At 36.0% G+C, this 72,089-nt stretch overlaps 1 protein-coding gene and 3 long non-coding RNA genes across 4 annotated transcripts; 3 read left to right on the top strand and 1 right to left on the bottom strand.

The window, feature by feature from the left end:
• Positions 1-16,723: 16,723 nt before the first annotated feature.
• On the top strand, positions 16,724-26,620 carry LOC105440992. Its single transcript, XR_971878.2, has 3 exons — positions 16,724-16,904; positions 24,583-24,695; positions 26,582-26,620. It is a non-coding gene; the product is annotated as an uncharacterized LOC105440992 (long non-coding RNA).
• A 709-nt stretch (positions 26,621-27,329) lies between these two features.
• Positions 27,330-29,444, top strand: LOC754817. The gene is made up of 3 exons (XR_004064727.1): positions 27,330-27,413; positions 28,442-28,501; positions 29,400-29,444. It is a non-coding gene; the product is annotated as an uncharacterized LOC754817 (long non-coding RNA).
• A 699-nt stretch (positions 29,445-30,143) lies between these two features.
• LOC115925450 lies at positions 30,144-33,936 on the top strand. Its single transcript, XR_004064728.1, has 2 exons — positions 30,144-30,253; positions 32,810-33,936. It is a non-coding gene; the product is annotated as an uncharacterized LOC115925450 (long non-coding RNA).
• A 3,242-nt stretch (positions 33,937-37,178) lies between these two features.
• On the bottom strand, positions 37,179-41,420 carry LOC100893683. Its single transcript, XM_030989276.1, has 2 exons — positions 41,309-41,420; positions 37,179-38,082 (listed from the first exon to the last, which is right to left on the bottom strand). The coding sequence occupies exons 1-2, from the start codon at positions 41,409-41,411 to the stop codon at positions 37,592-37,594; spliced, it is 594 nt and encodes a 197-aa protein (XP_030845136.1). The 5' UTR covers positions 41,412-41,420; the 3' UTR covers positions 37,179-37,591.
• Between the last annotated feature and the right edge of the window lie 30,669 nt (positions 41,421-72,089).

Raw genomic sequence — 72,089 nt, forward strand, 5'->3', positions numbered from 1 at the left:
TAGGAAGTCGTATTTCCGTTAAGTGGGTCAGATATAATATGAATATGCTGATCCTTTTTGATGGGATGTCTATGGTACATGTATACTGTCATAAAATCTCCTTGATTTATTCATAAAACCTCAAGGGATTAAACCGGTGTCATCTTGCGTCTTGAACTTCAGGATTAATCCGTTTTTCTCTGAAAGATTCTGCATTAAAATCCATAAGTGTACAACTGAATCTCTCTGAATGGGATGATTTTATATTAAAAGCGTGAATCTAAATACCGAATTTTCTTTCTAAAAGAACGGGTAGAATAGTTTATAGTATTTTAGTGACAGAAAATAAAGGTGACGAAAATATATACACAGTTAAGTAACCAGAACGTCCGTAACAAGTATGATTATAAGATTTAACATAATCTAATAGTATGTAATAATAATATAATGGTATGATTATATATAATATAAAATAGTATACTACAATATAAAATAATATAATACAATATAATATAATACTCGATATCATAATATAATATTATACAATATAATATTATACCATACAATGTAATATAATACCAAACAATACAATATAATATAATATAACTTAATAATATACAAATAAAGAATGTTTTCACTCTTTCAATAGAACGTTAATCTCTCAACGAATGAAAATATTCGCACTATTGAAAGAATGAAGGAAAACAAAAATCATGATTTGTTTTATACAACATTTGTTCCACTAGTTCATCGTCATATAACAGCACAAGTCGGTGCATATACCTGCCGCCATGATGACCCAGGTCGTTTGACTGTGAATGTACGTGTCAAAGGTCGTGCTGCAGTGCAATGTCACAACTACGGCAAACAATACGGGTAGCATATAACAAAAAATGCACGCTTTATATAACAAAAATGCACGGCGAATATAACAAAAAAATGCATGTTCATGCACTGACGTAGTCGTTCAATAGATTATTTATTGACTATCATGTGACAAACAATCCTCTAATCAAATTACAAGGAACTACTTAGATGTTATATACACACTGATAATATTAATATGATATAAATGAGCCCAATATGTCAACCTTAGGAGTAATACTAAATATGTTTTTTGATTTGCTAATAGAATAAGGACGACTGCAGCTAACTTGCGACATCAACGCCAAGTTTAAAATGTTTTGACCCGATTTCCATGATTCGACTGTAATAACTTACTTAAATAACCCACTTCATGTTCTTGGATCCGCATTTGAGGTTGTCTGGGGAAAAGGGGGAATTGAGAATTATGATGGATCGATGAAGTTTCTAGGCAATCGGCGTATGGAAGTACATCAGCAACATGAAGGATTCATCCCTAATAACAAATGGCAGGTCATTGAATAATATGGACTACATGTATTCTGAAAAAGATGAATTATTCTGGACAGGATTTTCTACATTGGATTGAGTCAGTTGTTACTGTATCATTGTGTACAGTAAAATCGTATTAAAGTTTATACATATAGAGTAATATTGAGAAGTCATGCATGGTGTGAGCAACAAGGGCTGTTTCATACACATTTCATACGAGATAATCCGATCTCATTAAGGTAATAGTTATCACAATGTAAATGATGATATATAATGTTGGTGAAAATGATAATATTAAGGTTGATAATGATTACATAGTTACAATTACTTTGATAATTATGACTTAAGCTACTAAAACTACTAATGCAACTATTACTACTACTACTACTACTACAAATACTGGAACTTTTTTGAATTCTTCGTGATATTTTTCTTCGTTTTCATGAGCATTGTATTGACAATTTCGATTAAATTATTAATCAAAACAATAACTAAAAGTAATGTTGATGGATAAATATTTTAAACCTAATGAAGACTCATTTATTATATACATCTAAATCAGACTGGGTTAAGTACTTGAACTTTTGTAACAATCTTCTACACGTTTAATGCAAATTGACACCTAAGGACAATTAAATCTGCTCTTTCATTACTAAACGACTGCAAAATGCAAATTAAATAAAAGGAAATAAGAACAGAAGGGCAAAACAAAACAAAAAAACAAAAACATTAAATAACAATATTGTTTAAATGCGAAGCACATTGAACGGATATAACTACATTTGTATTTTAAAGTACGTGGCAAAATGAATTAAACTATGAAGGTATATCAAAATATAAAATGGTACAATAGGATCGTTGAGAGTTAAAAAGAGTGAGTGCGATTTAGTGCGTATGCGGATGTGCGTTTGTAGGGGTAAGTGTGTGCTTGTAATAGAAAGGTGGAGAGAGACAGAGAGGTCGGAAAACAAAGAGAGAGATAGGGGTAGATAGCGTAGAGAAAGACAGAATATATAGATAAATACACGTTAAAGTTATAAATTAGGCATATCTGATTGTTATGTTTTCAAGAAAGAATAGTTTTTGTTTAATGAACACCGAAGGACGTAACTTTGGTTTGTAACAGGGCCTATTTTTAGTGCGACATAAGATCTATCCACTACACCTTGTAGACCAATTATCTCCCCGGAAATCAATCCAATAGGTAGATAATATTAAAGAGCAATAAAATATGACTATTTATGTCTTTGTTATTTTTAAATCTATCCATAATCCGCTCTCGATATCCCTCTTATACCTCTGCATGACACTGAATAGCGGAGTATGGTCACGTGCAGTCTCCTATCCTATTTTTACCTTTCGAAGATTACAGGGCATCTAGATTTTCCCGGACTCCAAGCAGAGGGGCTCGCGTCATGGTGATTTCTGATGCTAATTCGGACCGATCAAGTGTATTATTCGATAACAGGGAGCGCGAAATTTTACAGGTTTTCGCTTGGCTGCTCCGCTACAGCCCCTGTAAAGGGACGTGCCGATGACAGCTCCAAGCCAGTGACTGCAGCGAGTTGGATGGAGGGAGGGAGGAAGGGCATGCGAGGCGCCGAGGAAAGGAAAACTTCAATGTTTGTTGAAGGGGAGGAGATGTGGGAGGTGGTGCACATAAAGGCGGGTAGTGTTGAAAGGGAGAAAGAGTGTGAGAGAGGTAGAGGTGGGGGTGGGGGGGAGGGAGGGGCAGAGGAAAATATAAAACTGAAGAAAAAAAGAAAGTTGATAAATAGGAATAGAGAAAGTAGAAGGGAAAGCTGAGAGAAAGAGAGAGCGAGAGAGAGAGAGGGGAGGGGGAGAACGGTGACAGAGACAGAAATAAAGAAAGAGGAAGAAAGTGAGCAATGGGAGAGAATGATAACAAAATAGAGGGATAATATACAAAGAGAGAGAGAGAGAGAGAGAGAGAAAGAGAGGATAAATATGAAGAGGCAAAATAAATGATAACGAAGAAATAATAAATGGTGGATGATTGGAGAGGTGTTTTACACGAACCAAGTAATAAATGTTAAAAGATGAAACAGGGGAGAAGGCAACGAGAAAACAGAAAGTCAGAGTGAGAGAGAGAGAAAAATAGACAATTGAAAAGAGAGATAGAAACAACAAGAGAGAGAGAGAGAGAGCGAGAGAGCGAAGAGAGAAAGCGAGAGAGCGAAGAGAGAGAGAGAGAGAGAGAAAAAAAGGGAGATAGAGAGAGAAAAAAGAGAGAGAGAGGGAGAGAGAAAGAAAGAGAAACTATTCATTGGGATATCAAATAGATCGGGCAGGGGAATACTTTTTTCAAGAACGCTGTTTTATTTAACAACTCTACAAGGTCTACTTTGATAGTATATTTAATTCAGTTCTGAGGATCCTATCTGAATTGAAGGAAAACAAACAGCGCTATTTATAGCAGACATCTTATCTACTCGAAATGAGTTTTAGAAATAAAAACGGATGTGACTATACTACAAGAGGCAGGTAACTTTAGTCTAGGAAATTACATTGAACATTATACGGGGCGATGTTCCAACTCAGTGCATAATACAAATTGAATAACGCAAACATATTTTTAAAAATGGCCCACAGAATGATAAAGTATCTATTTTATATTCTGATTAATTTATACTCGCCCCTTACATGCCTAATCACCATCGGGTGATCAGTATAAAAGCGAAAACGGTTGAAAAAACGATTAGCAATTGTTTGAAAGCCGAAGTGCCGAACTTGAGAAGATAAATAAATTACCAAGGAACTGAGTAATTATAAGAAATGTCCTCAAGTTGAAGTTCTTTGTCTCAGCTTTCCGATTTGTTTGGTTAATGACACACGAACTTTGAATTTATAGGGTAATAACACGTTATTTGTACGGAAGCACTTCCCATTACTGGACAATGGGGCATTTAATCCAAAATCCATTATTTTCGCCTGTCTTGTATGATTATAAGAGGGGGGTTGAGTATATGGGTATAGGGGAACAACATCCTTGCAATAATTAAATAGCTATACATCTATCAATGTAACGTTCTGTTCTTTTTGATTATCCACAATTAATTACTTAAAGAGGAAGTCCACTCGTATATTAAGTTGGTTTTAATAAAAGCTGAAACGATGACAGGAATAGGTCAGTGGAAATTTGAACGAAATCCGTTTTGAAATAAGAAAGTCAAGAATTTTTAAAATTGCGATCAATCAATTAAAAATTTTGTAAACTTCCCTCCCATTTGCTCTGTACTATAATCAGAAATTAATTCTTTCCATAAAGGAATATGTTCAATCAGACATGCATCCTAATAATAAATAATGCAAATATGTTTATATACAACCCCTGTATACAAACGGACTTTTAATCGGCTATTGCTCAAACGTTCACCTAATTGTTTCTCTTTTTTCTCTGGTTGTATGAATACCAGTTAATTATTAGTGTACACTTCCCATTTATACAAAGGAGAACAAAACAAATAATTATAAAGAAAGAAACAACAAAATGACAACAAACCGAATTTAAAAAATGGCCGTTTAGTTCAAATCTGAGGAAAGAGAAGAGAGCTAGAGAGTTAAAAAATATTTATATTGAGAATCATTTTGTTTAAGGGGTGAAAAGAAAGAGGGTGGACAGGAGAGAGGGGAAACGAGAGAGGGGGATGGTGCGTCAGCTTACAATATTTGACTTTGTAATGACGGCAATGTCCTATCTCAAACATACTTTGATTAACACTTCAAAATGGCCATCTGAACCCCTTGATTGCTTGCAAATATTATGATATCAAAACAGTGTGAGGAACAAACGAATGTTCTCTCTCAGTTACCCGTGATTATTTTTTTAAAGTCTTATCGCAAACTTTACCCGACCGAGCTAAAAGAAATTGTTAAACCCTCGAGTTGAGCTTCTCACTGACCCGTTTCAGTTCATTTTTATCAATATTTCAGCGTGTTGCCATAGAAACTTGTATACTTTACAAATTACGTTGCAAAATATCGTGTAACCCAAGCGGAAAAGGGGATAGAAGTGATGAACAAAAGAAAATAATGTTGTTGATATATCATGACGGAGAATATCCTTCAAATATGCACTGAGCATGTTGACGTATACAATATTGGCCATGGATTAAGTCAGAGTTCATTTTTTGGGCGTCATATATAACCCTATATGATGTATTATTAAACAGGACATCTATACATGTATATAACCCAACATGGTCCATTAGCAAGACATCATGAAAACTGGTATATTACCCTAACACTAACCTTAACTCTTACCCTAACCCTAACTCTATCCTAAATTCAAAACTATATAGCTAATTAAACTAATGACTCATGATTAATGTTTTAATGTTTCTTGGGAGGCCTTTAAGTTTCCTCTGGCTGCAAACGTGCGTAGAGGGCAGTAGTTATTTTGTTCAATCGTCATCGGGACACGAAAATGTCCTGCTAATGACCATGTTTACTTGATGACTCATTTGCTCGCTCCATAATTTATCAGATGATGACGTGAATCTTAATCAAATGATTGGTTTAAAACGTACACGTGACCAGGTATTTATTTTGCCTAACGCAAAATTTGGATAATGACCGGTCATTAGAATTTGATAAAATCATGTTATGAAACATCATTTTATAAAAAAAAGAATAAAACATAATCTTATAAAAGCAAATAACACACATCATTTTGTTCGGGCATTAGTAAAATTACCCACACTCGGTACCTTCAAAACATTCAATCAATCCGGCTGTCATCTCGAGTTACGAAACACACACACAAAACTTCAAACTTACAAGGGGTTTGAATAATTCACTGTTTAACTGTATATATAAGTTAACTCTTCCTTCTTCAATATAAGTGTTACCATAGTAACTCAAACGAAGAACCGTCTGCGTTTCAAAATGGATGCAAGTGTTCCGTCCATACATACATCAATGATGAGACGGCGGATATTTCAGGTGTTTCTCATACACGAATCTCGTCAGGAAAATGTAATGAAGAAGGCGTCAAAACGTAGTAAGGTCTTGAAGAAACCAGATATTACCCAATCTTCTTCGGGTGGCAAAACACCAATCGTGATCAGAATGCCGCTTACGAGTGAAAAAAGATTCTTACTTGCCTAGCGGACATCAGAAATACACTCAGAAATACATTTATTTGCAAGTTATGTTATGTGATGGTAACGTATACCTTTTGGAGAGAAAAAGAATCAACGTTATTGGGAAGAACAAAGGAAATCTCCAGCAAAGAAGGAAATAAATAAGAAATTAATCTCTCCAATGATATAATGACTATGATGATGATGACGATAAGAGTAATAATAACGATAATAATAGTAATATTGATTATAATACATAGGAACGTTTACTGCGGCTTATTATAATATGGCTGTGAATTTAGAGGAACGCCGACTCCTCATAGAATGAGTATGATATACCGATGACATTTTAAAAATGTGATAGCAAATGAGAAGAAAAAACATCAAAGGAAACGAGATATAGATAGAGTGAGGAAAACAGAACAGATGGGAGGAAAGAAAGAAAAGAGAAGAGAGAGGAGCGAGCAAGCAAGAGAAAGAGACAGACATACAGAGAAAGATAGAGACTGAGAAACAGGGAGAAGAGGAGGCAGTATAAAGATTTTGTTCACCTTTCATTTGGGCAATTCATACTATCAATACCATTTTTTTTTATAAGCACAGAGTTTATTGTTATTTATTTATTAGTATTTATCTTCTTTGACACAAACAAAATATTGGCACGACAAATGAATATACAACCCCTAACCATATACTTACATTTTACGATAGAGAGAATGCATGGCCAAATGTTTGTAATATTTATTCCAAAATCATTATGCCAGTAACATATCTTTTTTTAGTTTGACCGTTTCAAGATCTTTCATTTTTAACCTAAAATAAATGCATACATACGTACATTGTTTAATCATTAACGACATGATATTGTATTCTCCAATGCTAGTAGCACAGCCTAATGCGGGTTTATTTGGTATAACTATATGTCATTACTTATTTCAAGAACGTGTATATCCCAAGGAGAATTTAGAGGATACAAATTCCATTAATAAGAAATCAATATCTCCTATGGCCATGCGCTATTGATGATAACACCATTCTCAATATTCCATTTCCTACATGTCTTTAGAAAGCCTTGAATGGAATGAAGAAAAGTACCGAGGGCGCTACAAGGTAACGATAACTGGAATATCTAAAAGGTAACAATGACGAAGCTGCATTGAGACGTTGAAAGCTGAGGAAAGTGACCATGTTGTATTGATGAATCATAAGAAAGCAGAGGTTTTAATGGAGTATGGGGTTGCAGGGGGTGGGGGGGGGGGGTGACAATCACCATCGCAATGAGATGGGCCATGAACATTCACGTAGTTTTCACCACGTAAACTCCATCAAGATAACCCCCGGGATGGAGAGTGTAAACGGTCATTAAATGCGTTACCTCGCCGAGGGCTCGAACCCAGGTCCTCATTGACATCCCCGGCCAAGAGCCTTAACCACTCAACTACGACACATTTACTAACAAAAGTCACTTAATGGTTGCTTTTTCTAATTGGAAACAAGAATCCCACTAAACATATTCACTGAAAATCGCTTCCTGTACTTTTGTGTACGGTGGTACTGAAATTCATGAATTGAAATATATTAATGAATCTTGGGACAGGCCACTACTAGTTAATGTTTCATGTATAACTCTCTAGTGCAGCGGGTGACCAGTGTATCAAGACAAGGCAAGATGGTAAGAGTATACCCTTAATCACGAATTCGTTTCTTGGATTGCTTTCTAAATAATATATTTGTTTCGACCTCTGGTTCCAAAGCTTGAGGCTGCGGCTATGTACCGTTGTCGCATAAAAGTACAACGTAGCAGGGTTTCTTTATTTTAACAGTGATTTAAAAAAGCTGAAGAAGTCTCGTTTATAGTAAGAATTCAATGTTAGAAGTGTATACCCATGAACCCAGTGTCCAACACTACATGTATTTTGAAAATTGTAAGTGGATTATCTAATTTGTATTACTTTTTCCTGTAGTTCTTTCGTTTCTTTTTACAGTTATTATTATTTCCACATCTGCCTTATTTGTGATACAGGGTGGACAAAAATAGAAGTAGCAAAATGTTAATAATGTGAGACGAATTTCAATGGAATGGAAATAGTTTCGTATGAAAAATGATACCACGATTGACAAATTTGGTCTAAGGTTTTTTTAGGGATAATTTTGTGACGATAGATATATTTTCGATGCGTATGATTTCATATCTATAAAGTAACTTAAAACATAGTCTGAAAAACGTACGTGGAATGTCATGTTTATGTTTAAAGTGACATTCGTTATAGCTTTAATTATAATAGCTTTAACAATAAATCTAGATTTTAACAAATGTATTAAAATTAAAATAAGTCCCCTCTCCCTTAAAATATTTCTATCAAATGCTCATCGTGGCGGCATATATCACTGATTATATATCTCACTTAAGAAATCCAGCCATCTGATTGGTCGAAATTGCATTCATAAACTTTAATTATTTCTGTAAAATTCCCAGTAACCATGGTTAAAACAGTTCTAAAATCCCAGTAACCATGGTTACCGGGAAAATAGTTCAGTTTCCATGGTTACCCCATAGGTTTACATGTTAAAAAATGGTTTGGGCGATCGAGGATACCATACGTGTGCGAAGAATTGGTCGGTATTTTCATACAAGACAAGACAATTCCAAACAAGACAAAAATGGCTCAAGAAACTCTCCAAAGATTTCAACTTATCAAATGCAAGACTCGCTGACAGCAAGAACAACAAAAAGGGTACGTGAAATTATCCATAAACATGTTCGTTTAGTTGCTGAAAAAGCATAGACGTAGTATGTTGTGTTTTAAAATTCTTCTCATAGAGTTTGCACGCAATGCAGTCGCTTTGCAGTCTACGTGCATTGCGCGACCATGCAAAACAAGTCTATTTGTTTTCAATTCGAGATTCAAACCTTTATCTGTTGTGATCCTGAAGGTGATACTCAATAAGTGAGGTGTCATATGAAAGCTCAGGTGCTTCTCCATATGGCCCACCCCCAAAATTGTAAAAATATCTTGCTTAGACTAGAATCTAGATCTAGTCTACTCTCAAAGATACACTCGGAAAAAACAATTGTGCAGATAGAGACAGGCCAAGGTGGTGTCATTAGTTGACTCTTTTGTTTTCGGCATATAAAAGTATTAGTGACTGCTTTAATATTCGAAAAATAGTTGTTTTTATACGCTCTCGGGAAGGTTACAATTGGGCTATTGCCCTCGGCACGCCTCGGGCAATAGCACAATTCTAACCTTCCCTTGAGCGTATAAAAACAACTATTTCTCTCAAAGCAGTCATTAATACTATACTATCACACAAGGTTTTTTTCATCGATCTCTCCAGGTATGTAATAGCAAATGTAGATTTACTCTTCCTCAAAGGTTATTTAATTTAGTGGCATGTCGGGGATCGAACCGAAACTTGTGCATTTCTAGTCAAGTCCTTAAACGCCTCGACTACAACACCTTTTCCTATTTGCTCGGGTATATTAACCCTTTTCTTACGGGAAACTAGTGGTCCCTGTGTTAATCCTATGGGATCTTTACATTTCAGTAGTCAACGGATTAACATTTTTAAAATAGCTCTCTGCATCGAGCTCTGCCGATGGATGTCTTTGTAAAAAACAGTTCTACCAAATCTGCGTCTAGAACAATAAACATAACAAATATTAATAGCAAACAACACTTGGAGAAAGATTCCTCTTCTCTTGATAACAATGAAATGTGCCCGCCTTAGAGGAAGTATGCTATTCCCCCCTTTTGTTTAGGGGGGATGTATAAAACACTGTAAAACTGGCTAACTCAATAAACCAATATTAAGGACGTTTGTTATGATTTATTGTCTACCTTAATTACATTCATTTTGAGTTATTGGGTTGGTAGAGAGAGAGAGAGAGAGAGAGCTAGAGAGAGAGAGGGAGGGAGGGGGAGAGAGACCATGGACACAGGCAGACATAAGGGGGATATCGATAATAAAGACAAAATGAATCAATGCTACAAAGCTAGGCGTGCACAAAGACAAGAGGGAGCTAGTGGGGGGGGGGGGGAGCCATCAGTTAACAAAACAATGTAAGGCAGAGAGAGAGAGACGGAGAGGGGGGTGGGAGGGGTGGGAGCTAGTGGACTGACTAGAGAATCACACCTTAAAGTCAAACAGTTATAGTGCAGAAATATAACGATGTAGATGAAGGAAAATATGATAAAAATAGGAGGAGGAACAAGCCGATGAAGGTAATGAATTAGAATAATAAATTGCGATGATGGCGGTTATAACATAAAGAGGATTCGGCCAGCAGCAGCATAAAAAGGAAGGAGAACAAAAAAAGAAGAAGAAGAAGAAGAAGAAGAAAGATAGTAAGATGCTGATGAAGAAAAAGAAGCAGATGAAAAAGAAGAAAAGGATGAAGTAGATGAAGAAAAAAGAAGAAGAAGAAGAAGAAGAAGAAGAAGAAGAAGAAGAAAAAGAAGAAGAAGAAGAAGAAAAAGAAGAAGAAGAAGAAGAAGAAGAAAAGAAGAAGATTGAAATGGGAAAAAAGAGGAACAAGACAAAATAAAATGAATAAGAAGTTAAAGAATAAGGAGATGGCGAACACCCTTTCTCCATGATCATCTATCATTCCAGTCACGCTGCGATCTCTGATGGGTAATGCTTGGGGTGTTTGTGACCTTCTCCTGGGAACCCCAACGTCAGGTCTTGTAACCAGACCGAGCCTGAAATCTCCTCGGAATCGCCAATGAAAGCTTGTTCCCTTCAACTCTGTTTTTCTATCCTCTTCTCCGAATGCGGTAATTACCGAATTGTTCATCTACAACAGGCCGAAAAAATATCAATTTTGACAATGCCTTTCCCACAAGGGCCCAATGAATCAGATCATTTATCATCGCCGTACTGATTGACTCTATTAGATATTTGATGACGGTAGAAATAATCATACCGATGCTCTCATAATAGTTTAGTCTACTGTTACATTGCTTTGGGAGGATGCTGGCTTTGAACGCTTCCTCTATGCTTGTGTGATGGAATTAAACTTGTCCACAAAACTACCAACAAAATCAAAATAATAATAAGTAAAACAAGAAAAGAAAATCCCATCCCAACGCCTAAAAATCATGCATCAGAAAATTTGTCATAATGATATTCATTATATACCTCACTTAAGAAATCCAGCCATCTGATTGGTCGAATTGCATTCATAAACTTCAACTGTTCCTGTAAAATTCCCGGTAACCATGTATAAAACATTTCAATATTTTTAATAACCATGGTTATTAAAAAAATAGGTCAGTCTCCATGGTTACCCCATAGGTTTACATGTTAAAAAATGGTTTGAGCGATGGAGGATACCATACGTGTGCGAAAAATTGGTCGGCAATTTCAATACAATTGAATCTCGATCGATCTTACCGACAATTTTATCTTGCATTGTTGACATGAAGACGAAAATTAACTCTCAAAAACAAAAAAACAACATCTGCCGATAGATCTTGATCTAAGTTCGTGCCAATATGCATTGCAAAAGTAAAAGAAGGGTCCGTTTCATGGAGCTTTTGCGAAGCATCCCTCACGCGGAGCCGTTTTCAATCCATTTTAATGTATATATTGGAGAAAACTGCCAAGCATGTTAACGGCGCGCGATAGCCGAGTGGTCTAAGCGTTGGTTTTCGATACACCTCTTGTTGTACGCAAGAGTTCGAATCCCGTCATCGACAAAAAAGTAAATTATTTTTTATTTTTTATTTTTTAGTCTATTTTTTTTCGGCATATAAAAGTATTAATGACTGCTTTAATATTCGAGAAATAGTTGTTTTCATACGCTCTCGGGAAGGTTACAATTGGGCTATTCCCCTCGGCAAGCCTCGGGGAATAGCACAATTCTAACCTTCCCTTGAGCGTAATAAAACAACTATTTCTCTCAAAGCAGTCATTAATACTATACTATTTTATCGTCCAATTATTTTTTTTTATTTTCTTGTATCATTCGTTTATTAATTTAATTGACTTTATTTTATGTTACATTATCTTATTTTATACTTTTCTTTTTCATTATTTATTCTACTTTATTTAACTTCATCCGGTTTTTGTTGATTTGAATAATTTCATTAATTTCATTCCCTTTCATGTACTTTATTAGGATTTATATTTGCTGTTACTCAATTTGTTATCTTTTTCTGAATCTCATGCTATTTTATTTCAATTCATTTTTATACTTTAATATTTGTAACAAGTCGAGCACACACTGCAGCGACTAGTCTTGCTTCCAACATTGCAACATCAAAGCTATTTCTATGTGATGTAGATTAACATGTGCCGATGGACAGGCCAAACAAAATGGTCTTTAGCTAAACAGGGGTGAGCTCTTCCATAATTCTCAATTCCCTAACTGTAGGCGGTTTACTACGAACACTACTAACTAATTTGTATTCGCCTATCATCTTCTCGTTGTAATAGCAAGCCAAACCAAAAAAACTCCCCCTGTTTATGCTAAATGTTGTGATTAGCTTTTGAATCCATCGAGAGTTTCATTTCTGAAAACAGTTTGCCCACGTCCATATAACTATCATACATGAAAACCGCCGCTGAAATATTAAGATAATAACAACAACAACACATAGTTAAATACAAGCAAACAAACAAACAAACAAACAGAAAAAAAACACTTTAAACATTTGTCTTAAAGAAATGTCAAGCGTATTAAAATTTCCCTCTTAAAAAGAAAAAAAAACACGCAGTTTTGCAACGAGGTATCTAAACAAGGATTTATCTTTTAATCCATAGAAAACCAAGGATGGTCAGGGGGTGTTTCATAAAGCTGTGCGTATTAAAATGATTTTACGAATGACTTGAATATGAAGATCTAACTAGAATTCTCAAATTCTTTTAATTGCATATTAAGCTAAAGTTGAAAATTGCAGATGAAGATTAATCTAATCATTGTTAACAAAACATTTTAGTGCAAAGTGTATGTTTGGCTACAATGTAGTTCAGATTATGAGAAATACAGTCACATTTTGTTAAAATGTCAGGACAAATTGTGGGCTCCCAATTTGACCATTCATATTCAAATGATGTATAAAGTCATTCGTAACTATACGCACAGCTTTACGAAACGCCCCCTGGGGATGTTTCACTAAGACTAAGATCGACTTTAAGTTGGACTTAACTATGGCAGGCCATTCATGCCACTGGTTACTCTCACCAATATGATTTTTAGGTAATATCTTTTCCTTTAATAATGAATCGTCAACAAATGTAAATTATGTAGATTTGCGACTATGATGTGTACGTCCATTGAAAGACCAATGCTAGTAAACGGTGAGAGCAAAGAGTGGCATGAACAGCCTGTTATAGTTAAGTCCAACTTAAAGTCGATCTCAGTCTTTGTGAATCACCTCCCAGGTATGATAAACCCTTTCTGATAAATATAAATTATTGATATTTAGATGAGATATTGCCTGGAAGTTGAACTTAACACATAGACTAACGCCCACCAAAAGAAAAAAAACTGACGTGCTTTTCCTTATAACATTACATCTTAAAACCGTCTTCAACTCTTCACTATGACACACAAATAACCTCCCGGTGCCACCTTGTATATATCAAGGGTTATACCAAAATCTTGATCAATATGAACATTTTTAAGCACGTTCAAGGTACAAAGAAATTCAATAATGACATGAAACTATGCAGTTATATTTATCATAACATAAAAAAGGAATATAATGAAGAAATGACAATGATAACGGGAGATCGTTGACCAAAATGTATATAATGACACGGAGATGCATACTAAAGAAGTAATGTTTGTATAGCACAGGCCCCCTAAAACCTAGGAATAATGTATACTGCCGTTAAAGCAGCCAGAGTGTTAATCGCACTACCGCCTTAATACATATCACTTTGCGCTGATACGTGGGAAAAAAAGAAAGAACATATATGTATACAAAGACACGAACACTAAATGTATAACTCACACTTGGGCGTATCCGGCCATTCGCGGAAACACGTTACATCTTTCTTTCTCTCTCTTATACTATTATTGTTATTTTCGTAAACTAAGATAGTTCCTCACCTGGTGTAATCACAAAGCATAAAGCTGTGACACCCATGTTTAAACTTTACAAATGTAAATGTATAGATATATATATATCTTCATTTGTTTATTTCAGAACACTGGTGCGAAGTAATAAAGTTAATGATTCTGACCATGAACGTAAAATGGACAGTTTGACAATCAAGCTGAAAACAACGATTATACAAAGCCAAAGAAATATAATTGAAGATTAAAAATATTCTAAGCATGCTCCATCGACAGCTTCCTACTGATTAAGAAAACGCCCGTTATACCATAAATGGCACGAAGCAAAAGAAATGTATGTGACTCGCATTGCAGCAGAGAAATGGATATGCAGTGTCATCCCAAAAGGGACTAAATCCACCTTTAGCGTTTGTGAACAAAAATCGAATGCATTTTATTTACTATTTTCCCTTGTTGGTAATCAGTTGTTTGCGATAATTATGTTTTGTTATAAAGAAATATAGTATTGATTTTTTCCCCCATTTTGTTTAAAAACTTCTGTGGATTTGACGCCTTTTGAATAAATATTCGGTCTAGCGTCATCCATACCATGGTTACATGTTTAAAACGCCTTCATGATTCAAATTCAATGCTAAACCAATTCTTATTGCTAGAAGAGCATGTGTTATCATTAATTCTTATGTCTAGAACTGTCTATTTCCACAGCATCGTTACGAATATATTTTTTGGCTGATCATCTAGAGTGGTAAATCCACCAAATTATAAAAATCAAATATCGTTCAAATTAACAAATTCGCAATCGCCCTTGCCAAAATAGTGAATATAGTGTCTTTTGAAATCAAACTTAAATGTGCAGTATAAGTCTTCTACATTACGAGAAGAAGAAATGAAATAATCTAATGAATGTTATCTCCATGAGTAAGTGTGCACGTTTCAATAAAGAAAGCAGTTTTGGTCAAAAATGGACTTAGCGCCTTTTGAAGTTGAGCTCTTCGTAATAATTATTACGACAAAGAAGTGACTACCGAAACGCCTGATGCGTGTAGACAGTGAACTAGTGTGAGCTTTGAATAATCAAACCTAATTTTGTACTGCCATTTTATCTGTTGTCATCTGCAGGAAAAAGATTGGATTGCCAATCCTTGAAACTAACTCCAGTGTTTTTTTATATCTGCATGGATTTTCTGGTGATGACCGCGGAATAAATGTCCTGGTAAAAGGCCCAATTTAACTTACGATAAATATTATGATAACTTGTTTGTATTTATTATTTACGTGGTCATAAAATTATTTAAAAGTGTTACTTTCATGATAATTAGTGTTCCAAATTGTTTGTATGCAGGATGTGTTTGTGTATGTGGAGGGAGGAGGGAAGTCACCAATCAAATATATTTGTGGCAATGCTCCTTGCCCATTTCCCCTCCCCTTTAAAGAATAGTGTTTAAAGGAGTGACTAGCCCCCCCCCCCTCATTTAACTTAAAATATACTCCCATCGTGAATAGGAACTGATTACCACTCGCTCAAAGAAAATATTTTTTTCTTTCAATGTATAAGTTGATATAACATCAATCTTATTTTCTTTTTTCCTATCATAACAATTTGTTTTCTTCAGTATTGGCCGTTGCGATATTGCCATATCACAATTATCTTTTACACACCACGCACTCTCTTCCTCCCCAATGTTTTTATTGTTTCCTCCGCATCATACTTCTTAATTATAACTAGGCGGAAACAAAAGATGGAGGAGAAAGAGAGAGAGAGAGAGAGATAGAGAGAGAGAGAACGAGAACGACAAGAGAGAAAAAGATCGTTGTAGAAAGAGAGAGAGAAGACACACTCACTCACACACCCACAAACGCAAACACGCATAACAGAGAAAGAGAGAGAGAGAGAGAGAGAGAGGGGGAAGAACAGACGGAGCCAGGCAGACAGCGAGATACAGATAGAAACAAAGAGGGACATACAGAGAGAGAGAGAGAGAGAGAGAGAGACAGAGAGACAGAGAGACAGACATAAACATAGAGGGTAGGGAGGGCGGGAGAGATAGAGAGAGCATATCTTGGAAGAAGCTTTATAGTAGCCTTTGCCGCCCTCAGCGCGACATTCAGAGCCACTTCCGAACCAAACGCCGATCGCGCCGCCATCAAACAACTTGCACACCCCTCTACCCCCGTGTCCTGCGCAAGCAGGGTCCACCTTGTGATTGGTCCGTTTTGACATGACGTCACAAGAACAAACCAAGGAAAAGATTATAAACTAAGCGTAATCTTTAATTGGGCATTCGACGATCGAGGTGAGAGGGTATCAGTGGATACGGTTTTAAGGAAAGGAGCTTGTTAATTAGAAGAATAGTTTTGTTTCGGCGAATTAAACCCTCTCCAACTCAACGATATCGCACACAACAGCCAATCAGCAGTACTACGCGAAAGAGGTAAGTTTAACAGCACTCGTTACTACTCATTGAATTCAACTTTCCTACATTCTTTGTTGGGCATTTTTATGCAATTTTTACAAACGTATTAGTTTGATTAATATTGTTCCGATCTAGGTTTGTTTTATTTGATATAGCCGTTTCCAACACAAGCCTTGCCTTCCCGAATTTTCCGGCTACTTCCAACACTATCTACTCTACTGATCTATGTGTTTACCGTATTGTACATAATTATAATGAAGGAAATTATAGATTAATCCCGTATCTTGCATAAAATATTATGCATTCACATTATTCTCATTTTAACTATCTTTTGGCTATCTTACAGTAATTTATTCAGACATAAAGCGTAATAATGATTGTTCGTTCATACTATGAGAGGAAAATTGATAAAGGGCTTTTCCAGATTGGTTTCAAATATTGCCTGATGCCTACGGGAACCAGAGATTCTTGCATTAAGTCAATGGGAATTAAATAAGTGAGGAGTCAACAGGTTAGTATTCCATTGAACTGATAAATGTTTAGATTAAGTAATAACCATTCGATATTTCGGTCATGTTTTCAACGGACTTGAAAACGTTATTTTTGAAAAATCCTTTTCTTCCGATTAAAAGAAAACATTACCAGGTTCTCACTTATTTTTTATTTATTACTATGTATTATCATCATTTATATCAAAGTCTAGCTATTCAGTTTAAAGAAAAAAGTAAAATAATTTACTGTTTGTATAATAAACGATTCTAGAGATTGCCTTTATATATATATATATGTTCGCTTCTCCGTTAAGGAAGCCCACATTCTACCTGACATGTGATTTCAGCTGAAATCGAGGTAGCTTAAATGAACCTCTTTCGTGGTGTTTATAATGAATATATGTATTCATACTTTGATGATTCAAGGCAAATATTTGATCTTATTAGATTAAGTAAACATCGATTTTTGTACCACACTTCAAGGCTCCTATAAGTAGAGGGTCGTAGTAAAAAAAAAATACATTCTTTTCGTGGAGCATATCATGAAAATCATGAATTATAATATCTCATTCTGTTATTCTCACGATTAAACAAATACATAACAAAAAGATGAGACACACACAAACATATACAATTTTTTCGTCATATTCAAACATTAAAAAAAAAAAGGTTTGCCAACAATATTTTGATTTGATTTGATTTGATTTGATTTATTGCTTGATTTGATTGATTGATTTTATATAAAATGTAATTGCTCGAATGCAAAACCCGTTTCGAATTCGTTCTTGTTTAGATTTGTAAGATGAAATCATTATAAGAACTGATACAAAAAAGGCCTCCAAATTATCCAAATTTAATCTGAAGATACGAAGTTCATCTTGCTCACGGAATATACAAGCATAAAATATTTCATTCCTTATTTTGTTATTGATGAAAAGTTATCTTTAAATTATTTTCGGATGTTTTGATCAGCCTAATCGTGATTCATTGTTTTACTTGAGTCGGTAAACATAATCTGTCCTTTTTTTTCTCGCATATGTCTGTCATCAATATTGTTAGCATTCAATGAATAATGAACAGGAAATTCGATAGAACTAAGAATAGACATTGATGAGGCACAACGGCTTAAAGGCAGGCTTTACTCCTTCAACCAGAAGGGATTAGACCACCCAGCGAGCCAGCGAGGTCACTGTGACAGGTGGCTATCTCATTAACTCAGCTCTCATTTAACATAAGAAAAAAGAGGATCATGGGGGACCAACCGGCACCGATTGGGGAAGTTTTCTATATAGAGGGAGCAATTAGCTACAAGTAAGACAGTGTGCCTTTAAGAAATATATGTATTTTAGGCGTAATTTTACATGTTGGGCATTAATTTATTACCAGATTAAGTAATGATATTTCACAGCTCCTTTATTGCTTTATCCATATTTACCACTGTTTGTCTGATAGAGATCATGTTTAAATTACGTAATTTATTTTATATAACATTATAACATTTCAATAGGTGACGAACAAGGCTATTAAAATTGCCTTTAGTTGATTTGTTTTCTTCTTCAAAGCAGTGGCGATCGTGTTATTACTGGTACAATATTTTTGAAGCTTTAATCGTGATTTGAATGTGTCTCCGTAAAGAGGAATTTTGTGTCTAAATGATTCAAAAAGAGAACCCAGAGATGATTGGCACAGAGTTTACATTACTACAGGTCTCTTTTATTTAATATCAAGACAGTGCGTGAAGCTTTACAAAGCAGAGCAATAATCTCAAATTTAGATAACTATTTGATACATATTTATTCATATTAGGCAGGTCTGACAGATACACATTTCTCATTGGTCAAAAGCTCGTCACGTGATATCGATTGGGAGGATTGCAATTAGCATATTTTACTCCGGGTCATGTTGTTCATTGTTATTTTCTCCACCCGACACATAGATATGTTCTTTTCGTCATACACTGTCCAATCAATCATGCGCGCATTTGCGCTTCCCCCACTATTTGCATTGTCTTAGCCACGCGCATTTGACGCGGAAGGCTGGACGGCTCGAGACACAAACAAGGCATAAGATCGCAATTATCTTTCATTTTATATAACAATGTTTAATCATGGTAATAAAGGGTATTTACGATGTCAGATTATTACCGCTAGGATGTGTAGTATAACAATTTTTGGTGAACCATAAACATCATTATATTACACACTCTACCAGTTAATATCTGCATAATAATTATCTACCTCGTTTTAATTTTATTAAAATATTTTCTTATGCTTGATTGAGTTATGCCTTTCTTTTTGTTGATTGAATTGAAGTGAAAGTAATGAAATAATAGAGACAAGGGGATAGTGATGGATGGATTAGTGATATGTAAGAATAACATTATCATATACCATGGTTTACATAGCAAAAATGGACGTAAAACCAACGCTTATGATTGTTTTTATAAACATTTTGTTTCAAGTCACGTGTGTTTGAAACATAATCCAAACACGTGTATGATTGAGCGGGGAGTAAGGTACCTTGCCTTCGATACATAGAACAGTAGCTATTCCAGAATGACACGGCGTTACTAGTTTTGTTGTAAATAGTTTATGAAGGCATTCTCAATTATTCGATTACTCTCGCAAAAGAGCTTCTGGCCCCTACCAAAGGTCAAATCTTTACAACACAGGTGTGAAAGAGATTCCATTATACATTTGCTAGTACTTCAGGTTTCATTTAATGACATGTTTAGTAGAGCAATGGCTTCAGTAAGACAGCTCTTAGCGGTGAATGACCTTTGGCACGCCATTACGAAGAACCTTGGTAGAAAGTAACCTTTTAATAACTAACAAGTCATCCCCTCGATGGTGAATCAAATGGGTATTGGAATATTAATGAATATAGGAAACTAAATCTATGCGAAGGGCATATTAAATGTGTTATGACCTCGCAAACAGCGATAAATGTATGTTTAAATCTTGATGTGGCCTAACATCCCTCACGATATTTGTCCCCGGCAAAATGGTTATACGAAAAATATGATGATGAATTATTTTTGTATTTCAAGAAAAGATACTATACGTAAATGTGTTCGTAGTTTATATAAACAGACATAAACAAATTTTTAATTTCATTTTCTGATACATTATGATTTTCGAGCATTATTATTATGCCTCGTAACCCCCCCCCCCCCCCCCCCCCCCCCCCCCTCATCCGTCCTCCCCCGAAAAAGCAATAGATGATAACTGTCTCCCCGTGAAAAAAAATCGCTGAACCCCATTTACAATGATTAGTCATATTGCTTAGTGTGTTCTTTGTGTGGCATTTGATCTTTATTTCAATTGCAATTTCATCAGACTAAGGATTATCACAGAGTTCTCATTCCTAATCCGGTGGCTTTAGTCAGCCATCTTAACTTTACTTGCGGTGAAATTACCTCTCCGATTCCCTCGTCCATTCGCTTCAGAGAAACCAATACTTATTTCTGTTCATAGGTACCATTAAATAAAACAAATTCTACTCTTTAATCTAAAGGCATTGATAACCTTTCACTCAGTATTTTAAGTATATCCTTTGATAAACAAGCAGAAATGTAAGATCATTTTGTGGAAATCGACAATCTCATTATTCGAACAAACGCAAGTGGCATGTTTTGTAGTCATTGCCATGTTTGTCGTGTGTTTAGGCGGGTAATAATCGGGTAATGTTATTCTAAAGGCTTAAGCTTCGTGCATGTATTCATGAAGTATGAACGAATAAATGTTTTAAAAATTACAAATCGAATGCAGTTGATATATGGTAAAATATTACTTGCAGTCAAATTCATTTCCAACTATTGTCAATTACTTATTTCCATGCCAAAGTCTCATGAAAAGCGCCCTTATGTCATGCATATCGCCAGCCATTTGTCACTTTCTCCTGAGAAGGAAATCCATTGACAAAATCAAAGATTACGTTTTTGGGCCTGAAAATGGAAATTGTTAGTAAAGATAAGCTTATTCATTAGAGTTGAGTGCATTACATATTTACAAAAACTAAACCTGAAGTCGCTAAATCAGGATAAGCGGCTTTGAATAAATGAGTGGATTCAATTTACACTTTCCCTGGGGGAATGTGAATATATTGTGTTTTTCCTTTTGGGAGCAGCGTTACAATCTGTCCACCTCACTCAAGACAATTCTTTAACTACAAGCTTACACATTTTTGGGAATTGCTTAGTGTGGGTTTCCTGTTTTAAGAAGCAGCAACACCCAGTTTCCCAAATCTGAGATAAATGGCCTTCAGTGTCTGTGATATGGTGAAATATTGAAGCCCTTGAAATTGCGCTTGAAAATGACCCCCAAAGTGAAAATCTTTGACTGACCGGTTTTACCATACTCATTTTCTCCAATAGACTGTAGTGTTATAAAAAACAGTTGGGAAAACAATTTTTGAAATTTCGAATTTCAATCATAAATATCTTGATATTCAGAAACATGATCGGCTTGTTACAGTCTTGAAGTTTCTGACTGACCTACAGGTTTATAATTATGATTGCAGCATGAGCTTAATCCAGGATTTTTTCTCTCAAAAATCTGACGCAAAGATACCTAATCTCTTTAAAAGTAACGCTTGGGTTGATTTCTATGTATAACGCAAATCTATTATTCCGGTAGTGGATTAGCAAGGAGGGAATAGTCCAATAACTACTGAATTATTTATTTTTCATCGGCTCTAATACATAAGCCATCTGGTCCCAGTAGCCAATGGGCTAAGTATGTAATACCACATGAATAATCTCCCTGTGCAACATTGTATTTATCACAGAAAGCGTGAACCAAGGGATTGTTTAACTGTTTCACTGTTGTCAGCGGAAGATTAATCTGTTTGTACCGATGTTAAGAAGGGTGATCATGATGATAATCAAGACCTCTTTACACAATTATATTGAGTAATTTATCAAATCCTTTGTGTTGCATAAAGCAATACTAATAATAGACAATATGTATTAGGCGCTTAACACGGGTGTCTCTAAGCGCACCATAGTGTGACTAAAACATTATTTACCAAAACTTATAATAAACACACAACTTTAATACATCTGTTCTTTATTCAATAAATCATGCATAATAATACAAGTAAGAGTGAGATCAAACATACATGAGGTCAAACATAGTAGGATCAAACATAAGATCGAACAAACAAGAAATAAAACGATGTGCACCTCTTTTGACCGACTCACAACTGCAGAATATCACTCATGAATTAAAAATGTGCTTCTTGTTGTGTGTAAAAGTACACTTGTGGTAAACGAACGGCCGGGTAGAAAGGCAATGAAAACAACCAACAACTAACATGTTAAAAATGTAACTGTTTGTACATGTTAGAACCCTTAATGTGTGACTCGAATACAAATAATTTATCAAAACATATCGAATAGTAGTAATAGTACATAATTGAAAAACAATAATATTTTGAATAATGGAATGAAAATCACAAAACTTTAATATTAATATTAATTAAATAAAGAGGAGTAAATAAATAAATACAGGAGTCTCTTTAATCAATTTGGTTCATTTATGCGCCTCTCAGCACTAGTTGTCCACACTTGCCGTTTCGCACAAACCAATATGCACCAATTCACGAAAGCATTGATTCATATGCAGCGCGGTGGTTTTGCATACTTATCCAAGCTTAGCTCCATTACAGTCCTTTTGACATCCGTATAAATAAATCTTTCACTGGAAACAGTTGAGCAATATTGATGCATGTCGAATACCTATCCCGTGATAAATACAATAAGATGAAAGAAGATTATCTTGTGTGGCCTTTAAAGAAGTTTATCTGAAAACAAGGATGCACAATACACGAAAACAATTACATATTTGCGACTTTTTGAATAACGATTTCCTTCTTCCATTAACTGTTTTTCTTTGCCTTGTTCATTTCGCCCCTATGGTGATGTGCTTCTGCTTGATAAATGTGTTTTAGCCTTCATCGCTTACAATGGCGTGACGAAAAACGATTAATTATTCAATTGTTTACATTTCAAACATGGGAACCATGAAAGAAATTCGAGAGAAACGAGATACGCTCGTTTACATCGTAAAACCTACTCAAGAAGACAGACAGAGAGAGAGAGGAAGAGAAAGAGAGAGAGAGAATTAAAGATGGAGAGAGGCAGATGGTTATTTCTTCAAAGCATCACGTAACTCGCTATGATCGTCATGCTCCCTTGATGATTTTGTAATACAATATATGGAACCTAATTATTACTGCATTCGAAATCCGCATTGCCCTAAAGAAAATGTATTATGAATAATCTTTGATATATTCTAGCCTCATCAATGATTTACGAGAACATTTACCCAGTGAATATGTTTTAGGGTAAATTGTAAAAGTTTCGTTTGTTTTATATAGGTGAAAATAATGAACTGAAGTTAATATATCGCACAAAGAGAACGAGCAAAGTGTGTGCATGCCGGCATTATTAATAGCGGTCGAATAGTGATGCGCTAGTTTGCTGACGTAGAGCCCCGTCAATGAATGGCGCCCAGTCTTTTACGCGAGTGTGCGTCCGCGTGAGATAATAAAACCATGAACGCAAAGTAACGAGTGCACAAATGCACCAGCAGCTAGGAAATATTATACATTGCACTAATTTCTTCATCGGGCTTGATTTAAAGCCAAGATATTACACAACGCTACCAAAATTACACCTCATCCGCAACGGATATGATCCGAGTTCATTTGAAATTAGAGTTGTGTTGAGGTTTTATTATTAAAACGTTCGAATACATATAATAAATGGCTAAACAGTTTCCTTTTTGCATTTGCTAATACCATATCTATGTATGTCAGTCGCTGGCTCTCTGTCTGTTTTTCTCTGTACCAAATATCCACCTATCTATCTATCTATTATCTATATATCTATTTTTATCATCCACCCCACCCCTTTCTCTCTCCCCCCCCCCCTTAACTCCTCTCTCTCTCTTCGTTTTGTCTTCCTTCTTCCCTTACTCTTTCTATTTATCACTTTTTGTGCTCCCCCTCTCTCTCTCTCTCTCTCTGTTCATTCCTCTCTCACTCACTCCCTATATTTTTCTATCTGTATTTCACCCCGTCTCTCTATCAAACTCTCTGTCACTCCATTTATATATTCCTCCCTCCCTTTCTTACTCTATTATATACATCAATCTCTCATATCTCCTTATATCTCTTTCTCTCTGTATCCCTCTCTCTAGATTGCAAGATGAAGTTTGGCTTCAGTTTAAAGGCAGTCGGCATCACATTGTTGGCTGTGATCATCGCAATGGCCTTCGCTGACAACCCCCGACAGGTAAAGAAAAAGCCAACGGTGAGTTTAAGGGATTGGGTAATTTTGTCTCAGATTCTGAAACAAAATCCTGGATTTAGCTCATGCTGCAATGATAATTATAAATCCTTAGGTCAGTCAGGACCCCATGAATTTTACGAGCCGATCGCCTCCCTGATTATCAAGATATTTATGATTGGAAATCGAAATCAAATTTTGCGTTTTCCTAACGGTTTTCATAACACTACAGTCTATATGGGAAAACGAGTATGGTAAAATCGGTCACTCAAAGATGTTTTACTTTTTTGAGGCACTACTTGATCATTTTGAAGCGCAATTAGGGCTACAATATTACACCATATATACCAGACACTGATTACAAGTAGGGCCGTGCATCTCAGATTTAACATTGTTAAACGATGGCTCTAATGTAAATTCGGACAATTAGTAGCACAATTGTGGAAAAAAAAGAAGATTATAATGATGATATTAAAACAATCCGACATCAATATTTGGCTGCATTAAATGAATAATATTTAAGCACAGACAAATCAGTTTGTTAATAAACTTCATGTTATAAAGAAAAATTACGTTGAATACAACAGAATTATGAAGATTATAAATAAAAAAAGTAGAAGAAGAAGAAGAGGAAGAAGAAGAAGAAGAAGAAGAAGAAGAAGAAGAAGAAGAAGAAGAGGAAAAAAAGAAGCGGATGAAGTAGATGAAGATGAAGAAGAAGAATACGAAGAATAACAAGAAGAATAGAAATAGGAGCAAGAAGACAAATGATTTAAAAGTACAAATAAACAATACTTAAAAAGACCTCGAAACTTGTCGGAATTTTCAAATCAATGCACGTGAGTAGTTTATCGATGCCCATTGACTGTTATAACAACCTTATCTGTGGCAACAAATGTATACTAAACGATAATTACCTCTTTACAAACAAAAGAGACACAATTGCAGATTAACGAGTCTTTAAATAGCTCATTGTTGTCAGATTGCTTTGGATATTGCCACAGCAATAGCCAACATTTATAAAAATATTTACAGGCCAACCGGGTTACAACAATTATAAAATGAATTAAGTTTTTAGTTTGAAGGAGGAGCGGTAAACGGGGGCTTATTTGCTCGCAACGAGTTTTTAATTATTTAACGTGGTTGCAGACTTCGTAAAGCAAACAATAAATCCCGGGTTGGTTTAAGACGAGTACGTACAAAGTAGAGGGAGAGAGAGAGAGAGAGAGAGGGGGGTATCGTCGACATCGATACTTATACTTGTTCTTTGAAATGAAATAGCATAAGGTTCTGATAGTAATTAGTTCAATTTCATATATACGTGTTTGAAATGTTCGTCACCGTTAAAGTTGGATGGAAAATAATGGTCAAATAGAAAGCTAATATAACCGGAATAGGTAGCGGCTGTCAGCACAGGTATTCGTTTCCCGAATGAGCACACCCTTTTTCTCAGTTTTTTTCCTCTTTTGATTTGAATTGATTTGATTTGATTTTCTTCTGCATTCATGTAGTTAATAAACAGTCATAAATACTAGATTTCCTCAAACATTATAAAACATTATAAAATTATTTGCGGAAAAAGGACTGTCATTGTAAGCAGATTGCTTGATAATACAACAGCCCCAGGCAAACCCATGAAATATATTAACACATTTATTAAGCAGAAACAGATAGGTAATTGAAAATACAAATTTCGATGATGGTGATGCAGATGAGGATGATGATGATGATGAATATGATGATGATGATGATGATGATGATGATGATAATTATGATGATGTTGTTGTTATCTTCCACATGTTGTTACATAAATATGGATTTCATTAAAACAATTTACATTATAATTATACAATCTACTGTTAATTAAAATATGATACTTATCATGTATTTTGTTTTCTCTTTCACTTAAGTACCGAGGATGGACTAAAATGACAGAGAGCCGGTGTAAGTACAAGACTTACAAGTTAAATCGATATCTAATAGGGATCAATTTAAAGACTGTCAATACTACTGGGCCAGAATGGATTGGACCACACAGCGAGGTCACTGATAGGTGGCTATCTCATTAACTCAGCTCTCAACTAACATAAGCAAGAGAGGATCATGGGGAACCAACAGGCACCGATTGGAGAAGTTTTCTATATAGAGGGAGCACGTAACTACAAATATGACAGTGCGGATTTAAAAGGACCCGAATTTTCCAAATTTATAGTCATACTTTGAACTTGCGAGAATCACCATTTGTACGTGTAAACATACAATTCAATACATTTTAAAGTTCACTCTTTTTAATGTTGATGGCCAGTAAGAAGAGGGAAAATAAAGTGCGATAATGGATAGTTTGTGTGTACTCTATTTTTTCTTTCATATACGTTTATTAAATGAAAGGAGAATAATAACAACAGTTAAAATATCTTCATCTATTATGTGACATTGTACGTAATAAGTGGAGAAAAAAGTCTATAAATAAAAACGAAAAGAAGTAATCCATGGATCATGGAAAAATAAGCCCCCCAAAAGGCAAAACAATTAACAGATAACGACACAAGGGGCTAGGGGCTATAAAATAAAGAGTCTTACTAATACCAGGGACCTCCCCGCTACTACCAAATTTATTTGTATTATATTTATTCTTATTATTTATCTCTTTTCTAACAGATGGGCCTACGGTACGAGATGATGGGGCGTCAAACATTCAAACAAGGGCATGGAACTCACGAGTAAGAGTCGGTAAACGATTGGGTAAGAAACCTTCAATATAATTGTTTATCTTCTGCAATATATATAAACATCATGATAACTGTCCACCTTTGCCAAAACTCAACCCTCGACTTGACGTATACTTTTATATTGCGAACCCCCATTAAAATAATGATGATAATAAAAATGAATAAATGATTTGTGTAAAATTAATATATATATATCAGTTTTTAAAAGAGGAAACACAAATGAAAAATAAACATAATTGATAATGATAATATTAATATCAATGGTAATAATACTACTAATAATAATTATGATAATAACAATAATGATAATTACAAAATAAGAGTAATAATACAAGAATGAATAAACAAACAATTTTAATAAAGTGTTTCTGTACCCAGTTATAATGTTTAAACACTGTGGTTGCTTTCATCGTCTCTTTGCATGGTCGTTTATTTGTCACACTTGCAATTTTGCTCAAAATAGTTGTCACCTATTTTACTACAGGATTGCTCTGATAACACAATGAATTTGCAAATTGCCCATTTAAGGCATTGATAAGCCTCGTGACAACCTTTTTAGGATATTGTTAATAAGGCATAATTATAAAGAGTAAAACACGATAATTTCACACATTTTCCTAAAACCCGGCCTCCAACCTTTGACATGTGGCTCAGGCGGTTAGTGTTTTACGACCCACCTATAATAATTATAATGATAGTTAATGTATAAATAAGGGTTCTTGTGTCACGATGATAATTTTGTTATGGAACCTTTTTAGCCTAAACATTACGTATTCGTTCAATGCTAATTGATCTGACCCTTGTCCTAAACACCACACACATGTTTTATGAAAAAATAAATGTCTAATAATTGTCCTGTTTGATTTAAAATCCAGTTTTTAAGTTCCAACATTCTATTTTGAAGCTTATCGATCGTTTTTTTTAATGTAAATAGTTGGAAATATTGGTAATCGTTCAAAGTTTAAGTTGACTGTAAATAATAAACTGCTGGAGAACAAAATTATTATGTTTTCCTTTTTTTTTTCTTTTCTTCTTTTGCAGTACCTGAACACGATTCTTTCGCCAAAAGGGAAGTATGGGGGCCCCGTCCAAATATACTCGGTATGTATAATCGGAATGTGAAATATCGTGTTAAAGTGGTAATTTATTCACTCAAATTTAAATCCAAAATAGGATGGATCGAATCCCATCCTGGCAGTGACATCTTTTTGCTAGAATTGCTTTCTTCCACATTTGCAATTCTCCACTGAGGTGTATACGTGTACCTTGTAATTACTTGGACGCTCAGAAAGAACAGTATGTGTTAGTGTGTTTGTTTATTCATTCACCATGTAAAATAATTGTTTACCGATACTAACATTCAGTGGGTTACATCGAGATATATTACATAGTAGATGCAGTGCATTAAAAAAACAATGTTTGAACCGCAACGTCCCAAAGATAAAAAGCTGATATTTATTAAGTTGAGATAGAACATGTCTTATTAAAGCTGGTGAGACTTCCCTTTATATATAATAACAGCTTCAGCCCCCCCCCCCCACCCAGGGAAAAACGGCACCAAATCTATAAACTTGACAGTGTTAAGGTGAAATATTAACACTCCAACATATCGCTTTAACAAGTATTTTTGTCGAATGGTAAACGATTTTGGTTAGAAATTAATTGTGCATTCATTAAGCCTGAATACAACATTATTTTCTCTATCTGTTTCTGTGTGCCCCTATATTTCTCTTTCTCTCTCTCTCTCTCTCTCTCTCTCTCCCTCTCTCTCTCTCTCATTCTCTCTTATTTCTTTGTTTCATTCCCTCGTCTCTCTATGCATGATGTTTTCACTGTATGTTTCTTTTTCTCTGTCCCTCTCTCTCTCTCTCTGTCCCTCTCGCTCTGTCCCTCTTTTTCTCTCTCTCGTTTTCTTCACCTCTCTCTCTCTGTTTGTATTTGTATATTAATTGTGCTCACTATTCCCGATCTTCATATTTCCCTTTCTTTATTTTTTTAGGGACAGCGAAGAGGGACTGGGATTTTTTGCTGAGCCCAGAAGGCAAGTAACACCATTCCATACTTCATTAAACATTCATAAAGCTCACTTTCCCTGGGACCTGCAAAAACGAGTAACCTCGTTGAAAGTCTAATGTGTATTTTGAAAGTATAAACGGTCACCGGAAGAAAGACGAGTCAGGGGTGAAAAGGATAAGCTTCGGATGAAAGTTGTGTTACACATTGAATAATGTTCAAATGAAAACCTCACTAAAGAGAGCATGCATGGAGTAGCCATGTATGGATGTTTATTTACCCCCCCCCCCCCCCCACACTCCCGTCCTCTCCACGAAAACGTTGTGGCAACTCAACTTATCAACAAGTTAAAAAGGAGTGTATACCATTCATTGACAATAGGCAAATGTTAACATTTGCCTATTATAATACTGTTGATAAATAATATTTCGTTAAAATAATTATATGGCGTACTTTCTTACGTGATAACTATAATTATCATCATAATTTGTATGGATAGCTAGACGTAGTTTGAACTTTCTCCCTAATATTGTTGATATTGATCCATCATCTAAGAGAAATATTAAACTAAACGTTTGCAAAACATTATTTGGACCCAGATGGGCGTAAACTACGTGAAAATCTGGCTCCAGAAAATACAATATTATTTATTATATATATATTAATAATACATTTTTTTCATACATTAATTATAACAATGTATTGTTGAATTAATTTTCATTTTAGAAATCAATGATGCCTTGGGTGATGCCCAACTCCTAGACAACGCTCAATTAGATCAGCATGCCGGTGAATCAGACGATGTATTGAGAGAAATAATGGATTACGTCAAACGCGAAGGTAAGTTGTTCCCATACGTCGTTTTCTGTAATTGCCTGGCGTACGGCTGCGCCAGCGAGCGCTGCAGCCTTGAACTACTCACATTAGTTTGAAATATCCCTAAAACTTAAGCAAACAAAAACAAAGGAAACCATATAGAGGGGGCAATGCGATTGCAATTTGAACATTGCTTACATTGCATTTAATCAGTTTCGTTAAAGTTCCAAATGTGTTTAGTGCAGGTATTGGCCAAATCGAAATGACAAATGGGCGCCCTCTTTGCATGAAATAGTTTGATTCAACCGAATTAAAAGCGAGTCCTATATTTTTGTGTTGGTCTACTTTGTGTTATGTTAATAATTGCTATTGATATTAATCGCAAATATGTTGCGATAAGTCGCAGATAATTTGACGTCCTGTGTGCAACGGCAGGAAATGTTGTTTAAACACAAGGTCGACTTTATATCAAAGAAGGGCATTATTGTGGGAAGCAACACACATTCAATTCAGTTACTTTGTTTCGACTGCGCTAACCACGCCTGTCAACGCAACTAGAGCATGCGTTAGTAATTCAACACAGTGCTTCGCGTGTTTCTTTCATTTCCATTTTATATAATGTAACTCTCGCGTGACTTCTCAGAGACGGTGATTTTTGCTAGCGCAGTCTAACGCTCTTATTACGCATTATATTAAAACACCCGTGAACGAAAGACATTTGCACTATTCAATGTGTACGCTCTCATTACGCGTCGAACGTTAATGCAACATACATCAGTGGCGTACGCAGTATTTTTTTCAAGGTTTTCTTTTTTTTAAATCGGGCCCAAAATTTCGCAACGATTCAGCTTTATTATTTTGCTCCCGAAAATTTGAAAATCGCGCCGGCCGAAAAGTTTGTTTTTGTTTTTGTTTTTGTTTTTCAAGGGAGGGGGTACGGGGGGTACCCCCCTCCCCCTCCCCTACCCCCTCCCCCTTCCCCCCCCCCCCCCCCCCCCCTGCGTACGCGCCTGGCGTTGCGTTATTCCTGCACTAATTAACCCTAGGATAAACTTATACCAAAACATTAGTGAACAAAAGACATTTGCACTTTTGTTTTTTGTATGCTTTCATGATGCGTCGAATTCCCTGACGCAATCTGACGTCGACAAAATGACACCTCGTTTGCATGGGGAGTTTATGGTCAATTCTACTTTTTAGACTACAATGTAAAATTTAATTATGTCAACTCTTCTTGAAGTTATAAACAGATTTTAAAATAATAATAGTAACTGACTGTGATTTATTGTGGGAAATTGGTCTTTTTCAAAATAATTATCATTTGAACGAATTCTGCTAAAAATCACAAAACATCGAATAACACTACATAGTGCCTGCTGGTATTTGAAAATGCACAAACATACAGTATAACACATATGTAAACTTTCTTTTTATTCATAGTCTGCGTAATAAAACTCAAAGCATTCATGAGTCAAGAACTGATGTTGCGTTTGCGTCAAAATACAGGGTTTATGGTCTTTGCTGTGTATTGAGTTCGTTTTTTTTTTAAATGAATTTGCTCATTGGAATCGACGCCTCGACTGCAGTTGTATTCGGGATTATTTTCTCACTGGCACTCAAACTCCACTGGCAAAACTCTTAGCATAATTTGCTTTGAGTAACATAGCGCCATCTATAGACGAATTGTTTGGTATTCTGTATAGCTATTTTCTCAAAATTTCGCTCTGTTTACATTTTCTATATTATTATTCTGCCCATCTTGCTGTTAGCTTTTGGCATTAACAAAATATCATGTTCGTAATTTCATTGTGGACAAATCAATTTTTACATGCACCATTTCTCCTTTAAATCACTTATTTTGTGTTAGTAGACTATGTAGTCCGTATAGCCCAATTAGTGCAGAACTTAAGTTTGTACACACGTTCATTCTGTGCCCTTTCCTCCTCATCTCATCATTTTTGTCAATACGTTCTAAAGAATTTTGAGTGGAATATATATATATATATATATATGAAATGTAAGATGAGTGGTATAGAACAGTACATATTACTAAGGTTAAATCAGAGATTTGTGAATTTAGCATCCACTCTCCCTCAATCTATCTCTCCCCCTTTCACTCTTCCTCGCGCTCTCTCTCTCTTTCTCAATAATTATGTACAACTTTCTTTATCTGCCTCTCTGTCTCTTAACCTTTCTCTCTCCTCTCTCTCTCTTCCTCTCTCTCTCTCTCTCTCTCTCTCTTTCTTTGTCTCTGACTCTGTCGGTCTCTCTTTCACTTTCTCTCATTTTATGTCTCTTTATCTCTCGCTTTGTATTTGTCTTTGTCAGTTTCTCTCTCTCTCCCTCTCTCTCCCGCTCTTTTTTTTATACGTTTAGTTTCTTGGCTACCTGTCTTTATTTAATTCACATTTCCATTTTGTCTCTGCCCCCTTACCTCTGTCTGTCACCACTAAGTCTTTCTCTCTCACCATTGCCTCCTGCCCGTTTCTCTTTTATTTTCTTCTAATTCGTTAACCTTCCTGATGGTATTCGATTATAATCTCTAATTATTTTTAAATCCTTTTGTTTGGTTTCTTGCAGCTCGTCAGAAGTAGCACCTCAGTCGGTGGACCGAGTTTCACTCGTGACTTGAAAAATACAATTTTATTAATTAAAGAGAAAACATGTACATAAGATAACAATGGACATTGGTACTGGGAGAAATCATCCAATCATCAGCCTCTTATCAATGGACTTTATAATGTAAATAATGTATTTATATTTAGTTTAACTATATTAATATTTTGTTGAATACGTAATGAAAAATTGCGAAAAGGACTTTTGGATATGTCGGCTATTACAAAGACGGATTCATTTATTATCCTTATTACGCTCATGATTTATTTGGGAAAGTACTATAAATATTGTTTCGTCCTCTATGTTTCGCTTTAACATCATTAATTTTGATTGTACTTGCTTGAAAGGAAACCTTATTATAAATATTTATATTATGCGGGGCCATAGCTACGAATGCCAGAGGGAAAATAAGTGCAATTATAACATAATCCCGAGAAACATGCACTATTACATGTCGTCACCTTGTATTTAACCCGTTGGTTACTAAATTATCTAATTCCCATAGGCTTAACACAGGGACCACCAATGTTCCAGTAAGCAAAGGGTTATTACTAACTAACAAGCAAACTTAAAGAACAGAGCACGTATATTTACTCCGGAAATTGTGTTTATGTCTATTTCACGGTAATGTTTACTTCTTAACGTATTGTGCGGGATAAAACCATGGCAACGATAATAGAAGCAACGAAATTTAACTATAAATATGGTAAATAACATCTGACTCCAAATAATATGTATAATTATTGGATCACTTTCTTCATTGAATATAATGAAAAGCTTAATCTACAACATTTTCCATGGGGTGGGGTGGGGCAGGGGTATCTTTAAATGAAAAAAGGTATTATTTTGAAGTGTGCCAAATACTGCAGAGCCGTTACGTTCCTTCAAACAAAACACAAATGAAATATTCATATTTCATATCAAAATCATTCACTTTACTTACAGTGGTACTTGTTTCCTCTTTTTAATTAAGTAAATTGCTACCGGAAATGTAATAAATTTGGTCAGATATGTATGCAAAATGGGACTGAAATGCAATTTATTGTTTAATAGCCTCGAGTGAAACTTTATTACACGGGAGCATTTCAAATGAAAATGAATCGCAAATAATATGTAATACATTATTTACTAGCAATTATGACTGTTCAGTAGGTTGTACAGAATCAGACCTTAATAATGTATCAAACAAAAATTCTTCTCTCAATGCGTTTCTAGAGAAAGTGACTTTATGACAACTCTCTCTTGAGGGAAAAACATTTTACAATATGAAGGTTTTATGTTTCCGCCTCTGATTTCGCTTTCGATATATTTTTCATTCCGGAAAGTTCACTTGTATTTATAGAACTGGAACAATTAGCCAACAGTATATATATGAACAGATTAAAAAAGATTGGTTGACCTAAAGAAGCAAACATGATTTCCTTTTCCGTTCAGTATAATGCGCATCTGAAAAAATACTATAATGTAGTAGTATTCAAATGAATTGATTGTTGTATTTCGTTCTTTATTTTCTTCAAACTATTATATACATCTCGCAATAAAATGATGATTAATCTTTAAAATAAACCTGACCTTTGGAAAGCCTTTATTTCCGACATTTTGTTACACATCAGTGGTGGATCGGGGGAGGAAGGGAGGACCAGAATGTTGAACAAATCAAACATGGTTTGGGATATGTGATGACTAGGACAATGTGGGCTACGAGAGACATTTAAAAGGGAGAAATAAAATGCAAAAGAAAAGGAGAGAAAGAAATAGATGTTCATAAAGAAGGGATGATTGAGATAAATAAAAACAAAAGTGAGATGGATATCATTACAAAAAGAACAGGGAAATAAATAGAGAGAGGTAGAAATTGATACAGAGAAAGAAAGAGAGAGTGAGGTGAAGAGAGAGAGAAAGATACGGAGGGGGTAGAGGAAGAAAAATAGTGTTAGATGGAGAGATTGGAGAAAGTCTGAGGACGAGAGTTAGCGAGAGAGAGAGAGAGAGAGAGAGAGAAAGTTGTAGAGAGAGGAAGAAAGAGGGGAAGGGGAGGGGGAGGGGAGGGGGAAGGGGATGACTATTTATCGAACACACTGTACGTGGTTTGTGGATGGAGTGTTGTCCTCCCCTAGATCATGCATGGCCGGAAGATGATATTTCAACTTCCTGATGTCGCCAACCCTCATGCCGCATTCATGTTACATGTTTCAATTATTATTATTATATATATATATATATGTGTGGGGTGGGGTGGGGAGGGGATGGGGCCTGACTTTCGAATCACTTTATACATATATACATTTTCTTCTTCTTTGAATAATTTTCCTTTTTTTTTTTTTTTTTAGCTGGTGTCGATAGGGTCTAATGGAGTTTTTTTTCAAAAAAGACATGAATTGGAGTTCTCATAAAATGCAAATTCTTATTTAGTGTTAAAGTAGGACCAGTAGTAACAGAAGAACAAAAGAAAATGAAGAAGAAGAAAAAGAATTAGAACAAAAGGAAGAAGGACAAGAATAAGAACTAAACCAAAAAGAAAGGAAGTGAAAAATGGAGAAGAATACGGGTAATTTATTTTACTTCCGAAGAACTTGAAGAAGAAAAGAACATTATATAACATTAAAATATGTTTTTAATGTGTTGTTTTTGTAATGCATGAATAATTCATGTATAAATAATAAATTGATGATTTTGAAATTCATTAACTATTCAAGATTAGGCAGAACCATCACTAAGTAGGAAAACAATAAATGTGTAAGTAATGATGGCTAATGGTATCTTTTACATAAGCCTTGAATGAAAGTAAAATTTAAACCCTGAACCTGAAAACAATATTCGTGTGAATCTGGATTACTATGATTACAGTGCAAAAACAACAAATGTCCAATAGTATGCATGCGCGTACAAAGAACACAAATACACAGACGTTTTCATTAAATTTTCCGTAATTTAATATATATGTATATAATCATATTTTCCATTAATGGACGTTTCACAAATTATTTTACACGACATTACATGCGTCTCCGGAAACCAAGCAAGAAAAAAAAAACAGCATTGCAGTACGTTTTGGACATTTTCAAAACATTAATTTTCCGTATAATGTCATTATCATAATTACATGAGAATTCACATACATGGTACACAACAAATAAGAGTAGTATATTTCTGTTTTGTACATTTCTTAATACGAATTGAACAAAAATATAATACAGCCTGTCCACTATCAAATTTTCAAGGTTTTGAAGCTTTTCTGTAAATACTATGAAATATTATGTTCGTCATCTAAAATATGTTTCTAAAGAGATCATATTTTAGCAGACCATAATAATTATCTACATGATGGCATTTATATGGCGTTACATACATATACAGCTTGGCTTGGCTTGGCTTTTGTAGCTAAGCTTTTGTCATCGACATTAATTTTTTTTTACACAATTGGCGTTTAAATAGTACTTATCATTTTATCGAGCCTCTGCCATCAAATTATCTCTCTGCCAAAGTAGAGAGAAACCACATTACGATTTGATATGATCATAAAGCGCAATGGATATTCCTAAACTAAGTGTTTGATTAATAGTCACATTTTCTATAAAAGCACACAGCTTTTAGGTGAACAAAAATTCAGAGGGAAAACGAATAAGCGGTTTTTACCGTGTTATACCATGTTAAATTATCACTCATACCGTTTGAATCGCTGCATGATCTATATTGATTTAAGATGGCAGCAACATAATGAGAATGGAACAAAACAATAACAAGTGTTGGATATTTTAGATATCAGCAATTGCATTGCCTACGCTAATTTCAGCAGAAAGTGAAAAAGAAAAAAAGGGAACCTATGACGTCATTCTTCGTTTTGACGATTCGTATATCAAATTAATGCTTTGAAGAGCGAGTATTATTGTTTGATGTTTCGAATCATGTTTGGATTATAAATAATGCATACTAAACATCCGTTCCTAGATATTACCACGTCCCCAATGTTAACATAAGGAGGAAATGAAACGATTTTGAAGAAACCTAAACATGTGTTTTTTTTAACCTGATTTAGACAAGGAATGGACTAAATAAACTGACAAATATACATGTTTGGAAAGAAAAGAGAATATAAAAACGCTCTGTAATCAACTACGGTTAAATCGCTTTAATTAACTTATTCGTCCGAAGCATATGATAATTATATTGTTAATAGCAAAGTAAATCATGGTCAAAAGAGAAGAGAAGGGGTAAACAGGAGACAGATGGGAGAAGAACAAATTTGCGAGGTAGAGACAACATTGACAAATTGAGAAAGAGAGAGAGAGAGAGAGAGAGAGAGAGGGAGAGGGAGGGGTGAAGGAGGGGGGGGGGGGAGAGTAACAACGTAATCTTTCCAGCATACAATAAAGTGATAGATATGGCAAATATTTCACCTTATTATTTTGGTATTTTGGTTTTGAGAAAAAAACCTTCTCCCATCCCATTTGTAATAATTCAACGTATCCAAATTCCTGAAAATTGAAGTCAAATTTATCTAACCCCTTTTTTGAGAAAACAAATTCGATGACAATAAATCAGTTAATCAAAGGTTTGTTAATCGTTCACACGAATAATATTGATATTAATCTCCTTAAGAGTTATTGTGGATTAAATTTAGCTACAGTACTAAGGCATTTTCTTTCTTTGTTTTACATTGACCTTGTATTGATTATACTCAGTGGTATCTTGTTTTAAAATTATATCGTCTAAAATAGCATTAGAAATGGGATCCCTTTTGTCCCCCTATCGTCTACCGAAAGGCAGGAAGTGGGGTACTCTCTCTCGTATCCTGTTTTTAGTGCGCCCTCTCTTGTTCGAGAAATCGCCCAACGACGATGATGACAGTGATCCTTGGTGTTGCGATGCGCCGCTGAACCGCGATCGTTTTCCGAACGGCAGAGGGCGTAGGTTAGCGTTTGGGTTAAGACCTCCAACATTCCGGCATTGCCTACCGCGGCATCGACTTCGTTTATCGTCATCGGGGATCATGAAATCCGCGTTGGCGGGATCGAGGTTTTCGTCGAGTAATGCTTTGCTTAGGTGGATTTGTTGCGGGGGGTTTAGCCCGGTGATTGCGGCGAGGAGTCGGTGGGTGGAGGCTTTGTCAAGTTTATTAGGATCAATGTTTTGTATTAGACGTGCTATTACAGTCATCAACAAATCGTCTACATCATTGTCATCTTCTGGTTGCGTCGCGACGCCATCTACGTCGTACATGGATCCAGGGCTCGAATCTGCAATTAATAGTAAAGATAACAACTGAGTAATAGACACAAAATGAACAAATAGTGGAACTTATGAAGCCAAGTAAATTAACGAAAATGTCAAGTTAATAACAACCTGATTTAATAATGACTGAAATATTTGATAACTATAAGCATAGGTTTTGTTCTTCAGCCATAAATGGACGTTGGACGTATGCCCCTTTTATGATGGTCGACTTCCGATATTGAATAACCATTGATATTCTTTAAATATTGTTTGTTATAATATATCACAAATTCTGGAGTTATTCTGGAAGTAAGCTATCAACAATAGTGCGAGGACGGCAACATTACTTAATTAAGTGTCAATCCGTCGTTTGTTTGAACTATTCTGTGTGATATATCTTTTTGTCATTACTGTTAAACTCAATTACCATCTGGAGCACATAATACTTAATGCATTACGCCACAAGATATGATCATTTATCTTTCAGATAAATGCCATTACCGAAAATTATAATGATATCAATAAGGTTTAGCCGTTAAGCACATCAGCACAAACAAATGATTAAAATGTCTCCGGGATGAAACAAAACTGTTGAATCAAACAACTATTTTAAAAGCAGATGTTTGTTAAAGGACCTAAATCAAACAGTATCGCGTTCCGCCGTCCAATTACCACTGATGACAAATTTTCACAACCTCAATTCACTCTTTGAAATGGCGGAAAAAACACAATTAATGAGCACTTAAGCATTCGGTGTTGGCCGAGCGCCGTGTGTAAATCTTTGCGGAGTAGTTCAAATATTAAAGCTTTGAAGCCCCCCAGGCAAATGAATACAGGAACCCGTCACCGGTTTATATTTTATTCCATTCAAAGCACACCCCCCCCCCCCCATCCACATACACACTTTTCATCTCGTAAAAAAGTATATTTTCTACTATTTCGACAATGGATCGTCACCATACCGGCAGTGACGTTATGTCGTAAATTGCTCTTAAAACGTTTCCGTTTTTGTTTCTTATTGATCGGTGGAAGAGCCCTTTAGATGCCAGAGCAAATAATGTTTTATTTAGAGCAGGCAACTAATGAAATGAGGCTTAATTTCATCATGCTTGAAGCGTTAAGCATAGAAAAATAAAATCATTAAAACAAACATGCAGAAATATATGGCTTTTATTTAGGTAAACATAAAGCACTTGATCGATGTCTATTCATTCACCCTTTAGTATGACATGGCGAAAAATGACTGAAAATATAAAATGTAGGTAATAAATAAACTGAGAAAGAGAAATTAATTAGGACATCAATTTACGCATGATATTTTAATTTTGTTTTTCACAAGGGTAAGAAATTAATGGATTCCATCTTTATATTCATCAATTTAAATAACTGGCTTCAAAACTACTAAAGGCGTGTTCAAATATGGTGCGTTTATAAACCGCAACCGATTAAACAGAAAACTTGAATACGAATGGCAGCTGCATTTACAAAGTATTTGCGCTTTTACACTGAGCTCTGTGCTATTATATCAAAATGTGAAACGTATTTCACTTAACGTCATCCTAAAACTTGTTTTTTTTTTTAAAACCCGAGGTTTATCCACGTCATATCTAAAAAAGCCTCAACAGTAATTTTAGCCTGCAACATTTATAAAGGCCTTTTCATCTCTACTGTTACATTGTTATAATGAATTCAAACGTAATGCAGGCATTTATCTCTACCGTCAAAGACCTTAATTGTTCCCAAGTATACCCATAAAATGTTGTATTTCGTTCTGACGTGCTTTGATGGTAAATAGATATCATGTTCGTTTAGATAATGATAATTGTATTGATGATTTTGTTTGTATGGCTTATGGTCATGTGGCCTATTTCAGAGTAATTTGTTTTTTCTTTGTATTTCATCAAAGGTTCTGATATTTAGATACCATTTCATGTTATGGCCACGGGTCGCCCCTAAACATCTGTAATTATGATATTGTTGGTAATTGTGCTAGTAAATTGCACAAAGGGTGTGACGCAGATGCCGTCATTCCCTCGTAATTTAACGGGATCACTTGATTATCTGCCTAAATAGATTTAGCACACGAGCCATGCATTTAAGCAACGACAAGGCATACTTGATCCTTTGGCCCCTGGCAAGTATGACGAAATTGAGAGAGTTATCGTGTTTCAGATTATTAAGGGGAACTTTCGTCTACGTTCAAACGATAAATGCTGACGTTTCGTTAGCGGGAGCAAATAGATAGTGTTACAAAAATACACGTAATCGTTTTTGAATTTCATCTCATAATTTTTAAAAGGATTATTCGCTCCATGTTTTCTGAGTTTTATATACGAAGAAGTAACGGAATTCATAAAGTCATTGAAACAAATGTATCGGTTATAAAAGCAATGCATGGCGATTTATAATACGAAAGAGAATAAGATTAAAAACGAATAAAAAGTCACTTTAAAGATAAATGATAAAATTGTCACCCGACGTCATTTGAAGACGTCATCGATTTATTTTCAAATACATAAGAAATCAGAAAGGAGACCATTGAACAAGTATAGATGGAAGATAATACAGCCCCTGGAACGCCAGGTACAAATAAGGTTAACGTAGTAACTATGGCAAAAAGCCTTCTGTCCCAGTTCCAGTGGTTGTAAACTTAAATGACTTTTTACCAAAAATATGCAATACAATACCTTTATATTCTTGGAATCTTAACCAGGGACGATCGAGAAAAAATAAATAAAACATTTGTCCAGCAAAAAACATCGGTTGGAAGATTGCAACGCGTCACGTGCACCTTTATCTCACGTACATGCGACGTAACTATTCAAGCATTTGCTTTTTCAAACCCGAATCCTATTCTAACGAGACTAGAAAATACCAAATCAACTTTCAATTCCTCTTGTGGGAAATAACAACGTACTAAACTCCACAAAGAAAACGACGTGCTTTTTTTCTTCTCCAAAGACTTTGATATGATTACCCTCTTATTAAACATCATTCTGTGCGTGATCATCTTGTACTTGTTTTCACTGAACCCTGTTTTTTCTTGGAATGCTGAATTTTCAAGATAACCTTTGGCTGAAAAAACCTTAGGATTAACGAACAATCAAATACAAGAACGTGCAACTCAATTGTAAAGACTCTCGAGAAATCAATTGAGATTTGTTTTTCTTTAAGAAAATGTGCGATTGTATTCTGAATTAAATAAAAAGAAAGAAATTGGGGCTCATTTCAGGGAGTTGCCTCGCTTACCGGCATAAAGTTTTGAAGGAACGTAGTCATCTCCGGTTGCTACCGCGCAGAGGAGAGCCAATAGGACCGTGACCGCTGTAACACTCGTCCGCACCTCCATCATGTGGACCAGGTGAGCTGTCCGGGTAAAACAAATGAAAACAATAAAATGATTAAAACAATTAAAGGAGCCGAGAAACCTGTCATTACACTTTAAAACAGATTAACCTCAATAGAACATTGTTATGGAAGGATGAGATGGGGGCAGGGGCGGGGTTGGATCCACACAACTTTCATTATTAAGGTGGGCATACCGAAATTTGTCGTGTAGTTAAAAAATGCTAAATGAGAGGGTAAGAAAAGTTGTTCACCCGTCCTCCCTGTCAATGAGACATTATTAGGAACTGCTTAACAAATATTGAGTAAATGATTAAATACTTTGATCAGTTTGTTGTTGACAAATATTGTTTACATCCCCCCCCCCTCTCTCTCTCTCTCTCCCACTCTTTCTCTTAAATTTAATAGAGGGGACCTGTATAAGTATGTGGTGTGCTCCCCTTTTTCTACCCCACTGATTTTAATGTTTCACTTGACAGGACCCATTATTGTGGAAAGTAAATAAACATAGATTATTTGGTCATATAATAAACAGAATATTTGGTATTAGATATCATTGTTAGAGGTGAAACGAGTAGAGTGAAACTTGTAAAGACATTTGGCCTTCTGATTATTAAAACAAGATCAGTTGTCTTTAAAGGTAACTAGTCTTTGGAGTTTTGTACACGTTTCATTGGGAAGCAATACGCAAATATACAGATGATCAAGGACAAAAAAAACTGCGGTCACATTTAATAGCCAGGCCGCCTTTCTAACAGCTGATCGCTAAAAGGTTGAATGTGACTTCTGAAAGTAAATGTTAAAATCGGCTGATTAGTTTGTTCTTGATAATTTATGAGGCCGATTACATTTCCTCTGCAATCCCCGTTCTATACCTTGATATAATTTCTCATTTTCTCACTTTTCGACTTTCGATGGCGGTGTGGGTGTGTGTGTGTGTGTGTGTGTGTGAGAGAGAGAGATGGGGGAAGGGGGTCGTGCCCCTGTCCCTCCAGCTACCCAACTTGATATTACTGATGACGTCCTCCACGAAAGTACATCTTAGTTCAATAACCCCCTCCCCTCCCCTCCAACGTCCTCCTCGCCTCCCCCACATACATGCACACACTTATACCTCCTCGCCAAAGAGATACTACAGTACTTGCATTCGAAGGGGAACGTGCCCCTCGTCCCTCTTTCGATATGCCACTAAATATTTTTCATGAGGCCCAATATTTAAGGACATCGTATCACGTACAAGTACCCCTAACACATCTTGCATTGCATTGTTAATCGAGGCGCGGACGTAAATTTCATATCAGTGTTTGGCGCCCTTTGCAAACCGAGTGGGTCGCACTGCTCCCGTTTCCTCTACCCCACAAGTGACACTCGTCGTTTAAATCAATGCCCTTAACACGCCCCCTCGATTTCGTGGTGTGGAATTCGGATTAAGGTCCCGGTTAAGGGGTAGGATCGACCTTTGATGGGTTATTTGACCTTGGAAATCATTCTCCTTAATACATGTTTAAAGAAACCACCTGTCTATGAAGACCATTCTTTTGTTTCCTTGAAAACCGTTTCCCATCGAAATGTCCGTCACAAAAAGAATCTATTCATATTAGATCACCTGAATATGAAATCCCTTTGCTTGTTTCCCTTGAGTGGTATTTATATGCTATTGTTTGATAATGTACAATTACAATCATAAATATATGAATGAAAATCGGTAGTAGTATCTAAAAATCACAAGCTACCGCATAAAGCAATCGAAGAAGAAGTTGACTAGTAAGTTAAATGGGAATGATTTCACAAAGTACTAGATATTTAAACAATATTGTCAGCATTTTTTGGCAAATATTTCCCCTCATGAATTGCTATCAATTTGATGTGAACGAAAGATCTTAGTTGTTCGTTTAAATGCTATTTTTGTCTTCTTCTTAACAATTGTGTTTAGATGGTAGGATGATGTATATGTTTGTACATGTACTTAAATTTAACAATTACATTAGCCATATACTCACCGAGCTTTTTTTTCTCTCAAAGTATATTATGTATAAATGATTTGTTCCAATTTACGATTCTTGAAAAAGTACATTTACAAGGATCCAGCAAAAGACCTAATTCAATCAGCCCACCTTTTATTCTTGAGTTACACAAAGCACAAAAAGCATCAAATTTACAAGGGTTTGAATAATTTAGTTGTAAACTGTATCCCGTGCACACTTTATCAATATTAAACACATACGATGCTTTATTCGTTCTGCAATGAGCAAATGGATTTAAAATGATCGTTAAAGACGTTGAAAATCTACAATCATATGGGGAATTTCAAGTACGTCGGGCATTATCATTTAGACACGTTCATGTTACAATGACTCGTTACGTAACCTGAAGGAGCTTCCGAGGGGCGATATAGCAGGGTAACGGAAGTGCCCTCGAGTTGATTTATTTTAAGCATTCCAATCGTATTTACCCTTCTTTCATGAACAAAAATTAAAAGAAAGACATATGATAAAGAGAGTCGTGTAGCTAATGATGGAACGTGTCCCGTAACCGGCCTTCACCCCCCCCCCCCCCACACACACACACAAAATGGGGGGGGGGGCATTATGAGTCAAAATTAATGATGAGGTAATACACACTTTCCATGAAGTGCTTTTTATGTCGTAACTGTTTAAATTTTCATTCATTAAAAAGAAATAATATTGACAGATTTGAAATATTATATATTTACCTCTTCAAATGAAATGACTGTGACTGTATCATTTATTTTTGGTACATAGAACTGATGTCTTTTTAGAGCTTTATCGATGAATCTCTATGGCTCTTTAGATTAGTCAACATAATTATGAGGATATATAAACTATATGTATCAATAATATATCTTGTTGTCTCGATCTCTCGGCGAAAAGAGGTTAATAAAAAATATTCTAACTTTAAGGGCGACAGTGTATGTCAACGTATTTTGTTTTCACGATTACGATGATTATCTAGCATTTATTGGCATATATATAAATACAAATGATTATTTCTATTCGACACCTGTACCGCCCCCTCCCATGACGGGATCCTCGCGCCACGCCACTGACTAAATATTAAAGTATATTTATCGGATCAGGGTATATTTCCTCGTCTTGGGCTCCCGAGAGGCCTGCGACTTCCCCCTCGTGCAGGCGATGCAAGGTGATGAGGCGACGGACCAGAAAATTCGCTATGATCCTGAAGCTCTGTGACTTCCTAACATTTTGTGACCTTTTTCTTGCTTTCCGGTCCTGCTGGAGAATTGAACGAAGCAAATTGAATTGGGGGCGATGATCTTGTGAATCGTGGGGTTCTGGTATGCTGCGTGTCGTGTTTGATAAAACTCAACATATTCCCTTAAATCGTTGCAAATTAAACGGTTTTGTGGTAGGGGCTATCAAAACCCGTGACTGATTTACACTTTAAGCGGGACTGCAGTACTTGTAGCTACTTGCACTCTCTATACAACCAACAATGCCTAAGCGGTACCCGTTGATCCCCCATGATACGCTTTTTATGCTAATTGAGAGCTGATTTGATGAGATAACCACCCGTCAGTGACCATTCAGGGAGGTATAATCCCTGTTGGTCAAACTAGTGCAGATAGGCTTTAAACGTTAAATGTTTGTGCAACACGTAATACACAATGCAAGTATACATTCCATTTTGTCATTCTTATAAATTTTGTTTTCACCTGACTTCTAAAAAAGCCTAACTTATTTTTAGTATTATAGCAACTAAAGAACCGTCCTCTCCGAGGGACCATGGGAGTTATGAATGTTGAGAGAGGGAGAGAGGCATGCTTTACCAAAACGGAGAAGAGGAATAAGGGAAAGAAAAGTTAGACGTGTGAATCAAATTGTAACACTTTTACACAACAGTTTGTTTTGGGCTACTCCGTCACTCTTTTCCCCTTAATGTTTCCATCCACAATTCAAACCCCATGCCTTAAAAAATAGTGAAAAGGTGTGATTACAAGTGAGCTAATCGAATCTCGTTACAAAATATTATTATAAGATATAAGAGGCAGGAAGGGATTACTTTTGTATGGAATGGTATGTATTTGTTAATGTCCTTCTGGCTTTCAAGACACACACTTTTTCTCCAATGTCACTAGGCAACCTCCTTCCTAAGGCTAGTAGTTCAAAATGTCAAATATTTTCCTATCACCAGAATGGGCGGTTAGGCTGCGTAGCGGAGGACTTCTCAGAAAAGACATTAAAACGTTGTGCATACTTTCTAAACACAGGCTGTTCTTGAAAACCTGAAAGCTTGCCCGAGGCTTGCCTGATATATCAACAAGTCATGTATGCAGACTGGATTCCAAGTATTGTAGTTCATTCGTGAAAGACAGGTTCATGGAATAACTCGTCACGAGGTTACCAGGAAAGACACATACGTGAATTTGAATAGGTTAGTCAACCGGTCTATTTGGCAGAATAAAATAATAGATACAGTGACTGTCCTTCACGACAAGCAATTCTGAAGTGTGCCTTTAAAATTGGTGCCATGAACTTGTAGTCATTTGTGGATGGATACAAACATTTAGCCAAGGAAGAAGGATTTGGGGCAGGGAGAGTCAAAGGGGGCAATGTCCGAAAATGCTAGGATTTTTGTCCAATATCATTTGGCTGAAACAAAATTAACAACAAAAACAAACACACAAACAAACAAACCTAACAAACCCATCCCCGACACAAAAAAGCCTCTTTGGCCCGAATTCACAAAGGAGGTTTGTCGACAAACCTTGGTTTTCGTACGTCATATGACGCGTTTTACGCGTTTTTTACAAACCTGGTTTGTAAAGAACAAAAGGAGGTTTGGCGAAACAAAAGGAGGTTTGAGCTCAAACCTTGCTTTGTGAATTCGGGCCATATGTTTATCGATGTTTCCAGTTGCACATTAGGCGTTATCTGCCCGGCCACCTAAAGCCCGAATCACACCAAAATAGTTCTCTCTACGCTCTGGAAAATGTTGCCAAACGGCCGGGGCTCAAAATGTGTGCAAACAGACTGAGGGTATAGTAGCAACTGTTTACGCCCTGTCTAATAACTTCATGGATGGGCTCGGACTAGCTTGGACGATTTGCTAGGACGGTTCCAGAATGTAGTGAGAACTAGTTTGGTGTGATGGGGGCTTTAGCCATGTGACATGTAATATCGCTTTAAATCAATTGCGTTCACAACCTGAATTATGAACAATCACAGTTATGAGAGCGCAATAAAAATGAAATCATATATCATCTTTGCCAGCTACAATGTTAAAAATATGTCATTGTATTTTTACAATTGACCACTGCTTTTAGTTTCTGTCTTTGCGAAGTGTGATATGAATAACAGTATTTAAATGAGGGGCAGGGTGTCCCTTTAGCAGTCTACAATGCGTTTCCTTCGAGATAAAAACGTACTTTCTTTCGATACAAAATAAGAGGGAATGACAAAAAAGGTGAGCCTGCACTTACTCACTCTGAACAAAGCAACCTTTCTTGTGACCTCGCGCTAAAAATTACACTTCAGAAACGGCGAGGTGTTGAACGCAGGTGAAATGCCCCCCGAAGAAGGTTTACGAAATGCCAAGAACACCGTCTAACAAAGGATCTACTTAATTATTACCGCATAAAATGTGAATCTAGCATTTTAGCATTGGCCATGCAGCGCTTGCAGCTAATAAGTCGTTATCTATTTAGTGCATTATGAAGAGATATTTAACGACAGACGATTAAACGTGACGTAAACGGAAGTCGTTAACTGTGTTTTATTTATCTCATTTAGGACAACAAAGGGATAATCCGATTATGTTATGGTTAGAAATTAACTAACGAGCTCTATATATCTTGATATAATTCAATATTTATTAATACGTCACTATTAACACAGCTCAATAATATTCAAGGAGCGTTATGTCGGCACCATAGACCTGAAATGAATATCGATCAGTGAATTAACTTCCCATTTGCAATGTAATAATCCATAAACGAAATGTGATTTGTTCGTGGTAATGATCATCCATTAGTTATAATACCATAACATTTCTCGTCAAGGAAACACACAAGGGATAAATTTCTAGATTACAAACAAAATATAAGTTCGTCGTTATGCTGAGTGTTTTTCAGAATCAGAGTTAGCACAGAAAGCACTTTACACAGTAAAAACTAAAATTGCTTTCAGTGTAATCGGCCTTTCTTTCCAAATGTATGTGTGATTATATTGCGATAATAATAATAACGTTTTATTTACCCAGGGTAACCACTTCAGTTATGAAACTGCTCTTCCAGCGGGCCCTGCATAACATAATATGTCATTACTACCCTTCTCCAATCGAATATGCTAAGCGATTAGCTAGAAGGCAGAAGGTCCCATTGTTATAAGTCTTTGGTATGACTCGGCCGGGGCTCGAGCCCACGACCTTCCGTTCATGAGGCGGGCGCTCTAACCACTGAGCCACCATGCCCGGTTGAGTTATATTAGTACATTAATGATATTGAAGTGATGTTGAAAAATGGATTTCTAACAATTGAAGATGGAATGAATGGAGACAGGGTGAACATGATGAATACGGAGAAAGAGACAGAACGTGGGTGAAAGAAAGATTGAGGTAGAGAGAAAGAGAGAGAGAGAGAGAGAAAGGGTGGTTGGGGGCGGGTTCCGAACGTCATGATTATTCTTCGTTGGTTTTGGAAGATTGAATCAAGTTTACGCATTAATACCGTTTCATAATTTACATTTCTTTGAGTAACGCCACTACCACCTCCCCCCTTCTCTCTCTCTCTCTCTCTCTCTCTCTCTCTCTCTCTCTCTCCGTCCCTCCATCCCTCTCTCTCCCACCGCACCCTTGTTCTCTCTCGCTGTCACTTCCTTCCTGTTTCCCTCTTCACTTTCCTTCACTCTCTTCTATTCAATTGGTTCCGAAGCTCGTAGTCGTACTTTCGTGAGAAATAGAAGGGGAAAAAGAAACCACACTTTAACTAATCTACTTCCATTAACTCAATTATTTGACACATTCGGTGTGCTGATCTTTTATTTTCAGCCTTTGTTATGTTCTTGTTGGGGTTATTGATCACTGATTTTAAAAAAAGCGATCAATCTATCACAAATATATATTATGAGTGCAGTACTCTTGCCCATTGATGGTCCAACATAAATAATATGATACAATTGTGACTAAGGACTGTATAACGTATCTTTATTCATTTACTTTTGACCCATACAGGCAGTGTCGTGTCGCACTCTAATGCTCAAACTAGAGCATTATCAGATTTATATGGGATTAAGCCTGTTCGCTGGTGTCGAAACTGAATGATATAGCATATGAATTACCATTGCCCGGCAGAGGCTCAGCGGGTATTCCTTTCACCTAGGATTAAATGATTTAGTTTCACAAAGATATCACGATTTGTTTGTCTCATTTTTGATATGGAATCCAAAACCACCTCCGAAAAAGGCATTTTTGGAACAACAGCAATGGCGAACCAGTTCAAATGTTACCGTTGTTGATGTTGCTACTATCAAACCAGAGCCATCTATTTACAGAGTTTGGCCAACTCCGCCTTGCTTAGTCACGGTAGGGCGTATATTTTGTGTGTGTGTGTGTGTGTGTTTGCCCAACAGCAGTATTCCCCATATTGGGCAAAACTTTGAACCGGGTTTGCTTTTAATTGAGTGCATTCAAACTAATTGATATGAGGTACTAACTTTTTTAAATTTTTGGTCTCTGTTAATAGAATCTACCTTTATTTGCAACAGGTGTTTGTGTAAAAAGCATAACAACATTTTCTAAAAATATGTGAAATATGAAACAATAAATTAGCCATACCCTTTTAAACTGAACTGAAATGATATTTGACGTTTGTAACATGTATTTAAAGAATGAAAGATGGACTGGTTAAATTATGGTGTTTGTTGCATCCTTTTAAATGTAAGAATGAATATGTCACATTCGTAAAGAGGAACGCAGATCTGGACAAATGAATTTGTCACATACTTGGTGAAGGTATGAACAAATTAGTTGTTAACTGTGTTCCAAAGTCAATGTACTTTTCTTGAATCCAATACTGTAACCCTGACCCTGTGTCAAACAACTTCCCTCCGTGGCGAAGCTACATGGGACACGGAGGAGCACGTGGGAGCACCAACTTGAAACACGTGCCCCGTCCAGTGTTGGAAAAGGGGAAATAGATGGAAAGCGAGAAGCAAGAGAAAATGAAACGAAGAGGCAGGGGATGGGAAAGAATAAAAGAAGACGTGTGAAATACCTCCCACACCCACCCCCATCTTTATAAGCCTGGCAAATGGGCGTCTCTTTTTTCCGAGTTCGAGCGGTCCACCCCCACCCATTTTCGCAATCAAATTTAAAATGCTATAAAGAGCATTCTTTACAATTCAATTCGTGATTAAAAAAGGATAATAAAGAATAAACAATATCCTGGACAAGCAGTCGTTAAATGATTTTGTTATGAACTTGTGATATTTTTTTATATAAATCCAACTTTGATTAATTCTTTGAAGTGCTAGAGCTCTGTAATGTTACCTAGGCTAAAACAGGGGTAATAATTGGTGCGACTCAGACTAGAATTTATGGATAGACGGCGCTATAGAAATACCTATTATTATAATAGTATTATTATAAGAAGTTAAAATCATGCCAGTACATCAAAGGGCCAGTTCCGTTTACATGTACACAAGTCCCGTTACTATCAATTTTCTGAACCCCCTGTTGTTTATGTGGAATTTAATATGGGTGCCTTCTGATTTAATCTAAGTGATTAATTCGAATGTGTCTGATGAGCCGTCAGCACAGATTATAATGGTTTATTAGCGGTACAGGCATTCTGCAATATCATGATGTCGCTAAATCGAAAGTAACAAAGATTCAGCAAGTGATGAAACGATGACGCGATCAAACGATGACGTTGGTTAGATATTTGATCAACATTTAAGCAAAGTTCAACAATCCAGCCTTTAGTCTTCGTTTTCGTTTCGCTTATTTCTACTACAAAATTTTACTACGAAATGCACAGAAAACTCAAGTATTCCCAACAACAAAGCAATTTAAAAAAGAAGAAAAAATACAGCACCAAAGGTTGTATCAGAAACAAAGATGGAACAACTTCCTGATTTCTTAACAAGAAAACTGAATGAAAAGATGTGAAAATATATCTACTACTTATTTTTCTGATGAAAGAGGTCTGAAACGTAACTGATGATGTAGGTCTAAACATACTTAAATCAAAAGTCTGAAATTATACCAAATTATAACGGATAATAATAGTAGGCCGACAATACTTTAAATATTCCTGAGGATCTGAAAAAGTCGATTTGTATGTGCATAAACCTGAAAAAAAATGTTTGTTGACGATTTGTTGACTATTAGTCTAATAAGCCATGTACCCAATCGCTCCTAAAGAACATACCAAATATAATAAAGTAACAAATCGACAAAGAAGTAAGTAAGGAACAGTTGGCTTCAGACCCCATAGTGGTAATCATGAATCCATATTCGGTATGAGAATGATAACAGGAAGGTACTTCGCGGTAAACTAGGAGCTGTATGTGTGCTTTATTGATTAATTCTTTGCATATATTTGACAGAGCTCATCATGATAAATTGATTGAAAGCTTACAAATGTTCAATGCTGGTGATAAAAACATAGGTCCCATCTCCGACCTTTAGCGGAAGCAGGCAGCTGCCATCAAAATCAACAATGAAATTACGGGCTATACAGAAATCAAAGGACGTATGTATTGTCCCCAACCAGTGCACTGAGTTGATAGTCAGGAAAATTACAGATACGAAGGATACAGAGTTGGGGACGTAAACATTGATATCAGCGATGCAGATGACACTGTATTGTCTGAGTAAGTGTAGAACATCTGCAACAATAACAAGATGTTGTAAAAGTAAAACAAAAATGAAGAGTTAGGCTAAATGAATAGAATTGTAATAACAAATAAGTATTTCGTTTTCAGTTAAAAGCAGAGGAAAACCCCAGACTCTGTTAGGACACAAGAAGGCCAAATAATCGAGCGCGCCAATAATTACGTTTACCACTATCTATCTATCTATCTATCATCTATGCCACTGATGATGACAGATGCGAGGCAGACAACAAGAGAGGGAATTGAAATTGCACACGATATATTCCGGGCAATAAAAGACATACATGTTATTTATGCACACCTTTGCGTATTTGGCTTGCGTATTGCTGCATATTTATGGCAAGCTGTTTTAACATTTATTCATAATTCTTGATTATAAGGAATTGAATTCTTGATATTGATATCAAGAATTACAATTGCTTTATAACAGAAAATCATTTCTTGATATCAAGAAATAGGAATAAATGTTAAAGTTGATATTCATTGAAAAGCCCAAATATGGAAAATAATATATTAAAGGAAAGCGAAAAGCATCGAGATTAACATGGTATTTACTAGATATCATATCAATACATTTAAATCCCTCTAAAACACAATTAAGAAACACCTCTCAGATTCTTAGAACACGGAAGTTGAATTATAGCGTGAGACACTGTTTTTGTGACGTAGTTTTATGGACCCAACGTTAAATTGAAATTTGAGCTTAGAATGAGACTCATATATTAATATGTCTGGTCTTTCTTTTTGTATGGAGAAGAAAGATGGACAAATAATATGGAAACAAAAATCACACCATTCGATAATCGGTTGGACAGAAGAATGATGATAACATCATGGAAAGTTATGGAAACTAACTGAGAAAAACTGCATAAGGTACGGCTGAAACAAAACATTCTGATAGGAATGGTTAAACAAAGAAAGTCAAAACTACTTTGGTTACATCAAAAATGCATCAGATTGGGTTGAAAGATTTATTGGAAGGACAAGTAGGAGATTCCAAAGCCTAGATGAAGGTGAAGTAAATGGGTACCTGGTAGGAATTTATTCCTTGAAACGCAGCGCGCGTAACAGCTGCACTGCTAAAGCCTGGGTAATTATGCTGCATTATTGTAGAGCGCTTAGAGACTTCTGATAAAGTAAGTGTTAGGCGCTATATAAGCAAATATAATTATTAGATGACCATCGATAATTAACTACCTTGGAGGATAAAATAATGAACATGAGGTAAAATGACACTGAAAAAGAGTGTACTAGGGTTAATTTCAATTACCCATCTACATTACGTTCTATCAGTGAAAATAAGTGTAAAACAAATCAAATTAAGCTGATTTTAGATTGCTATAAGTCATATATTACACACAATTTTATTAAATGTACTTTTCTTAACCCTGGTTTGATGCTGGATGCAACATCGAGCTCTTAAGATATACAACAGAGGCCAGTCAATAGTTGTTAATCTCTTATTTCAGAAAATCATACGAATTCAGACAGAACCTATCAAAGTGAAGACAAAAGCTATTTATACCTTTCCACCTTATAGTATTATTGTTTCACCTGCGAGACCATGATCAGCAGTGGCTCTAGGAAATGCAATGTCGTGTTACCACTTATTCATGGGGAAGCAAACGTTAAGGATATAGCTGTTTATTCGGCTATCCGAGAGCTGTCAAAAAGAATTATAATCGTCTGGCTAGCACCCCGATTTTTCGTTTTCTAAATTGAGAGCTAAGCACACACTTATTCGTTTGCATGCATAAATTCTATTAATTTTACCTAAAATATGCTTCTTTCATTTTTTTTTTGGAACCGACTTTGTCCACATAACCTTCCCTAGGACACTCACATTTTCACTCCTTTCGTCATTCAATAGAATGTGTATTTACTTCGTTGGAATGACCACCATTGTCAATGTGAAATAATCGAATATTTCGATATTTGCTAGCCGAGAATTAAATCATTGGGCTGCCACATGGCTTTGGTGTATTTTGTTTGTAGATTATGCACGTGTGATGGATTTCGACTATAAACATGAGCAGTTGTATGTTTCGTCATGGGATTGCACTGCAAACGAAACTGTGTCAAAGTGATTGGAAAAGGCTGATCATGTAGCAAAAAGTGCTGATGTATACTTTGAGTTTTTAGAGTGATACAAAATTGGCACAGTCATGCTAAAAGTCATTTGCATTGTACACATAATTGTGTATATGGGACTACACAAACACGTGGCTTGAAAGTGTGATCTACAAAATTTAGCTGTTACTTGTCATATTTTTAATATGAGACCATTTGATTATCTTTTTCAGGGAACTCTTTTTTTACTCTTCCACACTAACTTAAACATAATAAAAAAAACTCCATCAACTTTTTGTCACCTTTTCCAGAACTCATCCTTCTATTATTTTAATGCAGCTAGGCCTATACCACGAGTTATCATTCGTTTACCAAACTATTAAGCACACTTAACATTCAAGTGTCACCCTATATAGTCTACAATATATCCATTACAACTATTATACAGTAGACGTTACTCAATGCCTGCTTCCATTAACTTCAAATATTCATAACCTTTTCACCCTCCCCCATTAAAGATACAACCCACGTCCAACAAATTTAGGTAATTAGTTCTACATTTAAATCTTGGGTTACGTGTAAAACGTGATGAAAATCATCCTACCCCTCAAGTACGGAGTCATTAAAAATCTATATTTGAAATAGCGGGGCATGTTTGTAAAGGGGGATGAGAGGATGCGGGGAAAGGAGTTCATTATGTCAGCCGAGTCCGTGACATTCAGAGGGTTGGAAGATAAACACAATTTGTGAATTGGGTATGACTTTAATTACGACTCGTTTCCGTCAATCTAACATTTGCCAAATTGATTCCCGCCAGCCATAATGCCGTCGTCGCTTATATACAGAGCAATGTATGAGGATTTTTTTTCTCCCTTCCTTCTTCTTTTATTTTTTACGATCGACTTTGTGTGAAATAGGTCACGTTAAATTGTTCTGTGTTCTCACCTTTATATTATAAGTTTGCACCCTGACAGCTGCTTTTTGTTTCATTTCTTTATTCATCTGTTGTTGTTCATTTGGCTAATCTTCGTTTGGTTACAATTAATTGTATAGCTACCAATTTCATTCGCTTCATTTGAATTAAATATTATATTTTAAAGTGCCCCTTTTCAAGAAAATCACAAATATGGCAAATAATGTATCACTAGAAATTGTTAGCTAACATATGGCCATCGTACACGTTTTATATCAACTACATATTGGGTGATTTATACAAATACAGATAAAACAACCTCCATAGCATTTAGGATATATACGAGTGATTCGCCAGAAAAATAACAATGTTTTTAATGACGTCACAATATGAACCGATCATGCCCAAGCTGACGACATCTCGTAAAGAATGTACATAATTGTGGTGCTTTTATTTCTCAAATTATAATGAGTTTAGTGTATATGAAACTGATTATGATAACTAAATAGACAATCAAAGAAACCACACTTTCAAGTTGAACAAAATCCTGGAATGATAGCATGAACGGCAAAATCATTACACGGAAAGAAGAAAGCGAAGAAGAAGAGGAAGACGGAGAAGAAGACGAAAAAGAAGAAAAAGAAGTTAAATGAGGTAACATTTTGCACACAACTCCTGCTCAATGATAATCATGAACAGCTTTTTTGTATATTGGTCACAGCGTTTCCTTTTACTTTTAATCCCCATGAAAGTTCCTTGTACAAGGCTGCGCGCGAAATTGAAGATCCAAGATTGTAATTGAAGAAAAAGCCATTCCCGGAGTTATTATTTTCGTACATTATCAGGGGAGCGGCGCTGAAGCCAACATTCTGAAGATCATTCATAAAGAGGTTATGAATCGATTTCGAAAGAAAACGATGGGCTCAGCTTACCAGGGAGACTGCTCTTTCATTCCCAGCCATGTTTAGACGGTGGTTTACCGCCCAGTGTTAAGTTTTCGCTGACAGCATTTCTGCGTATCGACGCCCCTTGCGACGCATCATTACGATTGCGTTATTCAATGCGCCAGTGTAACCCGAAAATGTACTTGCCCCATAGGCCGGTAATTCAACGGGATGTTTGTAGTGTTCATGTTGAAAGTTTAGTGGGTCCATGGTGTCACTCTCCCGTGGCTCGAAAGAGAGAGAAGAGAGGGGGTGTATGTGTGTGTGTTTGTTTGCGTATTTATGTGCTTGCCAATTGCTGACGCAGTCCTACATGAGCAAAGAGGCGAAAACAATGTTTTTGAGTCGCTAACAGACTCAACTACTTACTCTGGCTGCACATTTCGTGTCAGTTCCATTGGCAACAGTAGCCTCATATTACGCACCGACATCCACGAACATCATGCTACGACATATAAGCCGCATGCACAGCATATACAGCGTTTACGGACCAGGCGCAATCGTGGCGTAAGTTTTTTGATGAGACCAAAACTCGAATTTAATGACGCAACGGCCTCGCAATCGCCTGAATCGACACAAATTTATACATGTTTTAAAACGTGGTATGCTTGATGTTTCTTAAAGCGTGAACTCGTCTATAGTTGTGCTAACTCTTCCGAATTGAATCAGCCAGCAGGCTTTAACAGGCTTTTACTGAAATACATGGCAGGTAAACTATGTAACAAGTGTCCCAGTAGCGATATGTGCATTTGGACTACCGTCAGAATACGATTTTGATTTCATGTTAAAGGCGGTGTAGCATGGCAAATACTGGTTACCGCCATTATGGACTTTTAGATTTGCACAACGACAACGTGGATTGCTATACGATCGACGTCCTTTTAATGCACTGCCTTGAATGGACGTCACACGTATCAGTCCACGCAAATCTAAAAGTCCCTATTTACGACTTCATTTGGACAACTGCACGTTAAAGAATGGACTTGATTGACGGTCAGCGCGCTAGCGTTCGTGAAACAAACCGAAGTTCTCCACGCGCGTCGGTTCCGCGAATGCTGCAGGCACGTGATTGCTGCGATCGCGTCGTCCGTAGTCGTATTCCCGATTGGCCCCAAGTCAGGCCACGGGAAAGACACGCAGTCTCGTCAGGCTACACTCCCTTTATTATACAGGGCAAGTATATCCAGTAACAAGTACGCGCTGCAGTCAACATGCAAAGTAAATCCACCGTCTGAACACAACTATTATTCTTCCGTTTCAAGGAGGTGGGATATATATATCAATGCACACAGTGCTATCATTCTAAGGCATTCCATTCCATAAATCAAATCAATTCATGGCAAAGCGTAAAGAGTCTTCACTTGCAAGATTGATTACATCGCCAGCACGCCGGTAGAATAAATTGCAACTCAACGCACGTTGCTTTACGCCCCGCATAATACTAAATCATAACATATTTGGACGAGATGGTGTTTTCAATTTGGACTTGTTTGTCAAACAAAAATATACATTATCCTGATGTTCTTGCTTAGAAAAAAGCGACCATCTACACCAGAATATGCGTTGTTCTAATCCTTCCTCCCTCCACCCACACGCACTCCCTCATTTCATTCTTATCTCATTCCTCCTCCTTCTGTTTCTCATTCAATACGAGACCTCCGACCTTGCCAGATGTAATATGATATTCTTATTTGTGTGCATTTTGTTCGTGACCTCATAACTTAAATTTGCGTTTTCCTCTTTCAAAGGATAACAATAAATGATCGTTCATGTTTGGACGTATTGACGTTAATCACTAACATCAAATTATAAATTAAGTATACGCCCTTTCCTATTGTTTGCCTTTAGAGGGTGACGTTAGGAAAGAAAGAGGAGCTGTAGGCGCTTATTATTTGCATCTCATTCTCCATAGACTAACCCCCTAACACTAAATTAAACCCTATAATAATAATAATAATAGCCTAATAGTCCACTCCAAATTTTATTAAACCGAAACGGAAATTCTTTTTGCCCAATTGATCGTGAGCCCGGCAGCCACTGAGCAGCTCCAGATCGACGTTGCTCTATCCCTTATTGTTGAACGCCAAACAAGGTAGCAACAACTCCCATCTTTTAACGTCTTTTGGTATGACGCGGCTGGGGTTCGAACCCACGACCTCCCGGTTGTGATGCGGACGCTCTACTGACTGAGCCAACACTCCGGCCTTTCCTGGCACATTTGTGTAAATTAAAATTTAAACAAACAATTCGATTTCCCTTTATCTCTTCATCTTAAATGCACCTATTTCTGCATCGTATACAGAAATAAATAAATGAATGAATAAAATAAGTAAATAAATGAAATTGGAACGAAAGACGAAATCAGCTACTCTACGATGGCCGGATATATTTTACTCTAACCTAAATATTGACAACATGATCATAATGCCCAGGAGGATAAATTACCACGGCCGCAATAACGGGATGAGGGGGAAATCCTTAGTGCAAATATGATGACGCAATGGTCAGTTAAATCTTTGAGTGGTCAAGATGTAGCGGCAAACAGGAAACGTTTCCTTTAAATATCCACTTGACCGTCCAGACTGCGCACACAGCAGGTCAATTTAAAACGTGTCTCATTTTACACTTGCAATTTAAGTCAAGTATTTGTTTCCAACGACGCGTTTTTCGATTTGTTTCATATCGACTGTTTCAGCGCACCTAGTAATAAAGGGATAAGTGGACAAACAGGAAGGGATGCCATGTGTCTCTGCCGTTTATGTTTGAATACGAAAAGTGATACTATATCGTTAGTTTCTACTTGTTGAGTCTTTTAAGCTGATAAAAATGGTGACAGAAACCAATAGTTAGGGAATAGTTAAATGTGTAATGTGTATTTTTTAAGAAATAAGGGAATCAAAACTAACTAACTGACTTATAAAGCAAAACACATAATAAATGCAAAATAAGAATGAAATTTAAAAAAAATATATATTACACGAATTTACTAGTAGAGACTAATTGGCAAATTAAACGAATACACTGAATTTCATTGAGTAATTTCATAATCTGTAAGTGCAGTTACATGTATCTGCTGATAAAAACATTATCCATCATCTAAGATAAATTTTGCGTATGCACGTTTGCTTTTTTGTTTTTTATGTTTGTTCGTTTGTTATTCGCTCTTGAGGGGGTGTTCGTTTATTCTTGTTTTTTAAGTTCGTTTTTCATTAGTTTTTTCGTTTGTGTTTGTATTATTCAGGTGAAGAACTCTAAATTCTCTTTCATCATATTTACTCGGATGGACAATATCAAAGGAGCTTGTGGAGGGAATTTGAGTGCACGAACAATATGTAAAAGCTGACAAAGCGAATGGTAATAATCTCAGCACCACGATTCATCAACCATTACTATTTTCTGCAAAGCTTTGACATTGATTGTAACATTATACGCATGTGTGTGGCTTCACCCCGTGAGTAAAATGTGATATTTGCAAGGATTCATTCATTTGGAAGTAATATCATAATGGATAAGATGTATTGCCCAGTAGATTTTATTAAGAATTCGGCGTCGCCCACGTGAGTCACTGGCACGCTGACTCAGTTCAGACAGCGGTATTAACCATGTTTTATTGCGTAGCTTCCCTCCCTCTACAATTCAATGTGAGAACAGTTACGTAATTATACACTTTCTTTTAAATATCGTTATTGTTAAGTCTATGAATAGCACACCCGCTAAATGCAATGGAAATGCTTTTAAAAACGTATAACTATTAAGATAAGATCTAGTTCAGTAATTTGAAGACATTCTGATGTTACATGATGCTTAGTCCCATTATTTTGAGTGACTTAGATTTAATTACTCCACTTGTTTGGATTTTGAAGATTCCAAAACTCTAACAAATTTGTTCATATTTATTAAAACATATCCAACCACTTGGAATAACCTCAGGACACAATGAAATTAAAAGGTTGTTACTTAGTAATTGTATTTATGTTAATGATTTTCTAACTTCTCCCTCTTTCCCTTTTGTGAGAAGTTTGTCATTGTCATTATCATTATTATTATTATTATTATTATTATTATTATTATATTGTTGCTGTTATTGCAGATATTGATGAATTGGTTTGTGTTTTACTTCGGCATTTACTCACCAATCAACAAGCAGTCTTACTTTGAAGCTTCGTAGCGAAAGTTAAATTTAAAAACAAATCCAGTTTAAGCTGGCCTTAAAAATTAGAATGGTCATACAAATAAAAAAGCATACGGACTCACCATTATAGTCCGTCATGATTGATGTTCAACCATTTTGTACTCGTGTTTCTATCGTATCGTATCGTGATTGTCATTTAATCCGATTCATTGATCAAGCTTTGATTTCAAAAGATTCATTTCGTATTAACATTGATATCGCCGTTGCTCAATAACAGGTATTAAAGCCACAAGGCCGGTTGCCCTCTGCATTATTCAACGCCCTCTTACATCAAAAGCAACAGTGACACGAGTTGATTCACAATTCTCTATGTAGGTCCGTGTTTAAAAAAAAAGAACGAGATTAGCGGTTAAAAAGTGCTTCCGTTTTAATTTGTTTAAATTGTAAAATGAGTTATATTTGTATCAGGGAACTGAAGTATTTGTAAGTTCAACTCACCTGTTGTTTAATGCAATTGATCACTTTCATTCGCAGATATTTGCACTTTCATCATTTGAATACTAATAACAGTAAATAATATCCGCCAACCCCATTAAGACATTTTTTAATATATACCTGTGTTTAGACATAAATCATTGTGATATGCAATACAAAAACAAACATCAACAGCAAATAAGTTTGTGTTAATGAAAACAAAAGATGCAAAGCGATTTTTTACAACTTGATTACAAGATGATTTATAGTAATAATTAATATCAAATTTGAATGTTAGTGACTGACCATGGACCATGAGCAGTGAAAAACACATTATTTATTTAATATCCATCAATCCCAATTAGGTAACAATTTGCTAAATTTTGTTTTTGAAACCCTATTCATCTGGTGGACGTGAAATTCACCTCCGTTATTTTACTGATTACTTTACTTAATATACACGAAAGATGCTCCTATTTTAAAAGGATTATTCCAGCTTATAACCAGTTCTTCACAGGAGACTCTTATTATAAAGAAAATGGTAATTATGTGGACATAAACTAACATGGGAAAAGTAATTGTGTATCATCTTGGCTGCTTTAGTATGATTTCGGCATGTAAGACAACCCTATCACACAATCTCCGGGTCGAGTAACAGGCAGGAGATGAATCTACTTGACTTAATACTACACAACTTTCACCCACAACATAATTCGATTTGTATGGGACTGATGAAAATAAAAATAGGTTATCGCCAACATAATATCCTACGTATGGGACTAATAAAGAAAACTGGCGACTAACACGATGTGCTATGTATGGGACCAGCGAAAAGGGGGTTAATAACTCCGTATTATATGCAGTATGCCGGCGCCAGTGTATATAGGGTGGCAACCTTAACCCACCCCGTGTTCTATCAGATTTACGCATGATACCCGATGTAAAGAAGAAGTGTTGATGTTAAGTCAATTGTGATGTCATTGGCTGCCGCGTAACAATTTCAAAACACGTTGAGTAATTTGTCTGTGGTACTCGTGGGTAACACATCGCCGTCCTGCCAGCATATTCAACATGATAAGCGGAAAAGAGTCCTGATCGATATAATGATTTTTTTTTTCTTTCTCTGTTTTTTTTTACCCCGCAATCGTCTTCGAATAACCGTGACTATTGCTTCTCATTCCTTTTATTCGGAAACGATGACCACGCCTTAAAAAACGTCACAGGAATTTTAACTATATATACATGCACAATAATTGAATAAAAACTGTCACAAAAAGCTCCAAAGAAGGCTTTTGATATTCAATGTTTGGCTACTTGTCATTGAAATGATAGCATAATAGCTATGGAGAATTGTTTTCCCTTTGCTATCAAACCCACGCTGGAGATGAAACAAAAACAGCAACAACAAAACGCATAGTGCACCTTTTACGTTTTCTCTTTACTTTCTTTAAACATATTGCCTACTGGGACCGACTTCTTGATGTCTACATGGTTACCGAAAGTTAGTAGTATATTGGTTTATACAACAATTAATTGTTTGTATCAGCAAATTTAGCATGGTTCCCAAATGAGAATGTCCCTACCTTAGGAGGATAATGTTTTCAGATAATCGTCACGAAATATCTTGCGAGGTACGTTCCATTGCTGCACGGGGCAAGACAGTAATCAAGGGTTTTCTTGTATATTTTCCTCTTCTTCTTCATCATTTTTAAAAATTATTTTATTTGTTTTAACTCTAATGATGAACACCATTTAGACAATTATTACTGCACTGGGCAAAACAGTAATAAAGGGTTTTCTTGTATATTTTCTTCTTCTGCTTCATCTTTTTAAGTTCTTGTATCTCTTTTAACTCTAATGATGAACACCGGCACTTAGACAATTATTCTTTACCATACGGAAACCTTTTAACCTTGGGCCATCGTCATCAGTATTTTCATCATACTTTCCAATATGGTTTCATGTCGGCATGGCACATCCCTAAACGGAAAAAAAACCGGCGGTATCCAAAACAAGAAATGACCTATACCCCTACTTTCATGGTCCCGAGAGATATTGACCAGCAATACGTGAATAAAATAATATCCATGGTCCATTTGCGTTTCTTGGGGACGGCTCTATGATCCAAGCCCAAATTGTACGTTGAACTCGAACCGCCAGCTAATATTTGCGATATGCATACATTATTGTATTGATTTTCTCCAAAGGAAATCTCACGGATCAATAGTTAAAATGGAAAACGGGTGGCAAGAAATGAAATTGATGTTAATTTGAGAGGTAGCCATAAGGTGGTCATATGGAATGAAGAACCTTCATGTAGTATACATTAATCAACAACAGTTTTGCTTTCATCTCTTGGCGTATGTATAAGATGATTATATTTTTTTTCCTCGAAAGTCCTGATTGTCTAATATTGAAATATTGAAGGAGGAAACGATATAGACTTGTACGTTCATAACATGCACATGTATGATACCTGTGTTGAACATAGAAGGATATTGAAATAGTAGTTGTTAATTTGCGAAAGCCTCAGCAATCATTAATTATGTATACAATATGTCCGTTAGCTGTAAAATCCCATGCAGACTTAAAATTCCTTCATGACTCCCTTTATGGAATATTTACGAATCCTTGTTTGTTTAAAGGTCGGGTGACATCCAAATATAAGTTGATTCCTGTTGATGTGCAGGACTGCATACAACTTAAATATCTAAATACATGTCATATATTTTAATTATTAAAAACAAAAAAATGTTCTTAGACTTACTATTCTCCACCCTAACTTAATGTTCTAGATTTCATTCATCTTGTGGCATCATGTGTCAATCATTAGAGAGCTAACATGAGACATAAGATCAAAACTTCTGTCCTAGTTACCGTATATAAAGTAGAGTTCCTTGTTAAAGCATGGTACAATAATTAACACTTTGTGTATCTGTTTTGTCTTATCTTGTTTACCATGAACGCACGTATACCCATTATCTACTCAGTATAACCCATAAGGCAGTTTAAACCAAAATAATGTGGCTATACGAAAGGGATTTAGTTTCTATACATTTGTTTTTAAAGTTAAGTTTCCGAATATGCTATTCCCATGAATTCAAAACCTTTTTTAACCCGTTGACTACTGAATTTCATTTGTCCCATAGGCTTAACACAGGGACCACCAGGTTCTCGTAAGCAATGGGTTAAGGGAAGTGGCCAATTACAGAGTCGCACTGCACACCATATTAGAAAATAACGATCCCGTGCTGTACCTCAATTTCAGAGAAATGTGTACGTACGGGAGTTGAGGATTTTAAAAAGAACTTTAGATCAATCCATTCACTTTAAGTAATTGACCGACGACCATTAAGCAGTAGCCCCGTCATGGGACAATCATGGTCGCGGTTTACTTCAAATTATTGACTGAAAACTAGAAAATTATTTCTTCCTCATATATTTTTAAAAATTACGATTTATTGCCGTTCGGAGAACAAAAATCTCAGAGCGCCCGTCCTTTTTTGCACGCTCAGACCCTTATACGGTTCAAATTCAATGCGAAACTTATAATAACTTTAGCAGAGCATCATTATATTATATTATCCTTTTCCAATGTTCTTTGTTTCTTGCAAAGAATTCTGAGAAAAATAATTTTCTCTAAAATTAAACAAGCACATATATATACACGAACGCACACACACGCGCATATACGAACCAGGTTGGTGAACAAAAGATTTCTTGTTAGGAAACTTTGCAAGATATTTGTACAAGCCTGCTATCCCTTCATAGGGTCGAAGAGAGACAATGCAATATGTTGAAAAGGCTAAAACTCATTGAAGCGCTTTTATCACAACAAGGCTCAAACCAAATTAAAGGTTTTCGTAACAACTCGTAACCATACCACTTCACATTTAATGTCAGTAGGGAATGACCCACACTTATGTGCTGAAAATACTCCTATTGTGCCCAATGGCAATGGCAAACATGAAACTATTGTTCTTGTGAGTCATATGTAACTTAGGATACGTTTATGCTCACCTTTTTCTGGCCAGAATGAGGCATTTGTTACGCGTTTAATTCAAAACACGTTTGCGTCATTTCTCATTTTTGTAGAATCACCGAAAAACGGCGATCGTAATCGCCGATCGTAAACTCACAAAAAGGTGCGTTTTTGGATCGGCGATTCTGCAAAATCAGCGAATCTGGGGAAGCATAAACGCACAATCATTTGTAAACGCGTTTAAATGGGGTCAACGTAGCATGCGCAGTGCAGGTTTGCGAATCCAGCTGCAGACTCCGCACTGCACTTCTCTGGCTCCTCCAGGTTGATTCTGGCTCTGAATCAGCCTGGAGGAGCCAGAGAAGTGAGCATAAACAGTACACCATGGAACTGCGATTGCGATGAGTGTTTACGGTGAGCGTTTCAGATCGCTCATTCTGCCTTAAAATTTGAGCATAAACGTACCCTAATTAGAGGAATTATCCACAGCCCAGTGCCCTTCCTGACAACTGTAGGCCAACGTCCACGTCAACGTCAATTCCATTGTTCATGTTGCATTGACCTCTAAGTTTGTCTCCAAGTGATGACGATGCAGATGTAAGGTTAACCAGAACAATACATATATATATATATATATATATATATATACATAAATGTGTGTGAATAATTTGTTATTAAAAACCTTAGTAACCTTGAACTTTGCAGAAACACTTTTATAAATATTGCAATTAATATGTGTCACGAATTGCCACTTGGCATTAGATGATTAAGCGGATTTTATTCGCGGACTAAATGATTTTTAAATGATGGAACACTGGAATGTATATACTTTACCTGTTTAGAACATATGTAGGCCTATATTTGTTATATAAGTAGTAATGTTATTAATAGACTTGACAACAAAGAATCATTATATATGGACATATATATTGTATTTTTTCTTTTTCATATATGGAATGTCCCTAAATATTATAATTTCTTTTTTTTTTTAAATATTATTTATCACCATATATATATATAAAAGGTTCTGTTACCTCAGTGTTGTTTTCAACCCAGAAGAAAGTGCCCTTCCAGGGTCCTCTTAAATTTCTCTTCCTAGAAATTGTAGTACATTTAGACGTGCTATTTGCATGCCAATCACACGATTGTATACACTTGTATGTCAGAAGAACACGTTCTACAGGTGATGCCCCCTTCTCCGCTTGTCAGCGTAATATGGCCCACGGGGAAACAAATGCACGCCATCAACATCTCTTTAGGCAATGGTCATACCAACCTAAGTATAAATGGTCAGTGTGATGACCAAACGATATGTGAGAGATTAAAGATAAACTCCAGTACTGGTAAAAAAAAAAAAATTCTCACAGAATCAAACGAAACTTACACTGAATGTTCAAGATTACAAATAAATGACATGTGCCAAACAATTTTGGAAGAAAATGTATACTGGCTGAGTAATGAGCATAGAAAGACAAGGAAATCAAGGTAGTACTAGCCCCGACACCATGTGTGTTGTCCCATATATAGCTTTCTATGTGAGTGCTTGTTACTTTACCAAGACTCGGTCAAATTTATTATGATTTTGATGACTCCAGAACCTTGCAGTGCATACCAAAACTTACTTGCTACATGATCAACTGTTTCTGATCCTTTCCACACCTATTCTTTCACAATACCATCGCATTACCAGTACTAAAGTTTATCTTTAACCAGAAGGAATGACAAGCATGGACAGAGAACATTGCCCACAAGGAATTCGCGTTCGCTCAGATGGCAAGCAAAGCCAAGCATGAAAAGAGAACATAAACCCTCGAGGATTCTGTAATGGCTCGAATAGACAGTTTCCAGAGGCACAACACGTGGAGCACAAACGTTTGCTTTGTTTGACGATGAATCTCCAATAGTGATAAACCGCTACTTTGGACGATAGTTAAAAATCACTGTTATTCCTGATTCATGACAGAGAGAAAAGGGTACAAGCAAAACAGAAACAAACAACAACAAAATATGCTTTATTGCTGTGATTTTTTGTTATGATTAAGAAAAAAAAGAGAGTATCGGTTAATTTTAAGGGCAAGAAAGCCGCTCTCTAGCACCGTTGTAATATTTGATAGAGAGAGAGAGAGAGAGAGAGAGAGAGAGAGAGATAGAGAAGGGTGTTCTTTGACGGTTCGTATTGAATTGTGATACTTAGCAAGCATTTTTTTATTAAACGAAGATAACATAGGCTGGCGGTAAATAATGACAATGTATTGATGTGCATCTTCTCTGCTGAATTGAAACGATTCTTATACAATTTACTTCACCAGACACAAATAATTTTATCAGTACTCACTTTGGTTAATTGTAAAATTAAAGAAAGAGAGAGAAAAAGAGGGGGAGGAGGTATTAGAATGGAAGAGAGAGGGATAGGAAGAGGATAAAGAGAGGGTGGTTAGAGAGTAGGGAGAGATAAGGGAGAGAGAGAGAGAGAGAGCGAGAGAGAGAGGAAGGGAGGGGGCCGAAAACATGAATCATGTGAATGCAATGATGCAAAATAATCTGGATCACTTTGAAGGTGAGCAAAATTGTATATGAATGATCTGACTCCTCAACTAGTAGTCATATTGATTGAGGCACGCTCAATATCAATCATGACTTTTTAATGATCATTTCAACTCCATTAAATACATATGTTGAAAGGGTCTAAACATACCATGCGCATTACTCTCACATGACCCCGTTTCGAATGAAATCTATGAAATCCTAGCTGTATTCAGGATAGGAAAATAAAATATTCACAATCTGCATTTCAACCTTGAGGATGCAGGCTCAGGTGAAAGAGCGGATATTTATCTTTCATGAAATCGATATTTCAGAATGCTATAAAAAAAGATAAACCTACGCTGATAAAGAATTTAGATTTCAGATTTTCCAGTGAATCCAACCATCATTGCCTTTGACATAATAAATTCATTTCCCTTTCAACGGTGTTGCGTTGAATAGATGGTCGCGTCTCTCTATATTGCGTGTATACATTTCAATGATGTAAGCTGTTTTCCTCTCTCTCTATCTTCGAGAAGCCCTGTCTTGTCTATTTTTCATGTAATAACTACGATTTTATAATTACCCGGACCGTTTTGTCAGCCGGTTTGTAAACAAGATATAATTATGTTGCTTATTTTCAACGATGTTCTAGTGCCCTTAGATCTTCAGTCCATATAGGCGAGTTTAAAGGAACCTCCTTGTATAAGAGGCCGAACATCACATTACGCAATCGTACTTATTACAATGTAATTCAAATAAACTTATCCTCCACAATTTGACTCTCTTCTCGTTTGTTTTTCTTCTTCTTTGTTTACAGTGACTTGTTCTCATATCTATCCCGCTTTTTCAACACAACTATTTGCCTATCGATGTTCGTCTCCTTTTGATGTTGAACAAGAAGGAAGGAAATGTTAATTTCCATTCAATCAATAACAAACAATAATTAATGTATTATACAAGACTAATATGTTTTGAATTCATATTCCTAAATTGCTTGAAGTTCGGATTTCTTACTCCCACACTTCGTTGATACAGCATAGCTCTTAAATAAATAGGAAATATTTCCCTGCTTGCCCATTAACATGTTAAATTCTATATCAAGAACCATAAATGAACAATATTATTGTACCTGGGTTTGTGTGTACGTCTGGTAGAAAATAAAAATAAAATTACGGTAACTTCTTCAATATCAGCAGTCTCCACAGTATAATACAGAAAATCGTACAAGAAGATATATCCGTGTCAAATGAATCATATGTGAATTTGAAACTGCAGACAGTTAATAAATTGCAGGAAGTTTGAATGTTGAAAATATCCTATTATATTCCCAAGTACACGAGCTTATTTCTAAAAATGGCATGCTTTATGTAAGGAAGAACACAAAGAATGCACTCAACGTTGGTTAATCAAAAAAGTCTTTAAATAGAAAACATTTTGGGCGTTGTCATGGTAAATTTCGATTTGAGACAGATGTGACGTTCGACAGTATGGTACATTTTAACCAGGATTAATGTAAGTGCTGAATAGGACGTCTGATCTTTAATATTTTTGTGTGGGCGACCTTTACAGATATCATTTCTTGCTATACTTTGGAGATGCACTTTCGTCATGACGTTGAAAGTTGCCTGACTAGAATCGACTTGCTTACATATTAAAGGGAGAACAAAGAAGAAATAAGCTACTTAGACTTTTTGTCAGGCAAAACAAAATTAGTTATATTTGTATTCATCTAACAAAACTGTTATTGGAGATGGCTATGGAAACAAACAGAGAGAAAGAGGGAGCTAGATAGTGAAAGATAAAGAGAGAGAGAAAGAAAGAGAGGGAGATAAATAATGAAAGAAAGAGAGAGAGAGAGAGAAAGAGGGACAGACAAAGAGAAGAAAAAAAAAGCGCCACGCAAATGCGACGGAAAACGAGGGTAAAATAGACATTGAGAGAGATAAAGAAAAGATAGAGAGACAGACAGACATAGACAGTGAAGTGATAGGAGAGAGAGAGAGGGGGGGGGGGGGGTAGATCGTGACATATCCTGTAATACACGAGGGATCGTCCCTAGACCCGCGGCATTCATCTGGACAGCCCGCGTTTGTCAAGTTTTTATTTTCATGTTTTTTCCTTGGTATTCCAACGGTTCTTATACCAGCTAGATAGGTGCAACGGAACAAGATCCAATCCTACCCGTGATTGAACAGGAGGGATAGCCGTAACAAAAATAACACGAAGGAGAATCAATCATATAATTAAAAAAAGGGAAGAACGCTCTTCGGAAGAAAGTCACTGAAGTGTACCGTTGCATTCGGCAGTCTGTCACACAAAGATGACAAACACTAATCAAAGATGACAGATTATACCCTGGATTTAATATGACTCCTACAGAGAATTTGTTTTTACATTTTGTGTTTATTTTCTTAGGTTCAATGTTATGTCGATTTTATGAGTGCAATATTATATTTATTATCCTTGGATATTCCCAAAGTGGACGGATATTAATTACAATATGCTACCCTTATGCATATTAACAAAAACATACATACATCAGTATACAATTGAAAACACATTTTTCTCCAATTAAAATAATTACTTAACCCTTTCGAAAAAAAGGAAATCAAACTAGGGTAGTTCAATGGCGTTTTGCATATCATATTGAAATGTGCGAACGTGTCGATTTCAGGGACATAATGTTTTCTATTGCCAACACACTATAGCATTGGAACAGTCATTGAGTTGATTTCCTGAAAGTCTATGTGATCATGTTTATAGCAACAGAGATGGAGAATGGCAGAGACAGTAGAGAAATAGAAGAGGGGGAACGGGTTTGAGCAAAAAGTAACCCCGGAATATCTACATAAGATGTGAACTAACTTTGCTAATGGAAACCGAATGGGCCCTTTATATTACAACTAATGAGGACGAATGAATTCACTCGTTAGCAGTTTAACGCTACGACGTGGAATTAACAAGATACGATAGCCATGCAGAGCGTATAGCCTCAGTCTCCGACTAAATATTCCTGTAAAAGAGATCGTGCCCAAAGCATTGTACAGGTTTTAAAAAAAGAATATACTTGTTGTTCATGAGGATGCGCGATAGCTCTGTTGGTAGAGCAGTGGTCTCGTAATCTGGCGACCTGGGTTTAAAACCAAGTCGATGCACTAGAGCCCTTTGGTATTAAAGTCATTAATCCTCAGTACCAGGTTCCTCGGAGAGGACCTAAAACCGTAAATAAATTTATGCTTTCTTAGCAGTCAGGTAAAAAATAACCACTACTAAACCATTTACAATGACTGGATACAGTGACTGGATACAGATGTATAATTGACTACTTTGTCTGCTTTTGCCTCAATTGTTAAAGTATATACCGCCAACAATAGGTCTAAGCAAATCGTTATGAAATGAAAGATGAGAGGTAACTTGGAGAAGGTGATCAACGTATTCGCAAGATAATTGTTTTACGTAATACGTTTTCATTTTTCACGTTTTTAATTTGTGTTGTATTTATTAAAATAAATACGGTTATTCTCAGCCGAAACAACTGGGTTTTTTTCTTCAAAATGTCAGTGTGTTGTCGTTGGTCATGTTTCTGTTAATGATGTATTTCTTTTTCTTTAGCTTTACTTTATTTGGTTTTTGTTTTGTGTTAGCTTGCTAGCTTCTTTCTCTTATTGTACTTTTCTTAGTAGTGAGCTTTTGTTTGTTGTTGTTGTTTTGCCTGCATTTTAAGGCGCTAAGTATTGTTGTGACTCATCCTTAATTTTTAGTAGAATTCCTGTTCCCCATGCTCTCAGTAGCTTTGAAAATAAAGTCAATGACCAAGCACTCACTCTTAGTTGAGGCCTATCTCCTGGCTCTTGAGACATACTTATTTTCGGAAACAGAGCCACCATTGAAACAAGCAAAGCAAGAAATTCGCTTCAACTTCAAAATAAGGGCAGCTAGTGAGAAAGAGCGGATCACGTGATGTGTGGGTTCGACTTTTTAGCGCACTCGCAGACGAAAAGAGAAAGAGGTAGAGACAGAGAGAATAAGCTAATTGGAATTCTTGTTTATATGAAATATAAGCTTCTCGGGTCATTAGCAGTCTTTTAAGAAATTGGTTCTCGTCTCTCCAGTCATTTTCCTGTCTGCCTATACCTCTATTATTTCATTGTTTCTTGCGAGTTTCCCGTTCTTCGATCACATTGTGGATCCATCTCCCCCATGACGAGGATGGTAACGCTAATTAGACCACGTGGGACTGTGTTTTTCGATTTGCTAAATGTATTGAGTTTTGCTCCGCAGATACCTTGACATGGCCATGATGCGTAAAAATTCCATTTAATGTGAGGAATGTGTAGGTGTGTTTGGCGCTGCTAAAAACAAAAAATGTTGAAATATAACACATTAATCATACTGTTACGAACATTCCCCGAAAGTACTTCTGAGTGATTGCGTGGATGTGTGTGTGCGTGTGAGTGTGTGCGTAGAATGTGCGATGCGGTTTTCATGCGTGCTACAATATCAAAATGTCAGTGTTAAGACTATTGTGAATCACACGTCATGTGAATAAGTAAATGGTCAAACGAAAGCGCGAATATATTATAGCACACACAAATTCTTCAAATCCTTGAGATAGGTTTGACTTGATCTTGCAAGATTCGTGTATGAATTCCTTCAAGAATTATCTTTTCTTTGAAATATATGTAATAGTGAGAGACCAATGCAAGTGCTGGCGCGAGACTTAAAATAAGTGGTTACACCTTACCGTGTAGGTCAATATAATTATTTAAAAGTTGGAAAAATCAGTGTCATTTAATGCAGCGTTTCCAAGCCTACATTAATATACACATGTTTAAAAAAAAAATAGGCTCTTTAAGAAACAGCTTATAAACTTTAAAATTATGTATTTTCCCTCCAATTAAGTTGATATGACGTAATGTCATATTAAACAAATATGTAGGCTTGTTTGTGTAACAAAATATGTTTAAACTAAAAGGTCACTTTCTAAAGAGTTTTACAACCTAAAAATGCTGCCTATTCCCTTTAAGATGGTTTGACGTTACAAAAGTGCATTCATCAAGTTTGTCAATACGTGTAAAGGTCAAGAAGTAGCCTAATCCCACCCTTTAGACCTAAAAGGACACAAGCCTGGTCTGCATACTAATTTAGATATTGGCCTTCCAACGATACACAAAACAAATAAAGTAGGAGGAGACATCATAAATGACGAATGCAATTTTCTACGAACCATGGCAAAAAAAAAAAAAAAAAAAAAAAAAAAACTATCAGAAAAATTAAGAACAAAAGAACAAAGAACAAAACAAAGGCAAGAGCAATGTGGACAACCTTTCGGAAACTAGGCTACGGAAGGTTTACTGACTTTGACCATGTAAAACAGTGGACAGTTGTTTGTCAGTATGCAAAGTATTTGTTTTAAAGAACCACGATCACAACTAATTACGGCATGCAATATTAACACCAGGGTTATGTCAACACTCTATTGTAATTCACATATATGATCGGATTACGTAATACTTTATTGTCGTGTTCGTACATTTCAATAGGTGGCGCACAAGGCTATTTGAATCGCCTGAGGTTATTTTATGTTGTGGAAAGTTAATTCATCAATCTACTGAAACATATATTTAGAATAACACATGGTCAGAAAAGTTGCCTTACATGATTAAGAACATGCAGCATATAATGTTCAACAAATCGCAAACACGATCATACACTGATGTTACAGTAATACACCACGATGCATTGATACTTGCTGATACATCTATCCAC

This window comes from Strongylocentrotus purpuratus, unplaced genomic scaffold (assembly GCF_000002235.5).
Source record: "Strongylocentrotus purpuratus isolate Spur 01 unplaced genomic scaffold, Spur_5.0 spur5_scaffold_18, whole genome shotgun sequence".
Lineage (NCBI taxonomy): Eukaryota > Metazoa > Echinodermata > Echinoidea > Camarodonta > Strongylocentrotidae > Strongylocentrotus > Strongylocentrotus purpuratus.

What these genes read in the sequence shown, in the direction of transcription:
- LOC100893683 (XM_030989276.1), bottom strand. Translation starts at nt 41,411, where the DNA reads ATGATGGAGGTGCGGACGAGTGTTACAGCGGTCACGGTCCTATTGGCT. An exon ending in TCCTTCAAAACTTTATGCCG is followed by an intron (nt 38,083 to 41,308) that starts GTAAGCGAGGCA and finishes TATTAATTGCAG; the next exon opens with ATTCGAGCCCTGGATCCATG.